This window comes from Sprattus sprattus, assembly GCF_963457725.1.
Source record: "Sprattus sprattus genome assembly, chromosome: 2".
Taxonomy (NCBI): domain Eukaryota; kingdom Metazoa; phylum Chordata; class Actinopteri; order Clupeiformes; family Clupeidae; genus Sprattus; species Sprattus sprattus.
This window is the reverse complement of record NC_137921.1, coordinates 62,363,810-62,421,177: the sequence shown is the minus strand read 5'-3', so window position 1 is coordinate 62,421,177 and position 57,368 is coordinate 62,363,810. Positions and strand designations below refer to the sequence as shown.

General features: G+C 42.2%; 2 protein-coding genes and 1 pseudogene across 3 annotated transcripts; all 3 read right to left on the bottom strand.

Moving 5' to 3' along the window:
• Positions 1 to 10,854: 10,854 nt before the first annotated feature.
• On the bottom strand, positions 10,855 to 18,321 carry LOC308382827 (G-protein coupled receptor family C group 6 member A-like; the record flags this gene model as incomplete). The annotated part of the gene is made up of 8 exons (XM_080860348.1): positions 10,855 to 12,071; positions 12,691 to 12,808; positions 13,071 to 13,202; positions 13,544 to 13,690; positions 14,257 to 14,397; positions 15,533 to 15,847; positions 15,949 to 16,240; positions 18,134 to 18,321. 8 exons carry the CDS (start codon positions 18,319 to 18,321, stop codon positions 10,855 to 10,857), a joined length of 2,550 nt encoding a protein of 849 aa, XP_080716474.1.
• An 8,328-nt stretch (positions 18,322 to 26,649) lies between these two features.
• Positions 26,650 to 27,543, bottom strand: LOC308360453 (ankyrin repeat domain-containing protein 9; the record flags this gene model as incomplete). The annotated part of the gene is made up of 1 exon (XM_080832383.1): positions 26,650 to 27,543. The coding sequence occupies one exon, from the start codon at positions 27,541 to 27,543 to the stop codon at positions 26,650 to 26,652; it is 894 nt and encodes a 297-aa protein (XP_080688509.1).
• Positions 27,544 to 35,837: 8,294 nt separating this feature from the next.
• Positions 35,838 to 56,429, bottom strand: LOC308382826 (von Willebrand factor A domain-containing protein 7-like; annotated as a pseudogene). The gene is made up of 15 exons: positions 56,232 to 56,429; positions 55,365 to 55,652; positions 54,926 to 55,019; positions 54,519 to 54,647; positions 54,180 to 54,366; positions 53,885 to 54,063; positions 53,643 to 53,755; positions 48,913 to 49,029; positions 48,546 to 48,692; positions 48,308 to 48,440; positions 38,285 to 38,437; positions 38,089 to 38,178; positions 37,142 to 37,413; positions 36,522 to 36,815; positions 35,838 to 36,443 (listed from the first exon to the last, which is right to left on the bottom strand). The product of its transcript is annotated as a von Willebrand factor A domain-containing protein 7-like (transcript).
• Between the last annotated feature and the right edge of the window lie 939 nt (positions 56,430 to 57,368).

Here is a 57,368-nt window from a genome sequence, read left to right as displayed (position 1 = left end):
ATTGTTATACAGTACAGTACAAATGTGTATTGTTAAAATATTAATAAGCACGCTAAAGTTGAAGAATGGACCGGAGGACGAAGTCAGGTTTCTGTAGGTTTATTTCAGCGTGGAGTCCCCCTCTCAGCTGCAGCTCAGAGAAAGGCCTACCTGATAGCAGAATGCAATGGCATTTATACATTCAGTCAGGTTACAGTACAGAAGGAGGGGGGGAGGGCCACACCCTTTAGGTGAGAGGAGGGGGGGGGGGGGTGTACAGTGAGGGGTTCACCTATGGGGGCATGGGGTTGATGCCAGGACACAAAGGACTCTAGCAGGAAGTGGGGGAGGGGAGGGGGGTCACATGTCAATTGCTGAGGGAGAGACAGACAGTACACATCCAGAGTAAGTTGCAGATACAGAACAAGTAGTTAATGTCTTACTACAAGAGATAGCAATATTTCAAGTTCCATCAGTATTGTGATCAAAATCAAGAACTAGAGCATTTCACTTTGCAGTTGTTATGGCAAAAGCACTTACTGCTATTACAGGTTGAACCAGCTGTGTCGCTGCTAAGACAACCTATTGGATATTTTTGAAGGCCATATGATAAAAAAGTAGTTGGGCAAGGAAAAGGAGAAGAACACGGCCCTGGGGGTTATCGATTGTGGAGTGAACAGAGCTGAGGATCCCTATGATAACATCCCCATCCATAAAGGCCTTAGGCGGAGAGATACACACATTCGTCTGGGAGACCTGGACCAGGTCTGCCCACAGCACCAAGCTGAGGAGATGGAGACACATATTGCGCTGCGTTGTGTTGCCAATGACGATGAGAAACTGTGCCAATGACATTCTTCTGAGTGTGGCTCTGTTTTATAGATGAGAGGAGAACTCTTGTTTACGAGAATGACTGCAGGTGTTAGATAGCATCACTCAGTGCAGAGCTTCATCTTGATTTATGGGAAAGCACGGCAGAATGAAGAAATATCACATTCCAAGGCTTCTGTCTGGAAAGCACGGCAGAATGAAGAAATATCACATTCCACAATTAGTTTATGATGGCATGAAGAGCTTAAAGCTAAATCAGCTGGTCAAAACCTAGAAGTACTGTACATGTTTACTGTCACTGGAAAGTACATGACTTGTGGGAAGTGGGAAATTCACATTTCACAGCAAATTTGGTCAAAAGTCTGCTAGATTTTATACCATATAAAGATGCTTAAAGATAGGTCACAAGACAGGTAGATTAACATTTGTGGACTCAAACAGAGATTCACACATGATTGTGATCCATTGGTATTTTAACATGGACACATTGTCAAACAGTACAGTACAAATGTGTATTGTGATCAAAATCAAGAACTAGACCATTTCACTTTGCAGTTGTTATGGCAAAAGCACTTACTGCTATTACAGGTTGAACCAGCTGTGTTGCTGCTAAGACAACCTGTTGGATATTTTTGTAGCTATATGATATTAAAAGGGGTTGGGCAAGGAAAAGGAGAAGAAAGGAAACACCAGCCCTCGCAAGACCAGCCCACTGTGAGAATTCCAGAACTTTCCAACGGCCAGTCCATGCCTGGGTAGAACTGTAGTTTAATGATGAGCGTCTGTGTGGAATGTATACCTTTATATGACACATTTGAGGGAGCATTTCAATTTTTTAGAATCCCTTTTAAGATTTCATGTTGTGATTAAAGGCAAAGGGTAGAGTCAATAAATATTGAGACAGATATTCAAAATATTTAATTACCCTTTGAAGCGGCCATGTTTCAAGTCCGTTAATGGTTATTGACGTTTTGCACAAAAAGCTTTTATTCTGACACTCGTGGGACTGTGGGCATGTCACGTGGGAAATGTATGAATGGATATAGGCACCTGAGCACCGGTGTAGTAGAATGGAGTATGGAGAGAGGGTGAGAGAAGGAGAGCACATTTTTGTTGACCGTCAAAACAATCCACTGGGATTATTACCTGTAACCTGATGCTTGCTTTAAACAATAAATCGAAGAACAAGAAATCAAACCTAAACGCAGCGGACCCTGGATTTGTTTATTGCGCGTCACACAAACTCAAACTCCTCTGCTTAGCCTCTCTGGCGGTAGTTGCCTATCGCCGCCTACATTGTCAACAAAAAGTGAACAACGATTGACCCGACAACGGACACTTCTAAGGATTACACGCACGACAACTTCAAAGACCAACCTCAAACGGGATCTTCAGACTGGTAGGCCGAGAAGTTGCATTCATTCATGCTGTGTGTAACGAAAGATAACGCAGTTTTGTTTGCCAACGGCGTGTCCATTGGGGAGCGCTGCCTCTTCATGTGAAGTTAATTGGATGTTTGCCGTCTTTGTTTGATGAGAACTGTGCGGAAACGTGAACTATATTGAATCTGTTGGACTTTTGAATTGTTGAACGATTGAGGCAACATGAGCGAAAAGGGCAAATCTAATGATGCAGCGCTATTGTCCACCAAACGAGAATCTAAGCTGACCGAAAAGGCCCTGGTTGGTAAGATTGAAAGGCTCCAAAAGGAACGAAAAATACGTGTAAATAAAATTAAAGAGTTGGTTCCTGAAATGAAAGAGCTGATGGAAAAGAACGAAAATGCACAATTGAAAATGATGTTAAAAACGTTGGTTCAGCACTACGACTCCGCTGTTGAGCTGCATGACGCTTTGATTCCCTTGTTGCCTGACGATGAACAAACTAAACAAAATGAATGGTTTTTAAGTATTCAGACTCGCAGCGATATATTCAGAGATGGTGTAACAAAATGGCTGCTTGAAAGTGACAATAATGATTCTCCCAAGCCTGACGAAAATGGTACCACTATGCAAGAAGGTCAAGAGCCCCAATCACCTGCAATAGGGCTCATCACAGCGTCAACAGACCCACAGGCCAATGTACACCCAGAGGACAGTATATCAAATGTGCAAAGCAGGGTGCCTTCACGTTGCTCGCGAAAGTCTGCAGTATCACGCAGCTCACAAAAGTCTGCGGTATCACATGCCTCTTCTGTCCGCATCATAGCCGAATCTGATCTGGCAGCACTAATGGCGCGACAGAAACTCTTGACGGACAAACACGCTCTGGAGGAGGAAGAGGAGCATATCCGCAAACGTAAAGAGAGACTAAAGCTGGACGAGGAGATTGCTGCTCAGGCTGCTAAAGTGAATGTGTTGAGATCTGCAAGCCTGACTGGCATTGAGAGCACCACCACAAAAGGGTCAGATGGCATGAACTCATACCTCCGTAAAGCTCAAGGGAACCCCATTGAATTCAATGTTGATGTAGCACCTTTCATTCCTCAGCCAAAGGAATCATCAAATAAGAACGAACAAGCCATTAATAGAAGAGGTGATCTAGCCACAAGGCCTAAAGTCAGAATGGCCGCCCACACTCAGGTTGAGCTTCCCGCCCCAGAGCTCCACGTACACCAGTCAACTCCTCTTGCTCATAATCTGTTGCAAAGTGGGATCACGAAAGGTCCTCCTGCCCATATTGGTGTAACTGACGTCCTTGGCATCATGAACAAACAAAATGAAATTACAACTTTACTGATGAAACACCAGCAATTCTCCTCCCTGCCCAAAAGGGATATCCAGGCTTTCGATGGCGATCCCCTGCATTACCACTCCTTCATGAGAGCCTTTGAGAGCGGTATTGAAAGCAAGTCAGATAGCTATAGCGATTGTCTGCACTTCCTCGAACAGTTCACTCGAGGGCGCCCAAGGGAGCTTGTGAGGAGTTGCTTTCAAATGGATCCCAGGAGGGGTTACGCTCAAGCAAAGGCCTTGTTACAAGAGCATTTTGGCAACGAGCAAAAGATCGCAGCTGCCTATATGAAGAAAGTTCTATCATGGACCCCGGTTAAGCCAGAGGATGTTGAGGCGCTGCATGATTACAGTCTCTTCCTCAGAGGTTGTTGCAACTTAATGAACGATGTACAGTACATGCTTGAACTGGATATGCCTGCTAACATGCTTACAATTGTGAGGAAGTTGCCCTACAGGCTAAGGGACCGCTGGAGAACTATAGCATGTGAAATACAAGAAAGGCGTCAGCAGCGGGCTACTTTCAGCGACATCGTTGACTTCACCGAAAAACAGGCAAGAATTCTAACGGACCCTGTGTTCGGGAACATCCAAGACACTCCACCAAGGACAGGCCTGAACCAAACCAGCTCAAAGCCCACGATGAGAACTAATAAAAGTAGTTTTGCAACAACGATGAACCCCATGGAAAGCGACATTGAAGTCTGTCCGTTTTGTGAAGCTGAACACACACTGGAGTCGTGTCCCCAATTGACGAAGAAGACTCGCAGCGAGAAACTTGCTTTCTTAAAGAAAAATGGCATTTGCTTTGGCTGTTTGTGTATAGGACACATCAGCAGAGATTGTAGACACCGTCTGTCCTGTCAAGTGTGTAGTTGGAAGCACCCCACGCTGCTTCATATTCACTCAAGGGAAGAGCGAAAAGAACTTGGAGAAGAACAGAGGCTAGGCACCTCACCAGGTAGAGCGTTTGTGTCCAGCGGTCTTACTGGGGCTGGTGATTACCACTGTAAGCTTCCCATCGTGCCAGTTCAGATTAAGTCGAAGAAAAGCAACAAGACTGTGATCACTTACGCCTTCTTAGACCAAGGTAGCACCGCTGTTTTCTGCACGGTGAATCTAATGAATAGGCTTAATATTGCAGGCAAAGGAACACGTATTCTTTTACGTACAATGGGCCAAGAGAAGGTGGTGGATACCTACGTGGTTAATGGGCTAGAAGTGGCAGGCATAGACAGTGAACAGTTCTGCCAACTGCCCAGTACATACACACAGGAAAGTATGCCCGTCAACCGAGGCAATATTCCACGGCAAAGTGATCTTTGGAGATGGCCTCACTTAAAACACGTCTGCCTGCCAGAAATCAACTCAGGAATAGAACTGCTGATTGGTACAAACGTGCCAAAGGCCCTGGAGCCACTGGAAGTCATCCGCAGCGTAGACAACGGGCCCTATGCCATCAAGACCATTCTTGGCTGGACCGTTAATGGACCACTGGGGGAAGACTGCGTCGAACTTGGCTTTGCCACAGTTAACAGAGTCTCCGTTGTGAATCTTGACGACCTCTGGCAGCAACAGTTTAAAACCGATTTTCCCGAATGCAGCCACGACGAGCAACCTGGACCGTCAAGAGAGGATCAAAACTTCATGAAGATGGTCACAGATTCTGCTGAACTTGTGGATGGCCATTACCAGATCGCCTTGCCTTTGAGAAAGGATCAAGTAAGCATGCCAAGCAACAGAAAGGTTGCAGAGCAGCGAGCTCTAAATCTGCAGAGAAGGTTTAAGAAAGATTCTGGCTTTAAACAGCAGTATATAACATTTATGGACAATATAGTTTCCAAAGGATATGCTGAGCAGGTCCCTGCAGAAGAACCATCCCGTCGTGATGGGAGATTGTGGTATATTCCCCACCATGGTGTTTACCATCCACAGAAAGGGAAGCTCCGTGTGGTATTCGATTGTGGAGCAAGTTTCCGGTCAGAGTCTCTCAATGCTCAGCTCCTGCAAGGACCAGACCTCACAAGCTCACTGATTGGAGTTATGACCAGGTTCAGAAAGGAACCAGTGGTGATCATGGCAGACATAGAGTCCATGTTTTATCAAGTAAGAGTGCCGGCCGAAGACGCAGACCTGCTGAGGTTTCTCTGGTGGCCAAACGGGGACCTCACACACGGACTGGTGGACTTCAGAATGAAGGTGCATCTCTTTGGTGCAACTTCGTCACCAAGTTGCGCTAATTTCGCCTTAAGAAAATGTGCCGAAGACAATGCTGAGCAATTCAGCCAAGAAGCAATAGAGAAAGTGTTGCATTGCTTCTATGTTGATGATTGTCTTGTTTCAGTGACAAGTGACTCAGAGGCCATTAAGCTTTACCATGAGTTGGTGTCTATATGTTCTAAAGGCGGCTTCAAACTGACGAAATGGATCAGCAATCGGCGTACCGTGATGGAGGCGATCCCAGAGGAACAAAGGGCAAAGAACCTAAAAACCTTGGACTTGGACCATGATCTACTTCCCGTGGAGAGAGTATTAGGGGTGCAATGGTGCATTCAGTCCGACTCCTTCAAGTTTAAGATTGTGGTGCCAGAGAGACCTATGACAAGAAGAGGCATTCTCTCCATCACAAGTTCAATTTATGATCCTCTCGGAATCTTAAGTCCTCTCGTCCTCACTGCTAAGATCATCCTGCAGAAGCTGTGTAGGAAAGAACTTGGTTGGGACGATCCCATTCCATTATCAGCTTCCCAGGAATGGACCCAGTGGCTAGAGGAACTTTGCCAACTTGAACAATTTGAGGTGACGAGGTGCCTGAAACCACCAAGCTTTGGGGAAGTGGTTAAGGCACAGTTACACCATTTTTCAGATGCATGCGAAGATGGTTATGGAGTTGTAACTTACCTGCTCTCGCAGAATGCATGTTCAGAGGTACACAGTGCTTTTGTTATGGGAAAATCTAGAGTAGCACCACTGAAGGCCATTTCTATACCACGCATGGAACTCATAGCCGCCACGATGGCCAGTCGCATGGATACATTCTGGGAGAGAGAATTGCGTATGCAGCTTCAGCCATCAGTATTTTGGAGTGATAGCACCTCGGTGCTGAAATACATCAAGAATGAAACTTCAAGGTTCCGAACATTCGTTGCTAACAGGGTCTCGGAAATTCTAAAAGTATCTGAGGTATCTCAGTGGAGGTATGTCAAAACCACCGACAACCCAGCAGATTTGGCCTCTAGAGGTGTGCGAGCTGACGCGTTCCTGAGGAATAAAACCTGGCTGTTAGGACCAGAGTATCTTTTACGACCCGAACAGGACTGGCCCGTGAACCCTGATCAAGCGAACGAACTTCCGCCAGATGATCCAGAGGTCAAGGTGCGTGTTACAGTGAATGCTCTTCACAGCTCAGAGGAAGTGGATGCTACCACCCGTTTGATTCATTACTTCTCCTCCTGGATTCATCTAAAAAGGTCCGTGGCTTGGCTGCTCAGGTTCAAGAGCCTACTCTTGTTGCTCTGCAAGAGGAGAAAGGAGTTGAGCTCAAAGGAACAACCGAGGCCTTTCCCAGAGAATAGGGCGGAGATCATCAAAGGACATGCATTTAGTGGTCTGTTGAAAGTGGCTGAACTAACAAGGGCTGAAATGGAAATAATCAAGTTTTGTCAGAGAGGACGGTTTGCTGACGAATTTGTCAGCCTGCAGAATGGAAAGGAAGTCTGTAAGAAAAGCTCTATCTTCAAACTGTCCCCTGTGTTGGACAATGGTGCTTTAAGAGTTGGCGGGCGACTGAGCAGGGCAGCTATGCCAGAAGAGGCAAAACATCCTGTTATATTAGCGAAAGACCTGCATGTCTCAAGGATTCTTCTTCGACACCTGCATGAAGAGGTGGGCCATGGAGGGCGCAACTATATGTTGTCAAAGTTGCGTGAAAGGTACTGGATAACAGGTGCTTCTACAGCGATACGAAGCATCCTGTCCAAGTGCGTTATTTGTCGCAGGCTACAGGCAACTCCAGGGCGCCAGCAGATGGCAGATCTACCTTTGGACAGGATCTTTCCAGAATCACCACCTTTCACTTGTGTTGGAGTGGACTGCTTCGGACCATTTCAAGTAAAGAGCCGCAGGAGCATGGTGAAGAGGTACGGGGTGATCTTTACTTGCTTGGTCATACGAGCTGTCCATATTGAAGTAGCAGCTTCTTTGGATACTGATTCCTTCATAAATGCACTACGACGATTTATAGCAAGGCGTGGCCAAGTCTTGGAGATGCGCTCTGATAATGGGACAAACTTTGTTGGCGCAGACCGTGAACTCCGACAGGCTATTGAAGGCTGGAACCAGACCCAAATTAACGATATGCTGCTTCAGAAAAACATCAAGTGGATATTCAATCCCCCTACAGGGTCACATCATGGGGGAGCTTGGGAGAGATTAATAAGATCAGTACGTAAAGTCTTTAATTCCACCATGAGGTCGCAGAACCTTGATGAAGAGGCCTTTCACACCGTTCTTTGTGAAATAGAATCCATTATCAACGGACGACCGCTAACCAAGGCGTCTACCGATCCTAACGACTTGGAAGCACTGACTCCTAATCATCTGCTGTTGTTGAAGACGTTCCCATCTCTACCACCAGGGGAGTTTCAGAGAAATGATCTCTATGCTCGTCGTCGCTGGAAACAAGTCCAGTATATGTCCGACCTCTTTTGGAAGCGGTGGGTCAAGGAGTACCTGCCTCAGTTGCAAGAACGGCAGAAGTGGTCCAGCACCAATCGTAATTTCACTGTTGGGGATGTAGTCCTCATTGTGGATGAAACTGCGCCACGCAATTCATGGGTCATGGGAAGGGTCATTCAAACCTTTCCAGACGGAAGAGGCCTAGTGCGAAGGCTGCTTATAAAGACAAAGACTAGTTGCTTAGACAGGCCAATAACTAAGGTCTGTCTTCTGCAAGAAGCGGAAGCCTGAAGGACCTGCTTGTCCTGTTACTGTTTTTTTGTTTACTGTTTGACAAACTCCTGACTGACAAACTTACTTTTTGGACAGTGAGTGGTGATAAAGACTCACTCAGACGGGCTAAGTGCTTGAACCTCTGGCCCAGACTTAACACCTGCCATTGAAAGAAGACAACACCTCCTCTTGGAATATACACCCAGTGTCATAATTTAATGTGTCGTAATTATTACAATTTGATAATATGGTACAATTTGGTAATAATTAGGGGCTGGGATGAAGCGGCCATGTTTCAAGTCCGTTAATGGTTATTGACGTTTTGCACAAAAAGCTTTTATTCTGACACTCGTGGGACTGTGGGCATGTCACGTGGGAAATGTATGAATGGATATAGGCACCTGAGCACCGGTGTAGTAGAATGGAGTATGGAGAGAGGGTGAGAGAAGGAGAGCACATTTTTGTTGACCGTCAAAACAATCCACTGGGATTATTACCTGTAACCTGATGCTTGCTTTAAACAATAAATCGAAGAACAAGAAATCAAACCTAAACGCAGCGGACCCTGGATTTGTTTATTGCGCGTCACACAAACTCAAACTCCTCTGCTTAGCCTCTCTGGCGGTAGTTGCCTATCGCCGCCTACACCCTTAAACATGAAGAAACATTAGAAACATGAAAATGAACATAAGCTAATAATAACAGTACTAACACAACCATATTAACTAAGACAGCAGTTTCCCTCGTGATTAATAAAGTATCCATCTTTCGATCTATCTATCTGAAAGATTGAAAGGGTGGAGGGGGTTATTTGCCCTAAACAGCTCCCCATAGCCAAGTATTATTTATTGATTTTGAATGAATGCACCTTTTCAAGATGATCTGAACCAACCCTCACAACGCTGTTGATAAACCTTTGAACTTTGTAGTGTTTTCATATTGTTCTGATTTAAATATTGTTAAAGGATTTGGAATTGTCAGGGCTCTGCCAGGGATTGAACCCGGGCTGCTGGATTAGTAACCAGTGTTTAGCCTACTGAGGCAGTGAGGACCCAATTGCAGGCTGGTGTTGAAACTTACTTTCTTTATTTTCAAAAACAGAGATAATTCCAAACAAAGGTGATCCAAAGCACAGAAGACAAATGGTAACTCCAAAACGCAGAAAATGAGGAACAGGGCAAAAGGCCAAAAGCTGTAACCACTAAGAACTAATGTGCTTGAGAGCGCTACAAATTAATGTGCTTGAGAGCACTACAAACTACAGTGCGTGAGAGCACTTCTAGCAATCAAAGACAATCTAACGACCTGATAAGAGTCAGGGAAACTAGCCAGGTATTTTATCTCCTGGCTAATTGTGACACAATGTAAAACAGGCTAGGGCACATAATGGGACACAGGTGAGGGCACATAATGGGACACAGGTGAGGGAACACAATGAGAAACAGGTGAGGGCATACGAGAAACAGGTGAGGGCACACAACGAGAAACTGGTGAGGACACACAACGAGAAACAGGTGAGGGCACACAACGAGAAACTGGTGAGGGCACACAACGAGAAACAGGTGAGGGCACACAACGAGAAACAGGTGAGGGCACACAACGAGAAACAGGTGAGGACACACAACGAGAAACAGGTGAGGGCACACAATGAGAAACAGGTGAGGGCAGACAACGAGAAACAGGTGAGGGCACACAACGACAAACAAAGGCACACGTGGACACAAACACAGAGTAAAATGTCCTTTTGGCCACTAGATGCCGCCAAAGTATGGCAATCGCCGCCCGAAGTCCTGACAGGGATTGTTAAAGTATTAAGACCTTGTCGTTGATCTTCTAAACATCCCTTCCCTTTTACTCTGCTGTGTGAGATTGGAGCGGTGAATTCTCTAAGGAATACTTGCTTTAGCTCTCTCTGCTTTATGTATTCATCACATAACCAGTCATCTGAGGTTGTTCCTCTGATATGGTATATGCAGTCTCAATGCAGGATATGACTGGCTAGCGCCTGTGCTGTCAATTATGGATGAAAGGCAATATGATTGGCTGACGCATGCATTGCCTCTCGAAAAGTTCAACATTCTTCAACTCTTGTCGCAAGCAAAGCATGAAACGCAAAGCACGCGAACCAAACAGAGCCACAATTCAGTTCGGCAAAGGATGACGTCACCCCATTCAAAGTGAATGGGGATGCGTTAACCCTGACGCATCAACGCATTCCAAAGCAACAATGTGGGTGAGCTGTAATAACCTGTTTAATATGATTATCATGAAAACAATTGCTGAAAATCATCAGAATAACAACACATATAAAATTACATAAACAATGCTAACACAAAACAGACCTGCACATGTGTAAGTGTGCTCACATGGACCTCCTTCTCAGTCTCTGTCTTACTGCCATGACTGGTCTCTCTAAAGCAGTGGGTCCCTCAGGTGCTGTTGTAACAAAGACAAAGTCGGCATGACTCAGGTTGAAAGAAAGGTCTTCTGCTGATGGACTGGTTGACTGGGGAGAAGCAGAGGTCAGGGAGAGATGCCTACTGGTAGGCAGAAACCCAGAATCTGTCAGGGACTCAGATGACGTGAATGGGGGAAGGGCAAAGCTTACGGAACAATGTGACCCAGAGTCCATAACTAAGTCTTTAAGGCCAGAGTCTACGGAGGTGCGTTTACTTAACTCCGAGAACTTGAGTAGTCCAGCCCTGATTTGCTCCGTCGTGTTTTTGCCCCAAATTGCTCGGTAGCACTTGGGTATGAAGTGACAGAATATGATGCCATAGTTGGAGACTAAGATGGCGGAGGCCTGTACGATGGGGCGTGATTCGTTTTTGGTGATATAGATGGGGATGAAGCAGAGCCACACAAACAAGTGGATAAGCATGCTGAAGATGATGATGCCGGTCTCGCTGAAGTCGTGCGGCACCTTCCTTCCTTTGAAGGCCAGTAGGAAGCAGATGAGTGCTAACAGAGCGATGTAGCCGTGCATCACCCCAAAACCCACATTGGAGCCCTCGCTGCACTGCAGAACATGGATCATGCTCTGGTTGGATGGGGGAGTCTGATCCACATCAGGGGTATCATAGATCAGCCAGAAGACACAGACCAGACCTTGAACAGAGGTCGCAAGGACCATAATAATCAGGGGCTTGTAGATCTTTTTTAGACGATGGTGTCTCACAGGATCAAAAGCCATGAATGCCAGGAACGTGCGGATGGCTTTGACCAAGATGCAGGAGACACAGAGGGTGAAGCCTAAGGCATACATGGTCTGCTGGGCTCGGCAAAGGTGGATGCTGGGTTCACCCATGAATAGAACCACACTTCCAAAACTCACAGCCAAACCAACCATCATGAAGCAAGACATGAGAAGATTGGCGGACTTGATTAGTACGGTGTTCCGGTAGACAATGAAACAGACAAAAACTATAATGAGAAGCAGCAGCCCAACGCCCACCCCCACTAGGAGAGCAATGGGATATGGGTCAGACCACTGCAGATACTTTACAGTGCGTGGTTCACATTTAGTCCATCCCTTCTGAGACCAAGTGTCATTAGGGCACGGATGGCAGTCATCTTCATCTGGAAATAAAAAATGTATCCAGAGCTTGAGACAGAATTCAAAGGGATTTCAGTACATACAGATCAGATAGTTCAGACCCAGTGGCGTAACATAGTTATGACTGGCCCAGGTGCAGACTATTATGACGGTTCCCAAACAGTTTACAGTCCCATACCCCCTTTTTTCATGTTTGTAACCGCCACCAGGCCACCTCCTTCCGCGCAAATATTCTGCCTTTAACACTTAAAACTGTGAAGTTGTCACTAACCGCCGCCCAACGTACCCTCCCCGCATATTCCCCCTTCAGACTTTTTAGATTGACATAGATATGTCTATGGCCCATGACCACGGGGCCCCAATACCCACGGCCCCAGGTGCAACCGCACCTGCTGCACCCCCTATCGTTGCACCCCTGTTAGACCATGTCAGGAGTTAAGGGCCAGCTATTTTAAAAGCCCTTCAACCCTCTCTTCAACTCTTCATGGAAATGCATGTGCTGTATACAGTTACATTTCCTAATTTTTAACTATTGCTTTTTGCCTACCTTTTCAAGTATAAACTTCATATCTGTTTTTTACACAAAAGATAATGAACAAGGAGTTATTGTCATTGAGTGTCTTGTTTTAATTCAAAACCTACCAGGGCGGTCTGAGTAGTACCCTTCAATACAGAGCGTGCAGCTGTAGCAGCAGGACACATTAGACACCTTTTTGGATGAGCCAGGAGGACATGGTGGTGAACACCGTGATACAGGTATCTGTTGGATTGGAAGTGATGTGACATTAGAATAGTATGACGGTATAGTGCATATGTACACTATTGGTATAGTGTAATAATGTATAGTATAATATGTGCACTGCTAGTATAGTATAACTGCAGTGAAAAATGAAATGCACAAGAGACTGCCTCCTTGGTTAAATTGTGTTCGTACATACAGTGTTGTTGGGGGTCGAAGTCCATATGATGTCATGATTATTGACAACCACTTTTTTTGTTTGTATGGTGAAGTTCCCTTTCACTTCAGCACGTCTGTGATCACCGTCTGGTTCCCACATGATGACGTCATAACCGTCTTTAAAGTCACCATCTTTATTGAAGAAGTGTGTCTTACCATCAAGGGTGAAATTCACCTTCTGGAGCTTCTCACGAAGCTGAAAAAAGGGAAAAGGTCAATAAAAAAACACATATGCACATATGATGCATGATATGATATAAGTAGCTTGGTATCTCATGGCACATTTTACCACTATATGGTGTGTATTTACATAATATAGATAACAATACTTTACACACTCAAACATTGTGTGACGCACCAAATTCTATGAATTACCTGAAATGGAGGGAAATTAGTGTCTCCTGGACAGAATGTTTCATTGCATCCAAGTAGTTCTTTAAGAGCATGAGCTATGCTCCAAATAGCCAACCTCTCTCCATAGAACAATGGAAGCTCTATGTTCTTCACCAGATAATCAGCATTGGGCCTACTGCAAACCTCTGGGGAATCAGCAGGGCAGTCTTTCTGCTTGTACTCTACGATGAAATCATTTCTCACACCTGGCCCGATTGGTAGGTTCTGTAAGTATTGCTCAAACCCAGTGATTTTTCCTGAGATGAAACTGAACCCAAGAATGTCTCCAACCTTAAATAAAAATATACAAATATATGAATATATGAATTAATTTCAATTCAATTCAATTCAATTTCATTAATATGAAGCTAAAACAATAAAGTTGTCTCAATATTATCAGAGAGCTGTATTTTCATAAATATTTGAGAGAAGAGTAAGAGTTCATGTTTGTCAGTAAAGTATCCATAAGAACAATTGGCCTCATTCTTGAACACAGTTAAGAACAATTTAGGAAGAAAGTGAATAAATAAATAAGCACTATACTCAATCGCTTGGAAACAGCCATAGTGGAATAGAATGGACACATCTACATTCTGCCACAGTACCTTCACCTCTGCACCAAGGAAGTTAGGTCGGTGTTTACTGTGTTAATCCAGATGTACGAGAATGCGCGTTTTATTTAAGGATCCTCATTCGGGGGAGCAGGGCTAAGCACACGGCTGTCTAAGAGTGTAGGCGTTGACGAATCCAGATATTTTCTTACGTTGGACTTTCAAAGTTCTAAAGGAGATGTTTAAGGCGATATTTATGAAAATTCAAGAATAAGGCCCAATGATTACTGCAGACACACCACCCACCTTGTCGATGTCCTTCATGGTTGCCACATCTGTAGACCTGGACCAAGCATCACTGGCAATCCAAATTCGAGTGGTACTGGAGTTGATCATCTCCTCAAACAGCACCTTCACCAGCTCTGGCCGGAGGACCACTATCACCACCTACGGTACATTTATTATTTATTTTTTTTAGTTATCTATATATTCAATTATTTGTATTGGATTTCAGATGAAATGAACATAAAAATCTACAAAATCAACTCTAATAGAATATACAAAATGAAATGTAATAAAGTAAATACATATATTAAATAATAAAACCATAAGAGACAGCAAATGGGTAGGGGGAGGAACTGGGTTGGGGTGGAGGGGTGGGGGGGGGGGGGGGGGGGGGGGGGGGGGCTGTGTGTAAGGCTTTAAATCATGAGACTGTCCGAAGAGCATTCGTTATTGAAGTAGTTTAAAAATGGCTGCCAAACCTTGTGGTATTTTCTACAAGAGCCTCCAATGCAGAACCTCAGCTCCTCTAGTTTAAGGTGTGCTATACCATCCTTTACCCATTGGCCATGTGAAGGTGGGAGCCTGTCCTTCCTCTTGAGGAGGATGCATCTACGGGCTAAGAGAAATGCAAAGGCAATGGCCTGTGATTGACTATTTTAAATTGGTATATCCTCTGGCATAACACTAAAGATGGCAGTCAACGGGTTTGGGGTACTGGCACGGCCACACATTTGAGAAACTGTATCAAAGACTGAGGACCAGAAGGGGGCTATTGATCGACATGAGAAAAACATATTAGATAAAGTGGCCGGGGCACTGAGACATCTCTCACAGGTGGGGTCTGTCTCGGGATACATTTTGGCCAGTTTGCTTCTGCAGAGATGCAGGCGATGTAGGACTTTAAATTGAAGTAGTCCATGTCTCACACAGAGAGAAGATGTATGCACCCTCTCAATGGCCGCCTGCCACATGTTATCCGAAATAACTGTACATTTCAGTTTTGATCAGTTTGCTTCACACTCAAGGCATTTCAGCAAAAAACAAAATGGTTATAAGCATTTTATAAATGATGTGTGAGAGCAAACATTGTATCAGGGCTATAATGTCAAATTAAAGAGATCATTGTTAGAATATAAAGTAAACTGACGGCTAGTAATTCAAAAAGTTCACTGGGCTACTAAATCTCTTTCACAGTTACAGAATTAAGTCAGACCCAACTCTTCCAACAACACTACTAAGACTTCAAGTCATGGCTATGAACTTTGTCTTCCTCAATACAAGCACTGCCTCTCCCTACCTGTGCATCGGAGTGTTTTATCTTCTTCGCCACCTCCTTGATTAGTTTCTTACTCTCCGCGTGGCCCAGATAGTGTGGAATGACATGCTCATAGGCCACACACACCCCAGCCTCCTCTGCATCCTTCAGGAAACGTTGGTGGATTCCCTTACCGTAGTCATCATCCATAGAGACCAGACCAACCCAGTTCCATTCAAAGTCTCTTATAAGCTCCACCATGGCCTCTGACTGGTACACATCACTGGGGATCACTCGCAAAAACCCAGGAAACTTCAGCTTATCGCTCAGAACAACCGCTGAGGATGTGGTGCTTATCTGAAGGACAATAAGAAATAAGCCAAAATCACTGAGGATTTGTGCACAAACACAAATACATATACAGAAAAAGTAGTTAACTAAATTAGTCTTTTTCTCACTTGAGGGAAGAGATAGAGGCTGAGAAGTTTGGCCACCGGGATGGTCAACAGAGAGTATCGCGCCCCTAAGATAACCTTAACTTGTGGTCGGAACTCAGAGTAATCATCCATGACAGGCAAAGAGCCGTTGGTTGACAGCATCTGTTCCACAGAGTGGAGAGCTTTGGTGGCGTCAGCACATGGGTCATAAACGGCATAACCCAGCCGAACACCAGGAAGAAAATTTGCTTCATTTATGCTGTCAATGGTGTAGATGGCAGCCAGCATTCGGACGAAGGAAATTTGGTCGAAACTGGCAGGTTAAAGAAGAAATGACATTAATGTAATAAAAATGCAATTATTGTAACACTGATAATGCTGCGCTACCACAAATACCACATTTTAATATACACTACATTATCAGAGCCAAAATGTATAGAAATGAACACACATGTTGGGACCTCTTTGTATGTTATACATATAAAATCTATTATTAGGTTTCCTCCGGTAGGAGGTAACCTATTGTTATTGTAAGCTTTCCTATTATTATGTTAGTACCATGGGAGCCAATGGCAGCCCCTAGAACCATATGGTAACTTTTTGTGAAATTTGGCACACTCATTAAGGACAGTCCCTTCTTCATTCACACCAAGTTTCATGGCTCTCAGTACACCACTCTAGCGCCACCAACAGGTCAAAGTTGGACTTTTGTAACACACGCAACTTTTGAACCGTATGACCGATTTGCAAAAATGAGGTACCATTGGATTCACCAAGACGAATTGAACAGACCCTATGGCGTCAATTTCCGGTTATATAGATTTTCCGCAATTTCCGGTTTTATCAAAAACCTTTGAAAGCCTACTCCTCCTACAATTTTTGTCAAATCTTCTTCAGAATCACCAGAGATAATCTTCAGACCATGCCTCACAAAAGTTATGAAAAGAATTTTGATCCTCACAACCGTTTGTCCGGTACAGCCACTCAAATTCAGCAGAAAAGTCGCCAAACAGGAAGTGAAGTCATATCTTGGCAAATCTTTGACAAATCAACACCAAACTTGATATGTCATCTGGAAGACACTACAACATGTTCCCATGTGGAAAGGCAACTTCATATCTTGAAAAATGATTGATATAAAGCAAATTGGATACATTTTTGAATCTAAAATAATGTTTTACACATCCACAGGTCAAAAAGTGATACTCTGATTTAATCACAAGTTCATGTGAAGACACTTTAGAATGTTTAGTACACAAATCTGAAAAAAAGTTGACTGTAAGATGAAAAGTAGATTTTTGGTGAATATTTGAAACATGCATGCTTGGCTAATTTCTAGGGTGATTTTCAGTAGAAGGTCTCTCTCTCTGCTACTTTGCTCCTCCGCGCGTCTCACACACTCAGTGTCTGTCTTCACACACGCGCAGGCTTGATTTTACGCACACACATTCTCACAGACACACAGCTTGCTGTCACACACATACATTCTCACAGACACACAGGGTAAGCGCACACACACAACCTCCACTCAGTCTAAACTTCAAGGCAAAAGCATTGTAAATGTTGGATATGAAATGTAATATCCCATTGGCAAGTCTGCAGCATGGATTTTTCTAAACAGTGACAAATTGTCACAAAATTACATTTTTCCTTGGTTCGCAATGTTTGGAGGAGGAAACCGCCATCGCTGCTTGCAGCTATATTTATTATTATTATTATTATTACATGTATATATATTAGGGGTGTAAATCTCTCATGACAAAAACGATTTGATTTGTATCTCGATACATGGGCACGATACGATACAAGAAAAGATGCAGGTTGATAAAAAACGACTCAGTACAATTCGACTCGCTGCAATGCGATACGATTCGATGCAGTTCAATTATTGAAAACACTAAGTTGTGAGAAAACAATGGACCTCATTCTCGACAGTATTTTGAAACCGATACCGGACTTTAGCATCGATGTAGTCGTATCTTACACGTTAAAAACGGAGATCGATACGTATCGGTTATTTTTTACACCCCTAATATACTGTATATGTATATTAGATATACTACATATGCGCATTGGCTTCACAGAAAGAAATGTGTGAAGAGAAACTGAATATTTCAGATGCATAAATGTTTGTGTGTGTGCGCTTGCACACTGAGGTTGAAATGCACACACTGAGGTGAAGGTGAGCCTCCATGGCTCTACTCACTTGCTGCAGGTGAACTCCTTTGGCCGAACACGGTCCTGGAGGTTATCGATTGTGGAGTGAATAGAGCTGAGGATCCCTATGATAACATCTCCATCCATAAAGGCCTTAGGCGGAGAGATATTCACATTCATCTGGGAGACCTGGACAAGGGCTGCCCACAGCACCAAGCTGAGGAGACGGAGACACATGTTGCGCTGTGTTGTGTTACGTGAGAAACTGTGCCAATGACATTCCTTTGAGTGTGGCTCTGTTTTATAGATGAGAGGAGAACTCTTGTTTACGAGAATGACTGCAGGTATTATACTGCATCACTCAATGGGAAGGAGGAAGTAGAGCTACACCTTGATTTATGGGAACGTACGCTAGAATGAAGAAATATCACATTCCACAATAAGTTTCTAATGCCATGACGAGCTTATAGCTAAATGGGCTGTTAGATTTGATATCAGATAAAGATGCTTAAAGATAGAAAGACATTCACACATGATTGTGATCCATTAGTATTTTAACGTGGACACATTGTCATACAGAACAGTACAAATGTGTATTGTGATCAAAATCAAGAACAAGAACATTTCATTCAGACTTAGCAAACAAACTGCTTGAGGCCTCGATACTTTGCGGTTGTTATTGCAAAATCTCTCATTGCTATCACAGGTTGCACCAGCTGTGCCACTGCTAAGACAATCTATTGGATATTTGAGAAGGCTATTTATAAGGGGTTGGGCAAGGAAAGGGGGAAGAAAGAAACCGCCAGCCCTCGCAAGACCAGCCCACTGTGGAAATTCCAGAACTTTCCAACGGCCAGTCCTTGCCTGGGTAGAACCCTTGTTCTCGCCAAAATATCTGTAGTTTAATGATGAGCATCTGTGTGGAATGTAAATCTATGTATGAGGCATTTGAGTGATTATTTCAATTCTTTAGAATCCCTTTGAAGATTTCATGTTGTGATTAAAGGCAAAGGGTAGAGGCAACAAATATTGAGAAAGATATTAAAAATATAAAATTATATTAGAAATATGAAAATTAATATAGGTAATACTAACAAAACTAACATGACCATATTTACTGACACAGACTCTTCAAAGCGTGAAGGGGTGGAGGGGGTTACTTGCCCTAAACAGCTTCCCATAGCCAAGTGTTATTTATTGATTTTGAATGAATGCACCTTTTCCAGATGATCTAAACTAGCCCTCACAACGCTGTTGATATACCTTTCAACTTTGTAGTGTCATCATATTGTTCTCTGATTTAAATATTGTTAAAGGATTTGGGATTGTTAAAGTATGAAGACCTTGTCCTTGATCACTCTGGAAGTCATGTCTTCTAAACGTCCCTCCCCTTTTTCTCTAGTGTGTGAGATGGGAGCAGTGATCACACGTCTGAATGCACCCTCAACAGAATTCTCTAAGGAATACTTGCTTTAGCTCTCTCTGCTGTATGTATTCATCACATAACCAGTCATGAGGTTGTTCCTCTGATATGGTATGCAGTCTCAATGCCCACTCAGATCTCCATGCTAATCTGAAAAGACTATTAAGAGACACCATTTCCTAAAGGCATCAAGAGAGTCAGTGTGCCATAAGGTAGATAGATAGTCATGCTGCTGGTGTGACTGCACTGAGTCACATCAGGTGCCAGGCTCTGAACTGGAGGGACTGGAGCTCATAGGGGAGGACACAAACCTGCACGAGACAAACAGGTCTGTTTTGAGGAAACACCCAGTATTAGAATCCCTAAAATGTACACAGTACATATGATTTTTCTTAATCTAGTAATGCTTGCAGCCTTGTTTATATTTACATTTAATTATTATTATTTTTTATTTTTTTTGCTGTTGTTGATGAATGTTGAGACTAATAAACAGCGCCCTCTTGGGACTATTGTCGTACCACTCCTATTCCCACACAGTACTGTTTTAATGAATTGACAGCATGTGCCGGTCGTGTATGGAGGACTGAAAGTGCCAAAATTCAATAAATAAATACACCATCAATAATGATTTAAATGTGTCATTAAATAATTAAAATGGGAATTAAATACATAAATGTTTTATTAAATGTGTCATTAATTAATTCAAATTGGAAATAAATACATACATGTTTCATTAAATGTGTCATTAATTAATTAAATACAAATTCATTTTATGTCAAAAAACACATTTAATTATTTCACTATTTAATTAATTATGTCATGGTCCTGTGTTGCAGCGCATCAATAATTTATTTTATCTGTCAAACTCACCCATCAAAGTCAGTGGGCGGATTCCTAAAACCTGATTGGTTACCCTGCACATCAAGTCAAGGCTTACCGATTCAAGATATTTGGATTGACGCAGGTCTCATTCCTAAACTGTGTCAAACAAAACTTTTTCTTAAACGCTAAAAATCCAGAGCGTGCGAGATGAAGAAAACGGAAAATCGATCCAGTAGTGGACCATGGATTAAATACCTCGAAAGCAATTTAGCCATCAACAGAAATGCAAAACAAAATTGAAAAGTCAGTAAGGAAAGCTAAAATGTATGGGGAAATACGAGGAGAGTTGGATTCAAAAGGACAACAGACCTAATAACAAACACATTACAAATAATAAAGAGGGCTTTCATCCATCAAAATGTGTTGGTTTGTCTGCTTTGTAAACATTATCTCTTTCAATCTGGCTTGTTGTTTTTGTGTGATATTACACTTGATATTAACAGTTGACTAAGCAAGTTCTTGTAGCTGCTAGCTGTCGTGAGGTACTATGCTAGTCAACTCCCATCATGAGCTGCATTGCCTGCTCGTAGAAAACCCGTAGTTGCATCATTAACTGAGACCGTGATGTAGTGCTGGTTTTGTATTGTGTGTACTGTAGAAGACTTGCCACTTGAAAAAAAAGAAGCTCTTGACTAAGCACGTTCGTGTAGTAACTAGCACTAGCTGCTGTAGGTTACTGCTACAGTTGTTAAGTAGCTAGTCAACTCCAGTCATGAACTGCATTGCCACTCGTCTGATCTACGTGAGAAAATATAGAAAGCCATGGCCAAGTAAACAGAACTTTATATGTCGTGGAAAATTCTAAGAGTTCTCAAGAAACTTCTCAAGGCAAATAGGTGTGAATATGCTGAAAGGTTTATTTCAGAGGAATTAACTACTGCTGAGCTGGTCCATGGAGCATCTCAAAAACTCTAGTCTAAAGTGATCAAGTTAGTAAACGGAACTTTAACTTTAGGTCGTATGGTACTACATGGTATTAAAAAGTTAAACAAAATTTAAGTTTTATCGAAATGAATTTGCGTTCTCGCTGGAAGAAGACCACTCGTGAATAACTCACAATTTTAACCAAAGTAACATGTCACAAGATTCCATAACGTTAAGTTTTGGTGCTGGAACCGGTGGAAAAATGTCTCTCTCCAGGCACTTCAGACTAAAGCAATGGATCAGACTAAATCAGCGTTAGCCCCGCCCACTGACTTTGATGGGTGAGTTTGACAGATAAAATAAATTATTGATGCGCTGCAACACAGGACCATGACATAATTAATTAAATAGTGAAATAATTAAATGTGTTTTTTTTACATAAAATGAATTGGTATTTAATAAATTAATGACACATTTATTGAAACATTTATGTATTTAATTCTAATTTGAATTAATTAATGACACATTTATTGAAACATTTATTTATTTAATTCCAATTTAAATTAATTAATGACACATTTAAATAATTATTGATGGTGTATTTATTTATTGAATTTTGGCACTTTCAGTCCTCCATAGTCGTGGTGCAACTACACATGAATTATCAATTGAAAACAGTCTTCTGCCCATACCTACAAACGCTAGCGCACACACTCACATATTTGCATACAAACGCACACGCAGGTAAAGAAATAAACACGCACGGACTGGTATACTCATAGGCAACCATACAGACGTCCGATCGAAAGGACATTACACAAAGGCTGCTATGACAAGTTTAATCATGCTTCCAAACATTTGTTTTCTTGAACTGAGTTAATGCACAAGCTTAGTCAAACTGAATACTTGTACATGGTCTAGAAATGATTCACCGACTTGTGGCTTGTCAGTCCGACGATTAAAAGGTGCCAGCAGAAACAGGGGGAACATTTATTTTGGTTCCTAGCGTAATTGGATAGGCTACTCTGTATGTCTGTAGGGACAACAGAAATGGCGGTGGCCAAACCATAGACATATATAACACATATATAACACTAACCATATATACAGCCGCGGAAAAAATTAAGAGACCACTTCAAAATTATCAGTTTCTCTGGTTTTACTATTTATTGGTATGTGTTAAAGTAAAATGTACATTTTTGTTTTATTCTATAACCTACTGGCAACATTCCTACCAAATTTCAAATAAAAATATTGTCATTTAGATCATTTATTTGCAGAAAAATGACAATTGGTCAAAATAGCAAAAAAGATGCAGTGTCTTCAGATCTCGAATAATGCAAAGAAAACAAGCTCATATTCATTTTTAAACTACACAATACTAATGCTTACACTTAGGAAGAGTTCAGAAATCAATATTTGGTGGAATAACCTTGATTTAAAATCACAACGTTCATGTGTCTTGGCATGCTCTCCACCAGTCTTTCACATTGCCGTTGGGTGACTTTATGCTACTCCTGGCGCAAGAATTCAAGCAGCTCGGCTTCTTTTCATGGCTTGTGACCATCCATCTTCCTCTTGATCACATTTCAGAGGTTTTTTTATGGGATTCAGGTCTCGAAATTGGGCTGGCCATGACAGGGTCCTGATCTGGTGGTACTCCATCCACACCTTTACTGGCCTGGCTGTGTGGCATGGAGCATTGCCCTGCTGGAAAAAACATTTCTCAGAGTTGAGGAACATTGTCAGAGCTAAAGGAAGCAAGTTTTTCTTCCGGGACAACGTTGTACTTTGCCTGGCAGAGGTTTGTAAAAGACCATAAGGATTGAAAAAATCGGACTGGAGGGTCTTCCAGTTCGTCTTCTCTGATGAGTCCTATTTTCAGCTTTGCCCAACACATGGTCGTCTGATGGTTAGACGGAGACCTGGAGAGGCCTACAAGCCAGAGAGTCTTGCACCTACTGTGAAATCGGACTCATCAGAGAAGACGAACTTAGAAGAACCTCCAGTCCGCTTTTTCAACCCTTATGGTCTTTTACAAACCTCAGCCAGGCAAAGTACAACATTGTCCCGGAAGAAAAACTTGCTTCCTTTTGCTCTGACAATGTTCCCCAACTCTGAGAAGTGTTTTTTCCAGCAGGGCAATGCTCCATGCCACACAGCCAGGCCAGTAAAGGTGTGGATGGAGTACCACCAGATCAGGACCCTGTCATGGCCAGCCCAATTTCGAGACCTGAATCCCATAAAAAACCTCTGAAATGTGATCAAGAGGAAGATGGATGGTCAAAAGCCATGAAAAGAAGCCGAGCTGCTTGAATTCTTGCGCCAGGAGTAGCATAAAGTCACCCAACGGCAATGTGAAAGGCTGGTGGAGAGCATGCCAAGACACATGAACGTTGTGATTTTAAATCAAGGTTATTCCACCAAATATTGATTTCTGAACTCTTCCTAAGTGTAAGCATTAGTATTGTGTAGTTTAAAAATGAATATGAGCTTGTTTTCTTTGCATTATTCGAGATCTGAAGACACTGCATAATTTTTGCTATTTTGACCAATTGTCATTTTTCTGCAAATAAATTATCTAAATGACAATATTTTTATTTGAAATTTGGTAGGAATGTTGCCAGTAGGTTATAGAATACAACTAAAATGTACATTTTACTTTAACACATACCAATAAATAGTAAAACCAGAGAAACTGATAATTTTGAAGTGGTCTCTTAATTTTTTCCGCGGCTGTATATATGTCTTTAGGCCAAACCACCTCTGTATTGAGTTTTTTTTTTTTTTTTTTTGCATGCCTGGCCATGGCCTACCCTCACCCTGACTGAGCTTATACCCCAGAGGAGAGAATCAGGGGCAAGCAGATAAATTCATACATGCATCAGGATAGAACCTATAAACATACATGTGGCATATACAGTATACCCTTAAGGATACATTATATATAGATATTGGATAAAAATGTAAAGAGCCAGCATTTCAACTATTGTTTGTAGAACAGTCACCGTTTGCTCCTAAGGTGACTGTTGCTCTTTTCATGTCACCATATATATGCACTTCATTTGAAGAGCAGTTATTACCATATACCATATGATCGCTGTGAATGTGAATAGCCAGATTTCAACCTTCTCCATTCCAGTCACTGATGTGAAAATACTTTTCTGCTAATAAATTTGAATGAAGGACAAAATATGTTAGGTGAAAATTCACCCTAGTTAATATATTCTTAAGTCATTAACAGTGCTTGGAAATCTAAATATTTCTTCAAAACTTCTTAGTTTCTCTTCATTTACATGGTATTAATAATTTTCCTACGTTATAAGGCAAAATATACATTTAAAGTTTTAACGATACCTCTTTTCAGTGAGTGAAAATGCAATCAGTCTTTAGTTTTACCAATTACCTCTACATAAAAGTTGTTGGACAGCTGCGAAATCAATACGAGTGAAATACGAAGGATGAAGATGGCATTGCCTCTAGATTAAAAACTGTGGAAAATAGCATTTGTAAAATCACCTTGTACACAATGTTTCCATGACTGGGGATAGAGTCTATTATGTTTTCAAGTCCCAAGTTCCCAAGCAAAACAGTTACAGCTACCATACATAAACACAATATGATCACAATTGATTTGAGACAGACACAAATGTGTAGCAGCCCACTTCACCAGGACACCTTGAGTAAGAAATATATATTTCTGTTGACAGACTAAGGGATACATCTGTTTTCACAAGTCTGTTGTAATATCAGTCTCTTCTGATTAAGATGATTCTGACCAACGGAGTTCTTCAGTGCCTGGTCAGAGAAGGTTAGACCTTGGTGTATAGGAATATTATGCCTGGTTCTGAACTGTTCTGAGATTAGGTCAACATTTTACGAACGTTTTAAATATTCAGATTGACCCAAATGTTAAATGGCATACAGTCATATCTAAAATGTATGACTGATGTAAAATAAAAAGATCACACAATGTTTTAACTAGGTTAAAGATAGGCCATGGACCAAGCGACTGTCACAAAGATTACCAAACTCACATTACAACAGTTGCCGTTAAGTACACTTGCCTTGAGTGAACCTTACTGTTTCAAAGTCACCTAAAATAGCTGGGAAAGGTGGGGTCAAAAAGACCACCTTTGACTCCTCTGCAGCTGTTCCAAGTGGAAGTACCCAAAAACAATCTCCCATACCCTGGTACAAAAAACACAACAGAGGGAGAAGCTGGGAGACCCTCTTTCTGCAGCATGTTTGTAAATGGTTGTATTACCATTTGTTAGTGTCAGGGCAATGAATTGCATTCTTAAGAGTCTAAGAATAAGACTGGTACACTGGTAAAAATGTGTTATCATCTTAATTATAGGTTTGGTCAGAGAAAACAGGTCCTTCTGAAGTATCCTCCAACAGCTGTTTGCGTAAATAAGGCATGCCTGACAGATCTGGCCAACAGGCTGTTAACCCTCAGTTCATCCCTGTCTAGAGGAAAAACCTGTTCTAAAACTTGTCCAGTTGTCCCAGAGATCTGAAATGACTGGAATGCAAATGGCTTGTTCACACAAGAGGTCTGAACAGAGGGTCTACAGAACCAGTACACTCATTTTAAATAGTTCTTTTACTTTGTGAATGACATAATAACTGAACAAACAAGACAAATAACCAAACATATATCAATGGATGTTATCACCTCAGGCATTGCAAAGGAAGGTTTGTTAGAAATAACTCTTGGTAAGGCTAGCACCATAGGTCCTTACTCAGATACACAATGTATGATTGTGCCGGAAATAGCTCAATCAACCTGCAGGCAACATATCAGAATCATGCTAAGTTCTGGACAGATTTCACTGAGTTCATTCTCTGTAAAAAATATGTATGTCTAATATAATTAGCCAATAGAAAAGCTGAAGTATGTTCGGTGTTTACCAACAAAGAGAAGGGGCCACAGGCTTCAATCAAAAGGGTCTCTTAAACTGATTTAAGGACTAAATATCATTCTATTGTATTTCAAAGCATGTACATGAATGAGCCTGATCTTTCAAGTTGCAGGTAACACACGATTGAGGTATTTGTTATGATGGTAATGCAAGGACAGTATGTCATAATACAGGTAAGCATTAAATAATGTATGTAAAAACAATTTAAAACTTTGTTTTATCCATTGTTGCATATATTAGTCTCTTCTAAAATTATATTAAAACATTTCATATATTAAAAGTTCCGCAATTGAACAATTCATGTCATAATGTACTGTTAATGTTGGGCATTGTTAGATCCTTAATCTGATGGATTTTTACCCCGAACAGCAATTTATCGCTATGGAGGTCATTAAAAGCATGCTCTACATACATATACATGCTGAAACAGTAATAAATAGGCATACAAAAAAAAACAGTCATGTCAGGCTAGAATACTTTCAACTTTCCTCGCTGTTTGCACTGTACGGGGAGAGGTTTCAGAGAGGAGGGGATGGGCAAATCATCGAGACTCTTGGGAAATTGCTCGGGGGGCAAGTGCTGGAGTATCTTTTGCATAGCAATGAGAAACAGCGGAGCTGCATTCTTTCCGACGAGGTAGTTGAATTTGTCCTCTCCAATAAGTTCGGACCAGCGCTTGGGGTCCTTCTCTAAAGAGGTTTTCATTTTGAAACGGACATCGGGCATGAACATCAACACGTTGTCCAAGCACAGCTTTTTTGCCCCCGCATTAACCTTCGAGTCCCATAGCTGTTCCAAAATAACGTCAAGAGGTGTCATACCGTTGTGGTCTTCGGCCTGGGGCGATGCACCATTGCCCAGCAGCAAAATGACCGCTTCGGAGCGCAACAGTTCACAGGCCAAATGAAGAGGGGTTTTACCGTCTTCCAAGTGGAAACACCCACCGCGGTTCATGTACGAGCGCAAACTGGGGAGTCGGTGCGCCACCTGCAATATAAGCCCCAGTATGTCTCTCCTGTCATATCTTACAGCCATTGCCAAGTGCGGTGCCGAAGATGGACAGCAACAAAAACGCTCACCAGGCATGGCCAATGCCTCGTCCGAATAATGACTAAGCAAATACTGGGCATAAGCTTGGTGATCATGCACGATAGCATAGAGTAAAGCCTCCGATGGCGTATATGTTCTCTGACTGGCGTCTTCTTCCCAGTAAAATGTCTCCATTGTCCGCATGTCTTCTAGCATCCATACTGGCTTGAGATCTCTTACGGCTTGATAAAAAAGAAAAGACAAACATTTTCGTTGCTTACATATCTCGTCTCTTTGAGGTCTCTCGGATTGGGATGACGCCGAGGCAGACATGATACTGCTCTGATCTGGGTGACCGTAGACCGAGTCCTTGATAACAGGCGCTCCGCAGGCTTCATTCGTGTCGCACTACCACTTCCAACGACCGCAGATGGTCATTCCCTCTTTTCGAACACGATGACACTGTCCATTAGGACATCTAAACTTCTATGAATCTGTACACTTATGCATAGCTATACTACAAACGTGTAGAGTCAACTGAGGGCAGGACACAAACTGCCAGCTCGGTCAGAAGGCCAGAGCATCACAGTGAGAAAATTCCGTCTGCAGTGCTGAAACATCACGCATGCGCAGTGTTGGCGCCTGTAACGCCTTTGCGCTCGCTGACTGATGTATATGGATAGCCTAATTGTAATAAAATAGGCTACCTGTGCTACAAATGCCATAGGAACGTGAGAATAAACAAAAGAGTCGGCCCACTAGGTCAGCAAGTCTGTGTTTAACTGGAATGATAGTTCATTATTGAAAGTTAGTTTATCTTAAAGGCTCTTTAGTGTGTAGACGTAGACCTAGGCTACAACCCGACGCCTGTTTGGTCATCGCTCGAGTTCCAGCGCAACAACAAAATGAATAATTGAAAACACAGGGTGCTCATAAACCCTATCAAGATCCGTAACGCAACCCATGTGAATGGCGCAGTGTCCGCCTGCACAGCCGCAGACGTCTCTGTAGGAACATAAACAAACCCTGCTGTACACCTACTTGACAGCTGTCCTCGGTGGGCCTCTGAGTGCATTCATGATTTCAACTGAGTAGGAAGGAAAGTCGCTTCCATTGGTTTCCATGGCCAAAGTTATAAAACAGACCTGCGAAAAGAAGGATCTTATTTATAGATGTAATGTGGTTAAGCTTGACAAGATGAAAGCACAGTGGATAAAATAAGTACAAGAGTAAATATTGCCTACAGGCCTATCTTATAGACTAGCTGAAGAACTGGCGTCAACAGAGTTATTTACTATAAAATGACTCGTGCGAAGTGACAATGGTGATATTTCTTAAAGGAAAGTTAAGTACGACTACGATTATCTGTGTATATTTATGGCAATAGCCAATTATCCACATACAGTATGTTGAATGTAATTTTCGTTTTGTGTTTGTTTCGTGAGCTATTTAGAGAAATGTGCCAAGCGTGCTCTTCAGTGCACCACGATGCACTGATAAATAAAAGGTAGGCCTACATTCACATTGTTCACCGGTCTGAGACCGGCATGTACAGTATTCCTCGGTGATATAGCTTTCCCACAGCATGTCGACATTTTCAGACCAGTCAAGGACTCTCTCAGGTTAACAAGAAACGGATTCACTGCTAACAAGCCCTGATGAACCGGACAGGGTCTTCCTGACCTGGGTCTGTGTGATTCAGCCACCACCTTTGATGCAGGCCTACAAAGATGCAGGTTGTGGTGCGCTACTGTGACTTTGTGTCCATTTAAGCCATACAAATTGGACAGTCATTGGGACTGTCATGGACATCAGACAACACAAGACTGATTGAAGTTGGGAGTTTATAAAAAAACAGTCACAGCCAGGGGAAGCTGCAATGTAGAATCGAATAAAGTGTGTAAAATGTATGTGTGTGTGCATCATATTAATCTTTCTTGTTCTTTTACCTTTAAAATATATGTTTATGAAACATAAATGCAGGCAGCAATACCAGCTAGAATTCAGTCAGTCTTCCCATGGCTAAACTGGTGCAGCAATGTGCTAACAACACCAAGGCATGTTTAATGTAGTTAAAAATAATAATGTATTTCCTAACTGGCATAATAGTGTAGTGTAGGCAGTTAGAATTCTGGTCTTCTACAAGTTTCACCAGATGTCACTCACATGACATCATAGACTAGAATGTTGCGAGAATTCTACTTTGACCAAAGGATTCTACTTTGGAAATAAAAATTCTACTTTGACATAGAATTCTCACACTTGAACCTGGCTGAGACAGAGACAACATTACAAAGAGCTTGCTGCCCATGATTTTGCCTTATATTGATTACATATTGTTGTTTTTTGTTTAACTTGATTGATTAACTTTTATATTTTTTTTTATCTATTTTGTTTAATTGCTTATACAGCATTTTTGACTGATTTATTTGTAACAGTAGGCCTTAATTAAGAAGTGAGTTTAGAAAACTTAGCATTTTTCAGAACATAGAAATGGAGATGTTGAAGAGAGGCAATAGCTACTCTGGCAGCAAGGACGACAACGCCCCCCAGAACATGCCAGTAGAGGCAAAGCCAGAGGACATAGTCCTCCTGGACCGGGCTCAGGAGAGCTGGGACAGAGAGTGTAAGTTCAGAAGGCAGATAAGAGAAAGACAGGATATGGTGGATAGGATGTTCTGGTACAGAAATATAGCTATGTTTTTAGATATTCCAATGATGTGTAGTGGTATTTATAGAATATTTAACTGTGACGGAAAGACATTTGTTTTGGTGATATTTCAGTAACTTTTGTTATTGAACATCAACTGCAGTGAAACCTCAATGGAAACAAGCGCTGCATTGTGGCTAATTCCTGTGGGATATTTCAACAGGCCGTTGTGAGTGCTGCCTGCAAGTTTTAAGCAGCCTGAAAAAAAAGTTCCTTCTCAAGGAATTTGGACCTGAGACCGTCCTGCAGAGGGCTGTGGAGACACAGGATGTCTCCTTTAAGAACATCGTGCTGACGGCGTTGAGAAATGAACTGCTTCAACAGTGTGATACAGAAGTGCCTGCTGCCCCATCAGCCTCTAGTGCTTATACCTCCCGTGAACCTGGGCCTGGAGCAGCAGATAGGCAGACAACCAGGAAGGTGCCTTATATGGGGGTCAAGATAAAGGTAAACACACTGACCATGTGGAATATGGATTTGGTATTATTTACTTTTCCCACAAATTACCTGTTTTGACGACAATGACCACAATACTGTACAGTATATCGTTTTCACAAATGAAAGTATAGGTAACAGGCTTCATCTTTTGAATGATGTTTCTTATTTTATTTATCAGATGCTCAAAACAGGCCGCAAGAAGGTGTCTCCCTCCATTGCCATTTCTGACTTAAGTAGGTTTTATAATTATTATTATTGTTTTTGTTGTTGGTATTGTTCAAGTTAGTGCTCATTGCCCCCCCCCCCCCCCCCCCCCCCCATCTTTAGCAGGTCAGCATGCAGAGATTCCTGCCCCTTATCCTCCATGTGATGAGAGGGTTCCTGCCCCTCATCCTCCATGTGATGAGAGGGTTCCTGCCCCTCATCCTCCATGTGAGGAGACGATTCCTGCCCCTCATCCTCCATGTGAGGAGACGATTCCTGCCCCTCATACTCCATGTGAGGAGATGGCTCCTGCCATGTCTGCTCCTGGCCGGAAGACTCCTAAACACTCCTGGTTTATTAGGATGTTCGCTTGCTGCCTCAAAGGGTCATCTGAACCTTGAACAATAATTTTCTTTAACCATGATTTTGCTGATCCACCCCCCCCCCCCCCACACACACACACACACACATTCCCCATTATATTAATAAAACCTTTGAATTCATTCCACTGTTCCTTTGTTGACTTTCTGAATTAAAGTAATGTAGATGTAAGGCTGTGCAGTCTATCTTGTAGTTATCACTGAAGTTTGCCAGAAGATGGCATCCTTTTAATATAAACAGATATAAGTGCCTTACCTGTCATTCACACTTATAAATTAAAAAATGTAGTTGATGTTATATTAAACAGGCAAACTTTATTAGAATATATGAACATTTGTGTACTAACTTGTGGAACTTGGAACTGATTTAAACATAATAAGAATAATAAACCCTTAGTTTAATTTTGTTTAAACTAAACGTTCTCCACATTTTTTTACATCACTTGTTTTCGTTGTCCTTTTTGGATATCCCAAACATGAGTTAGACCTCATCTGAAGCCCTGATGGTCCAGCTGCTTCTTCCTCAACCTGCACTACATCTGCACTGGATTTCTTAGTTTCCTGAATGCATTTCAAAATATTGCCTTAATGAACAAAATTACCTAATGATAAGTACATGCAGTGCATTTGTTTGTTCTGAAATTAATTTGTAATATGTAGGTAACTGGTTCAGGTTTTATGGAGCTGTACTAAGCCTACATCATCTGGATTGCAGTGCAATGAAATAATGAATTATTGAAATATATGCTGCATACATTTGGGCATCCCAATTTATTGCACCTTTTTACCACCTGCAAGTATAACATGTATTCTCAAAATAGCCAGTGTGATTGATTACATTCATGGGTAAATTGTTGAAACATCCCTTTAAAAAACAGCATTTGAATGCAATCTTTACCAAAATGGACAATTAAACGTCTCATCTGAACCCTTATGCTGATTAATCATCACCCTGCTCTACATCTGTAGCTTCAGGCTGCTGTTTTTCCTGCAAAGCAATTAATCAATTCAATAGACACTAACCATGCTTAGTTGACTGCTGACATTGGTCGAGAGACATTACAGGGAACGGAGATAGTTGTATTACTATCCTAGGGATCATATTTGAGTTTCTGAAAAAGAGGAACATTGTATTGATAATAATATAAATAATTTTTTCTCAAATTAACAAAATATTAGTAGGGACTTTTTTGTCTTTCCCAAACTTTGGTCGTGACTAGTCCCTATCGACCCTATGCAAACCTACGCCTTTGCCAACGTTTAATCTCCGATGGACATTTTCAGGTTTGAAGTTCTTCTGTGTGACCAGCAGAGGACGCCCTCACACCCCTGACCATTACGTCACTTCGAAAGCTGTTTTTCAGCATGCAAAAGTTAGTCTACACCTCAGGAAATTATATTGTGCTTGCAGATGTATTGTGAAGGGCAGGAGCATCCTCGAAGGTTACAAAAAATTGTGCAGGAAACTGCAAAAGTCGCTGCACTATAAAAAGTGTCTGGCTATCTCAAAGAGGGCGGCCAAAAGGAAGTTGCCAATAGTTCTATCCACTGCGAGCAGACCTGAGTGTGGCTAATGGCCTTGTGCTGAGACAAAACAGAATCATCATTCCACAACCCATGTGCCAGGACATGCTTCACTGGATCCATGAAAGACATCTTGGCATAGAAAAATGTAAAACGAGAGCTAGAGAAGCAGTCTACTGGCCAGGAATTAAGATAGGTATATGGGAAATGTGGTACATGTCTCAGACATTATTATAAACAAACAAAGGAGCCAATGCTGATTGAATGACCTATGGAAAAAGGTGGGAGCTGTTCAATTCCATCTGAATGGCACGGACTATCATGGGAATAGATTACTACTCCAGCTACCCTTAGATAGCACAGCTCTCCAGCACATCAGCACATTCCGTCATCACACACATAAAAGGTTTTTTGCCAAGCTTGGAATTCCACAATGTGTGGTACGTGACAATCATTGAATGGTTAATGGAGAAATGAAATATGAGGGTTTTATTTGAAAGCCAAATGGAACTAGACTAGGTGTTTTGATTTGTTATAGATATTATGGATTTTTGAATGGATAAAATAACATTGTAATATACGGGAAACAAAATACAGAGAGATGGGAAAAATACTAATTTTGCATATTGGTAGCTAAAGTCTGCTGAGCTAAACTGCACTGAATAAAAGCACCTGTCACCTGTCTCATTATTTCTCCTGTTCTTGCAGGGATCTTGTCTGTTTATGGGTTTTCAGTCTGAGACCTTGTTACATACACGCTGACCTAGCATTATCCTTATCTGCTACTGGAGCCTCCTCCTGTTGGCTGCAATTGTATGTATACTGGATGAAATACTCAGCAGCCCAGCACCATTCACAAGTCCCACAAACAATCTCTAAACTGTCTTAACCTACATTTGCAGCCAACAGGAGGCACCAGCAGTAGAGAATGCTTATGCAAGGTTAGTGTTAAGCATTAACTACTGTTGCCTCCTGTTGTCTGTAAATGTATATGCTAGATGAAATACTCAGCTAGTTAGCGACCGAGTAATTGGCTGATGGATGCTACGCTTTGAAAAATAATGTAAACAGTTACTGTATACAGTCTCACTCAGTTTAATTGATAATGTGTTACATTTATTACATTACATCTTGGTGTATTCGCACATGGAAATCACTGGTCAACAAAAAAAGTATAAATACTGAGCACAGAGCATTCCCAAATAGGTCAAATGTGTTTGACAAATTCTTGTTTTAAAATTGATTTAGTCATGCAGTTTACAGGTCCAGCTTAAGTTACGTACAATAAGGGAAACATGAACCAAGATCTATTCATGTGATGGTTGTCTGGGAAGTCCCGCCCCTCTTTTTCGAGCCAATTTGATTTTGCCTTCAAAGTCAGTCTGGCAAGGCGGCTATACCAACTTAGTTCAGCATTGTAAGGATCCTTGGAGCCAATCACAAACTGGCTATTGGCTACCTGGCGCGCCATTGACGGATTTAAACTAACCACGACTACGTAACAAAATCGACGGCAAAGAGAATTTGAAAACATTGGAATGGACATGGAGGCCGCAGAAGCACAGCAAAACTTCGATACTGCTCTCGCGGCTGTCTTGGATGATTTCAAAGGCAAGTTTTCTTTAAAAACAGAATAGAAACTTGCCCTGGAACAATTCATACAGAAAAATATGTGTTTGCTTTATTACCGATCGTTGTATAGTATCGTTGGTCTGATTGGTCTGGTTTAAGGAGTGTCCAATTACGTGACTGAAGTGGACCGCCATTGAGTAGTTCGCCAGACTAACTGAGCAAATGAAATGCAGTGAAGGGGGCGGGGAATTCCCAGACAAATGTGATGGTGCATTGGCAGCAAAACTGTGCATAGACTGCCAAAAAGAAACTGCTGATATTGCTGATGTCTTTCTGGTTTCCCTGTAATGTAACTAACCAGCCTGGTTATGACGTTGTTTCTGCAATATCTCTTTTGATTTAGCATTGTTAGCTGAAGTTTGTAGCTCGCGAGTTAATGGCAACTCCCCATGCTATCTAGCAATAGCTAGCACGTTAAAATTAGTTAGCTTAACTTATCGGGAGCCGGGAGGACAGGGGATATCATTGCACAACAATAGCGGATACAAGCTCAAAATAATTGTTTCGATAGTTGGTTTTCTTGTCATCCTGATGTGATCTTAATAATGGATCCAGTAGGGTGACAGGCTAGGATAGCCATCTGCTTAGCTGCTGCTAACATCATTCAGAGACAACGAACTTCTAGATTCTAGCTAACAGCTGCGGTTAACGCCCACTAACGTTAACCTTTGTTGGAGGTGATGCACAGGCAATGAATCGCCACATTATTTCGAGAAGTTTAGCTTTCGTGTATCTGTGTTAACTTGCGTGTGGTCAACTTTTAAAGTATATATGTCTATGCCCTTCTCCAGGTGTATTATATGTCTTTGCTCTTCTCCAGGTGTGTTATACGTCTATACCCTTCTCCAGGTGTGCCCATTCTTTTCTTTTCCGGTTGCGCAGCCTGTAAGCAACAGACTTTTACAATAATAAAATACATTTAAAAAACCTGCTTTAACGCACAATAAAATAATTGTCAGTGTTTATTAATTGAGGAATTAACGCAATATTAACACGTTAACTTGCCCAGCCCTAATATAGTCTTTATGTATATATTACATGTTTGTTTTTATTGCCTGTTTTACATTTGCTGGAAAATGAGCCTTGATAAGTGGAGCTAACAAGCTGAAGACTCAATGTTCTGTTGGTGTGCTTTGTACAGACGAATAAAGATCCATCTCTGCAACAATCACAAATGAATTACACAACGCAGAAGTTCACAACGGTTACATATGCAAACAAGAATAGGAGCATTCAGAGAATGCAAACCTCCGCCTTGTGACCTTGACCTTTGACCTTGACATCTGAAAATCTAATAAATTATTTCCATTATATTAACCAATCTCCCCACAAAGTTTGATGGAAATCGGTCCATGCGTTTCTGCGTAATCCTGCTGACAAACAAACAAACAAACAAACATACAGGGGCGAAAACATAACCTCCTGGCGGAGGTAATGACCCTTCATGACCCTTGAAGCAAACACCAAATGCTTTATTGAATGCCAAAGAAACAAGTAAGTAAGACTTTATTTATTTAGCACATTTCATACAAGAGTTGCAGTTCAAAGTGCTTTACATAAAATCAATAAAAGCAAGCCGCAAGAGAAATACATGGAGTAAAATAATGATCAACATCGTTTCAGAACCTGATGTTCCGATAGGCTTCTTGAATTACTAAAATAATGATAAAAGTAATAAAAACCCTTCTGTCTGGTCTTTAGCTCAGTCGGAACCATAGTGTCGCTTCATAGATTCCGCCTTACCCTGTTACCCCCATATTTACCATAGTTATGTTTCCACCCGAGGCCACCCTTCCTTCTTTACCCTTCTTCAGTCGCGCTAGGAGCAGCAGTGCTAGGATCAGCAGTACTAGGAGCAGCAGTGCGAGTATAACTATGGGCCACAGCCAGATGGAGAGCTTAAGGCAGTGCCCTGCTCTGGAAGTGGTGGCTATCTGCATTACTGTGGCGTTGGCTGTGGGAGTCTGAGGGGTGGTGGCTATGGGAGTCTGAGAGGTGTTGGCTGTGGGAGTCTGAGAGGTGGTGGCTGTGGGAGTCTGAGGGGTGGTGTCAGAGGAGAGGTCTCTAATGGAAGCAGAGCAGACACCAGCATTGCCCGCGTCATCAACCATGACCAGTTCCACCACCTCAGAACAGCAGGAGGCGCTGTAGGACGCAAAGGTGATGCCTGCGCCAGAAGAGCTGGTGTTGACGGTGCCATTGCCCTTCTGGAGTGTTACAAGTACAATGCCTGTCCCATTGCCATCAGTCAGGTTGGCAGAGAGCTGCCACGTAGCCTGGCTGCAGTCTTGTGAACAGTTGGCAGTGAGGTCCACATGGCAAACAGGACGGGTGAAGTCAGTCACCTGTGGAAAAGAAACCAAAGGCCTGTCAGTTTGTCATTAAATGACTGGTAGTCAAGTACCTAAAGAAAACTTAGTTACCTTAGTGGCAACAGCCAAGCTAATGACAACATAGTTGGAGTCGGTGGCTCCAGGAGCTTCTGCCTCGATGGTCAGCGTGACGTCGGTGCCTGAAGGTGTGTCTGGGGGAGCTGTGAGAGTCACTGAGCCCTCAGCACGGCCTCCAGCCTCCAGAGTCACACTGCTGGGGAAAGACGAGCTGAAGCCCCGGTCGTTCCTCGCTCGGATGGTATAGCTACCTGCTGTGGTATTGGTTTCCACTGTGAAAGGCACAGTAATGGTCGTTCCAGGTTCCAAAGTGCTGTTTACTGCGGCCTGTGATGAGGAGGCATCATAAGAATACAGCTTTAGTGTCGTCAGTTGTAATGGCTCTGTCAGTATCCACCCTTAAGTTAATTTTCATTGCCTCAAAAAATATGATATTACTAAAATATTAATAAACATTGATAGAACTGGACATGGGCTATCTATAAAGTATCTAGGGTCAGAAAATTGGAAAGAAAATATAATCATTGACGTAAAATGTTGAAATTCTAAACTCATCCTTTGAAATTGCCATAATTGTACAGCATCCCAAACATGACACATGCCAAAGATTCTGACTTTAAAGAGGAATTAGAAGTTAAAACACTTTAGCTCACCGTCACAGCCACCCTGGAGGCCCTGAGCTGTGTAGAGGACTGCCTAAGGAAGAGGATGGGGGAGGACCCCGACGCCCCACTGGTTTCCCCCCTCAGATGGATGATGAAGTTTCCCAATGGCAGTTCGTCGACCGTTACCAGGAAGTCCTCACCTCCTAATGCCTCTACGATTCCATTTACAGCCCCAGATCCAGAGACAGGCACCAGAGCCACCTCAGTCACCCTCAATGAATCAATTCCTGTTACTGACATCAATAGGGTAGCGTGCCTACCTGTTTTGGAAAGACAATTGATTATTAAGTGGTCACAAACAAACAAACAAAAAATCTTACCAAAGATGGAATCAAGGTGGTGCTGCTTTCTGTCTCCTACGTCCAAATATCAGTCATGTACCTGTGGGCGGGTGGTGTCGTTACATCTACACTTCCTGTTTTTACTTTCAATCAGCCCAAATAGCGTCAAGCCTAGTCATTGGTAGCTTCCACCTAGGTAGAGATAAAAGGACTGCACATTGTGTGCGGTCATGACGGTGTCCGTAACCACCCCTCTTCTCCTGTTGATGCATAGAATGCATTGCGCAATATGTAGGATTATAAGCGGCAACTTTTTTTCCCGCCTTATATACAATAATTAAAAGCAGGCTAGACAAAAAAAAAATATATATATTTTTTTTTAATCGATTTTTGAAGCAGCGTGGCGATTTAAAAATCGTCACACAAAAGAATTGCGATTTGTAACTGAATCGATTTTTCCTCCCATCCCTATAAATAAGTATTCCCTGGGGCTTACTGATATAGCCTAAGCTTTCCCTGGGGTGGCGCAGGCGGACTATTATTTGGGGTATAACCATCTTCCCTTCTCTACTGCCCTCACTGCATACAGATTAAGCTCATATACTCTGCAGCTGCACCTTATTATCAAGCACTATTCGTGTGCTTTGAACATACCAACGGATGGACGACTCTGTTTTAGGCTAAAATCTCCATGTGCTCCAAAGGCCTCCACAAAGTTGAAAAAGAAGTTGATGGGACTTTGACCTGCACAGAAACACACACCGAGGCACACACAGTGTGAAGTTCCATGTAGTAGTTAGGTGTTATGTTATATAATATTTAACTGCACAAAATTGTGAGAACTGCTCACCTGTGACTTTGACAGTAAATGTTGCTTCGGAGTGGATGGTGATTTCCCACAGTCCTGTGCGGTTGTGGGTCTTGACTTGCATACGCTGTAGGTTTCCAACCCTCTGAATCGTACCCAGAAGTCCCTCTGACACCTCATGGCTCTGTGACTCGCCTGAAATGAATTACAGGTAATAATATTCATTGAAGGAAAAAGAGAAATTTCTGATTAATCTGTCAAAACCTTGCAGGACTTGTTCATGTAGTAAAATGGAACTATGTGTAACACCCTCAAAGATGGACTTTGTCTTGATGCCAAATATATTTATTTATTAATGTTTTCTGTAACACATACAAAACATATTCGTCAGCACAACAGCGCAAACGCACGTCTTTCTCCTGCTGAGAACTGAATGAATCTACCTTTATATATATATATATATATATGTATATATATATAGTATGGCATGCCATTCAGGAAATTAACATTTGAATATATATACAAAAGTCTGAATATAAATACAAAAGTCTGAATATATATACAAAAGTCTGAATCTATATACAAAAGTCTGAATATATATACAAAAGTATGAATATACAGCCGCGGAAAAAATTAAGAGACCACTTCAAAATTATCAGTTTCTCTGGTTTTACTATTTATTGGTATGAGTTAAAGTAAAGTTAACATTTTAGTTTTATTTTATAAATTACTGACAACATTTCTACCAAATTTCAAATAAAAATATTGTCATTTAGAGCATTTATTCGCAGAAAAATGACAATTGGTCAAAATAGCAAAATAAATGGAAAGTTTTCAGATCTCGAATAATGCAAAGAAAACAAGTTCATATAGATTCTTAAACTACACAATACTAATGCTTTAACTTAGGAAGAGATCAGAAATCAATATCAGGAAAAAACGCATCTTTTTTGTTATTTTGACCAATTGTCATTTTTCTGCAAAAAATGCTCTAAATGACATTATTTTTATTTGAAATTCAGTAGAAATGTTGTCAGTAGTTTATAGAATGAAACAAAAGTGTACATTTTACTCAAACACATACCAATAAATAGTAAAAAAAAAAAAAAAAGAAAAACTGATCATTTTTTGAAAGTGGTCTCTTAATTTTTTCTGTGGCTGTATATACAAAAGTCTGAATATATATACAAAAGTCTAAATATATATACAAAAGTCTGAATATATATATAAAAGTCTGAATATATATACAAAACTCTGAATATATATACAAAAGTCTGAATATATATACAAAACGAAGTCTGAATATATATACAAAACGAATTCTGAATATATATACAAAACGAATTCTGAATATATATACAAAACTCTGAACTCTGAAGCGCTCAATCCGTCTGTGTCCGCCATATTGGATTGAGCCCTTCCTATTAAATCAATGGTACCAAAATGTTTGAAATTACGTATTTTCTGCTTCATGAAATACTGTTTTTCTGTTATATTGTAAAAATTAGACATTGATTTCTCACTAAAAATGCAATAATAACACGTTTATTTTACACCGTTTGACTTCACAAAGGATATTTTTAGAGGCAAGCTCCCTATTGACTTTGACTGGGGTCTCGTCAAAATCTTCGTAATTCCTTGTTTTCTGCTTCGTTTTGTATATATATATTCAGAGTTTTGTATATATATTCAGACTTTTGTATATATTCAAATGTTAATTTCCTGAACGGCATGCCATAATATATACAAACTTCCAAGGATGTCGACACACTTCCAAGGATGTCGAACTGTAAAACAATCCGTCCTCTGTGGTCACGTGACTGAACACAGAGGGAAAAAGAACGTAGGCTAATCTTACTCGAACACATGCTAGTTAGCTAACATACAGATCATCTCTATTTAATCAACCATCGCATCAAAGTTCACATTATACAACACATGACCTATTATTTTAACTTAGTACACATTCCTAATTACAACAGACACCAGGGCCCTGTTCGGCGTACAACTGAAGCTAAGATAATTAATTTAGCTGGCGACACAAGATAATATAGCTCGCTAAATGAGAACAGGTCAAGCCTGTCTGGCGACGAGCGCTAAGATAAAAAATCCTCAGGTTAAATTGTCCCAGGCTAAAAATTGCGCGTGCACGTCCTGCTTCAAAAGGCAGGATAGGTCGATCACCAAAACCATGATTTTTTTTTTCTCGAACAAAAGTCTAAACTCAAAGAAAAAGGCAAAAAAATGTCTCCGCTAAGGCAGGATATGACCATGAATGCGTTATGAAGAATTCAAGACCATAATCATGTCAAAATTCAACACTGTCGCGTCTGTGACAGCAATATAAGAAACTGTCTTTAGGCTGTCTAAGATGTGATATCTTTACTGATGTCTAATATGTGCCTCTGGTGCAGGTCCCTAGTAATTGTAGTTTTACATCTCCTTGTAAATAGCTTCGAATAAAACCGTCTGCGAAATGACTAAATGTAAATGTTTTAATAAGAAATTCAATAAATTGAAGCAATGAAAATATATTGTGTGTATTTCTCTCTTCTTATCATGCATCCACCTGTGAAGTAGACTGAGGTAGACTTTATTAACTACTGCACAAAAACTAGACACGTTTGCAAAACTATACTGTGACATCAGCCACATAAATATGGCTCTGCTTTTCAATGATTGTAATCATAATATAAGATCTCTATTAATGTGTTCGATTGTTTCCCTATGAGAGTAGCAGATTGTAGAGCAAGGAAGGCTAGGGCAGAGGATAGGTTTTTCTCACGTCACTCACCTTCTCACTCACCCCCTTTCCCTGTCTGTCCTATTGCTGCGCTATGCGCGATCACATGTTTTCTTTTTAAATGGGAACGCGGAAACCCGAGAGGGGGAATGAATGGAGGTAGTTGCTTCCAATGGCGAAACCTACCCGATGTACTCGTGAACTACCGCAAAGACCGGAATATATATTGCAGTGACTAAAACGGATTAAGCCTTATACAGCCCGTCCTATTTAAGGATTGTATACGACGAGCACTCTAAGGAGGTGAGAGCGATCCCTTTTTTCCTTATTTTGCGCTGGTGGCATTTTTTAAGGAAGGATTATCTTTTTGCTTCTTGGACAATTGCCGTGGAATATACTTTTGACAGGGACAGTGAATGCACGTCGGAGCTCGTGGAGCATTGTTCCCTTATATTATTTTGTGTGGATAAACTGACGCGTTTATTTTTGCGCACCTTGCTTTCTCATGTGGACTAGATATTACTCTGTGGCCTGTGGACTCTTGAGTATTTGTTGTTATTCCCTATCCCCTAATCACTCACAAGACACTTTAAATAAATAGAACATTCACGTTATTTTCTGTTTTGCGTGGCTTTTACGAACCCTGATTTTTGTTGACGAAACTCGAGCGTCTAGCCGAGATTTGTTACAGTGGTGGCCAGTACGGGGATAAAACACGCATTTTTTGATAGATATAACGCTTTTCATTATCTCTCTCTCTCTATCTCTTTTCCACTATGGAGACGGTAGAACTTGTGAATGTCGGTTCAGAGCCGACAGGTGCATTTGCTGATTATAGGGAAAACGAGATCATGAGCAGTCCAATACCTCCTGAAATTGGCCAGATTCGGAACCCTCACGTTACCGTCAGAAAGCGAGTTGAAAAGCTCACTCAATCTCTTAGTGCAATGTACCTTGATGCAGATGAGAGTAGGGCTTCCCTTTTAGATGAGAGTAGGACTACAATCTCTGATACACAAGAAAGGGGTGGGAAAAGTAATAATAGTGATGAGGAGGATGAAGAGGAAGATGAGGAAGAAGAAGAGGAAGAAGAAGGAAAGGAAGAAGAGGAAATGGTTCCCCATACATCTTCCAATCACATGCCGGTTTTCCGAGCAGAAATAAACGAGCTTAAAAGAAACCTACGGGAAACTAATAATCATTTGAAAGAACTTGAAAAGAAAGTGTTGGAGTCAAACTCAAGCGCGGTTATCAGAGAGGAGATTCTGAGGCAAACTTTTGATACAAAAATTGAGGAGGCCAAGGACTTCTCTGCTGAACTGGTTTGTGCTCTGGAGGACTCTATTGTGCGCTGTTTGGAGAGGCGAGATGCTCAATGGCAGTCTTCATTCAACCAGGTAAAGCTCACCAGCACCCCAAGACTTTCTTCCGTCACTCAGGGCCAAGACCGATCAAGTGTGCGATTTCAGCTTGACACTCAAGGCCCCTCTGTTTTCCGCGACACAAGACCTCCTAAGCCCCCCATTAAACTAGACTTCCCTCAATTTGGAGGCGACAGTAAAACTAAGGACCCCATGAGCTATATTGAGCTCTGCAATGAGTTTTTAGAATTAAGGCCTACGCCTGATGCTGACATTCTTGCCGCAATATCATCTGTCTTAAAAGGCTCGGCTAAAAGCTGGTGGACAGCAGTGCGTAGAAACATCCATTCCTGGGATGAATTCAAGGCTTCATTTTGTTCAGCTTTCCTGTCTAATGATTACATACAAGAGATTGAAGATCGGTTACGTAACCGTCTCCAGCAGCCCAATGAATCCATCCGAGATTTTGCCTATGATTACAGAGCACTTTGTCTTAAATGGAAGCCTTCCATTGATGAAGCAACAATAGTGAAACGCATTCTTAATAATGCCAATCCCAAAATTGCGTCTGGTTTACGGGGAACAGTAGGCACAGTGGCTGATCTGGTGAAAATTGGCAGTTTGATCGAGAAGGACATGGCCTCCATGAAAAGTTATTGGACCAAAATAAATAATGACAAAGCTGCTGACACAGCCAGACAGCAACAGCATCCAAGGATTAAAACCAAAGCTGATGTTGTAGTTATGAAGTCTGAAACGCCCGATTATGTTCATGCTAAACGCCCTCTGTCTCTCCTGGCTGTCCAACTCTCCATCCGTGGCTTCCAAGGACCTGCCCTGCTGGACACGGGAAGTACTTTCTCCCTGATGCAGGATAAACTGTGGAGGCTGATCAAGAAGTCACAGGAGAACCTGATGCCTTGTGGACACCAGGAGTTTGCCCTGGCTAATGGCTCAGCTAAGCAGGCCTTAGGGAGAGCCCAGTGTACACTTGACCTCCATAATAGTTTCTGGACCCACTCTATGTATGTTCTTGCTGATGAAGATCTAGCCTTCCCAGTCATCTTAGGCTTAGACTTTCTGCAAAAGAGTGGCATGCGCCTTGACTTCCTTCGGGGAACATATGGTGTGAAAAATGGAGATAAAATAACATACCATGCATACATGGACCAGAGTGAAAGGGAGAGAGAGTGGCACACAGCTGAAGGGGTAGCAAATGTTTCCATTTATTATGCTCTGCCTGTTAAGAACACCGTCCCCAAAACACCACCGGTCCATCTTGGCATTTTTTCTAACTTGCCTTCAGAGCCTAAACCTGAACTGCTGCAGTTGATGCAAGAATGGCCATCCGTGTGTTCTGCAGAGTTGGGAAGAACATCTGTTGTGAGACACACCATCCGCCTCACTGACGATATGCCTTTACGCTGTCCAGCCTATCGTGTGTCACCTCTGAAGAAGGACATCATCCAGCAGCAGCTGAAAGAGATGGAGGCTGATGGAGTCATTGAGCCTTCTTCTTCTCCGTGGGCCTCTCCGGTCGTCCTGGTGCCGAAGCATGATGGGAAATGGCGCTTCTGTGTTGATTATAGACGCATGAATAAGAAGACTCTGTTTGACGCCTATCCCATGCCCAAGATACATGACATCCTTGAGTCCTTTTCGGGTGCATGTGTGTTCAGCTCGTTGGACTTACGCTCTGGATACTGGCAGGTTGCCATGGACAAGGCCAGTGTTGAAAAAACAGCTTTCATCACGCCATTCGGCCTCTTCCATTTCCTGTCCATGCCTTTTGGCTTGAAGAACTCTGGGGCCACATTCCAAAGACTTATGGAGAATGTCTTGGCTGAGCTGAAGGGTTTTTGTTGTTTTGTGTACATTGATGACATCATCGTGTATTCGAAATCTGAATCGGCTCATCTGGAAGACCTGAGAAAAGTGTTTGAGAAACTTCATCAGGCCTCATTGACACTGAACCTGAAGAAATGTCATTTCTTTAAGACATCTTTGACGTTCTTAGGTCATCAGGTGTCCAGTCAAGGCGTTTCAGCCGATACAGAGAAGCTCAAGGCCATCAGTGAATACCCTCGACCTCAGAATATCAAGGAGCTCCAGCGGTTTCTTGGACTAGCTGGCTGGTATCACAAGTTCATTAAGAACTTTGCCGATCTAGCAGCTTCTTTGAACCACCTCAAGAAAAAGGATGTTGCATGGGAATGGACGGAAGACTGTGAGAAGAGCTGGGAAAGGCTTAAAGAGGCTCTACAGTCCCCTCCAGTCCTAACACACCCAGATCTTTCCAAGCCCTTCAAAGTCTCTACTGACGCCAGTGATGTTGGGCTCGGTGCCGTACTAACACAGGATGACGCCGATGGAGAGCATGTGGTTGCCTTTGCATCCCGTTTGTTGAATGGGGCGGAGCGGAACTACTCCGTCTCTGAAAAGGAGTGTTTAGCGGTGGTCTGGGCCGTTGAAAAATGGCAACATTTCCTTGAGGGGGTGGAGTTTGAAGTGGTGACGGACCATGCAGCATTATCCTGGGTGTTCAACACGCCAAAGACCTCTTCTCGCCTCGTCCGCTGGACCCTGAGACTTCAACCCTTCACATTCACAGTACGCTATAGGAAGGGGACATTGAACGTGGTTCCTGATGCCCTGTCACGAATCCCAGAGTCACTTCCTAATACTGCGTCTGTCATGCCAAGCATTGCTGTATGCCGTAGCACTGCCAAAGTCACTGCTGACCTTCCAAGTTCTCTAGCTGAACTTGCTGCGGCCCAAGCCAGAGACAGTTACGTAACGGAAATCGGAGAAAATCTGTCGTCTCGTGTTTCTCTTCCTCCAAACAGAATTTCTTTCCTCAACCAACAAGGGCTGCTCTACAGAAGAGTACCAATTGATCGGGATGGATTTAAGTACCAGCTCGTTGTCCCAAAAGAACTGCATCTCTCATTTTTGCAATACTACCATGATAACCCACTAGGTGGACACTTTGGGCGTATGAAGACCCTTATACGCATCCTGGAAGTTGCCTGGTGGCCAGATGTCCGGAAAGACACCTGGACCCATATCAAAGAGTGCACTGTCTGCCAACAATACAAACCTTCTAACACCAGGCCCAGTGGCCTGTTGCAGTCAACCCAAGTATCTGAAGTGGGAGAGATGGTGGGTATTGACCTCATGGGCCCCTTCCCTCGCAGCCGAAGAGGTAACTTCTACCTGGTCGTCCTTGTAGACTATTACTCCAAATGGACTGAGCTGTTCCCTGTGCGCACTAGTCGAACACCTACATTGGTGAGGATTCTCACAGAGGAGATATTCACCAGGTGGGGGACACCAAAATACCTCCTCTCGGACAGGGGAAGCCAGTTCACCAGTCACCTACTCAGAGCAGTGTGCAAGTCATGGGGAGTAATAAATAAATTCACCACAAGCTACCATCCCCAGACAAATATGACAGAAAGAGTCAACCGCACACTCAAAAGGATGATTGCATCATATGTTGCAGATAAGCACAACAACTGGGACAGATGGGTACACGAGTTCCGGTTTGCCATCAACTCCGCCTGGCAGGAGTCCACTGGTTTTGCTCCAGCTCTCCTGCATCTGGGACGTGCTCTGAAAGGCCCCCTCGACCAACTGTTGCCCAAAGCTCCGTCACCAACCTCATCCACCCACTCGCTTCTGGAAAGACAGCTGGAGCTGAAAAGGGAAGTTGCAGAAAATGTTAAAAAAGCCCAACAAAAACAAGCCAAATACTATAACTTAAAGAGGAACAACGTGGAATTCTCAGAGGGGAATATGGTGTGGGTCAAAGCCCATCCATTGTCCGACGCCTCAAAAGGATTTACTGCCAAACTGGCGCCAAAGTGGACTGGTCCTTGCACTGTGCAGAAGAAGTTGGGACCTCTGAACTACAGAGTTTGTTTCCCCGATGATTCCACGGACACAGTGAACGTTGTGAATTTGAAGTCCTACTTTGGTCCTTCTCCCATCACCAGTCTGGGGGGGGGGACTATGTGACATCAGCCACATAAATATGGCTCTGCTTTTCAATGATTGTAATCATAATATAAGATCTCTATTAATGTGTTCGATTGTTTCCCTATGAGAGTAGCAGATTGTAGAGCAAGGAAGGCTAGGGCAGAGGATAGGTTTTTCTCACGTCACTCACCTTCTCACTCACCCCCTTTCCCTGTCTGTCCTATTGCTGCGCTATGCGCGATCACATGTTTTCTTTTTAAATGGGAACGCGGAAACCCGAGAGGGGGAATGAATGGAGGTAGTTGCTTCCAATGGCGAAACCTACCCGATGTACTCGTGAACTACCGCAAAGACCGGAATATATATTGCAGTGACTAAAACGGATTAAGCCTTATACAGCCCGTCCTATTTAAGGATTGTATACGACGAGCACTCTAAGGAGGTGAGAGCGATCCCTTTTTTCCTTATTTTGCGCTGGTGGCATTTTTTAAGGAAGGATTATCTTTTTGCTTCTTGGACAATTGCCGTGGAATATACTTTTGACAGGGACAGTGAATGCACGTCGGAGCTCGTGGAGCATTGTTCCCTTATATTATTTTGTGTGGATAAACTGACGCGTTTATTTTTGCGCACCTTGCTTTCTCATGTGGACTAGATATTACTCTGTGGCCTGTGGACTCTTGAGTATTTGTTGTTATTCCCTATCCCCTAATCACTCACAAGACACTTTAAATAAATAGAACATTCACGTTATTTTCTGTTTTGCGTGGCTTTTACGAACCCTGATTTTTGTTGACGAAACTCGAGCGTCTAGCCGAGATTTGTTACATTTTGCAATGATGTAAGTTGCATTTGTTGATGACGTATGGTTAATAACATCGTGATTGTAGAAGGGACATAAAATCAAGATCTTAAACAACTTTCGCCAATATCTCCGTAATGGAGATGGGTTATGTGCTCAAATTTTCTGGGATCAAAGAAAACGTTAGTATTCATGTGCAAACTCAAAATCACGTCTCAGGCTGAGCATGAAAGTTATTTCGGGTTTATCAACTGTACCAATGTCTCAACTGTACTAATAGGCTACCACTGTCATATAATTATGAGTGCTTTGTTCTCCGCATCGCCGACATTACAAAAATGAAGGTTACCACTCGCAAGAAAGTGAAGACATTCAATGTTCTACGGTGGTATATGCAATAAATGACTCGAGAAGGTCTTATAAATGAATTATTCCTTGTCGGGTGGATCGGTAGCGCTCATACAAGAACTCATCATGATGGAGAAATGGATCTTCTTGGCGATCGCAAATACCTTTTCCTACGCTAATCAAACTATAATAAGACTCCTTGTCAATGGGATCCCTCCTTTTGGCGTGGGTGTGGCAAGTTTAGCCAGCTAAACTTTGGTTAGCCTGCCCTGGAGCAGGTTAGTGCTAAGCGATTGGTTACCATGGTTATTAATCAAAAGTTGCTTCGCCATACTCGATAAAGGGGTGTTGTCTTTTTTTTGCCTGGAATTTAGCTCGCTAAACCGCTTAGCGAGCGTCGCCGAACAGTACCCAGCTCACCTGTAACAAATACAAAACACATTCGTCAGCACAACAGCGCAAATGCACGTCTTTCTCCTGCTGAGAACTGAATGAATCTACTTCCTACAGGAGCTAGCTTGCATACCGTGACCACCGTTTGTAGCGCTCTGCTGCCACCTAGTGGAAGAACTGGTGCACTTATTTATGCATTACCCTGAACACTTCTCAAAACTTGGTGCAATTCTTTCTTCAGGCAATAATCTTGCACTGAGGGCGCAACATATGTATCACAATTTCATTGGTGCATTCATGTGACAGGAAGACCCACATCTGCCGTGTAAAACTGAATGCATGGACCCCATCTAAATGCAAAGAAAATATCTAATATCTGTCTAAATATCTAATGTACACAGACATGGGTGATGACCCACCCCCCTCCCCCTCCTAACCTGTGGGACTGTAGAGAGTAAATGCAGGTGAGGACCCTGTGATGTACAGCGTCACATTGGACACCAACTCGTCCAGCAGTAAGGTGAACTTCTCATCCCTCACCGGGGTCCTCACTGCCTGGAGCAGGGTCACCTGAAGGGGGCAGAATCATATTTTATTAGCCTAACAGCACAGAAAGCCAAGATAACCAGTCTTTAAAACACAAAATTATGTGGAATGTGGAAACGTATTGGATACCAGAGCAGGGGTTGAGGAGTCCTCTATGATCGCAGTGGCCTTAGGCAGTGAGGACTTGGACACTTCTATGGCCTGGCCCCCTGAAGCCTATGCTAGGTCCCGGTAGAGCTGATTGTCTGCATTAGGATTAGTTATCATGAAGGTAACCTATGGGACAAGATATGTGCTTTTAAATAGCATACAAAAACATGAGAAATATTACACATGAAGAGTATCTACACAGTTCTGAGTATGTAAACTTTTCAAATACAAAAAAGCATACAGTATACAGCTAGCTGACAATAGAAAACAAACAAAAAGCCTACAGACATAAACACAGACATTGTCACAGAGACACAAAAAGCAAGGTTGATCCCACCAAATTCACCTTTGACTTGGTGCTCTCAATCAGTGCAGTCACAGTGCTCTTCAGCTCAGGATTTTTGGAAGGAGCGTCGGTGAAGAGAAAGATGTCAGAGGAAGGGGGAGTTGCAGTGAGCGCCAGCTGGTCATTGGACGACAACAGAACTGTCAAAACTGGAGACAATGGGCCTCATTCTCGAACAACAAATGTCTTCAATAGGCCTCATTCTAGAACGCAGTTAAGAAAAAGTTAAGAAGAATTGTCTATGTCTTCTTAACTCCATTTTCGTAATTTCCGGGACAAATCTAGCATTCACAGATTGTTTCTCATCTGGGATTTGTTATTAACTTAGAGAATTTAATAACGCTAAATAGCAGTCGTAAATCGGCCAGATTTAACTAAAGGGCTGAATTTGTGAGAAATCGTTGGTGATTGCGTTAACATCAATTCTACTGACATCCTCGGATTTAAATAATTGTATCATTAACAATTACGTTTTACATTTATAGTCATGATTTTACGAGGCATCGTGATGTCCTAAAATAAATAGAAGCACTACATGAACACTGCAAATGTAAGTGAATGAATAAATATGCACTAAACTCAATCTACATAGCCATAGTAGTGGAATAGAATGGATGAATCTACATTCTGCAACAAGACCTTAACCTCTGCACCTGTGAAGTTAGGTCTGCATTTACTTGAGCTCGCTTTCCGCTTTGACATGATTCTGATCACGAGTCTGAAGTTGCTTTCGCTTTGCCAGTGGAGTCTGTGGATTGTGCACACGTCTCTTCAGTTGCATGTCCTTATAAGGGGCTGGTGGGGCATTTCTGTATTAAAATGTAGGTGCATGTGAACGTGCGTTCAATTTAAGAATCAGTGCACAGCTACAGACGCTTTGGCGGTTTAACAAAACATTTCCAGGCGTTCATAAATCTAGTGGAGATCTTTTCTTAGGTTAGTCTTCCGAAGTCCGTAAGAAGATATGTGACCAGGCATGGCTAAACCAGCCACAAGTCGTTTTGAGACATTTTGAGTTATTCACAGATTCTGAAAGTGTAAAGGCATTTGCATGGTTATCCAATTCACCTCGTACGACTTCACGAGAGACACGCCCTTTCTAATCTGATGATTGTACGACTCACCTCTACCTGCATGGTTCTACGAGGGGCTGTGGAGATTACCAACGGTTTGTTATGATGCTACAAGGCCATTACATCATCAACAACAAACTATAAAATAAGAAATCGTTTGTTTTTATCCGTATATTTTCAGTTAATGATCAGAGGCTGTTGTTGTGAAATGAATTACTAACGACAATGACCAAGCTCGCGGTTATTGCCGAATATTTTCTATTATTATACCACACAAACAGTTCTGCTTTTTTACGTCTACAATTCAGGTTATTTTACAATTTAATCATTTACACTGCATGCTCTGCTAACTCAAACACAAATGTTTTTATTATTGCTGTAATTAGACGACGTCTCCCTATGCTTTATATGCGGCGAGAGCCACGATAGAGCAAGGAAGAAGGGAGATGTCGGTTTTCCTCCCGCATCGCCGCTGGTGCCCTTTATAGTTTTTTTCATTTTTACAAACTTGTCCCTGATCTTCCTCCAACTCCTAATGCACTCCTGGACCTCCAGCCCCAGGTTCCCAGCGATCTCTCAGAGATTTTTTAAAAACGGAGGTGCTGTCATAGGGAACGAAACAGGAAACGTCATTTTAGCCAGGGGTGTCGGACAGCTCGGATCGGATAGTCGGATCGGATAGTGAGAAAATTCAAGCGGTGCTCCAGAGGCCATCCGACACCCTCGGATGGCTCTCCGAGGTGCTCAAAGGTGTGGTCACACTTCAAGGAGGGCGTTTAAAGGCGTGCCTCGTGAGATCGGAGAGCACGATCGGATAAGCATATGAGCGCCTTAAGTGTAAAGCTATCCAATGATGTCTCACTCATGTAAATCTGGTAATATTTGTATAAGTTGTGATCATTTGAATGTATACACCTCTGAAAAGCTTTTGTTGAGAAAAGGCACCTCTAAGATTGTCCGAATCACCTCACCTGGGACAAAGGGAAGACAGTTGTGCTCATTTGCATCTCATTGGGATTAGCCCTCCTCACAGATGTCACACTGACATCTGGTATCTGTAGCCCTTCCCCCTAGGTGTCACTGAAGACTAAATAATTTTATCGTAGCCCGACCTATTATCCCGCAAGCGCTGACGTTACTTAATATTGATTTCGGTGTCATCCAGGATCCCGGATATCGGAAAACTCAAGTCCCTGCCCAAAAAGGGTATTTTAATTAGCTTTGTAGCAAAAATGGCACATATACAGCGTATTGAAGTGTATAAGATACTGTTGTAATACTGCGTGTACAAACCAGCCTGATACAAATAGTAGAATTTTGATTTCGCGACGTTCGGTGTAAATTATTTTTCTTGTTGAGCTTTATTTCCAACGGCATTTGAGTTAACGATGGATACCGACAGTTAGCAAACCTAGCTAGGTAGCATTACCATTGGATTTGAATGGTAGTTATGCTAGCTATGGCTATCCAGACAAAGGAGCCTTGTTTCTGGACACGTTTCACTTGACGAGCGGGGGCAGTCATCTGGAAAGTTTAAAATGATACTAAACGAAGGGAAATCTACTGTATGGAGATATTTCTGCTAAGTAGACAATGCACATTGTAATTAGGCTGGTGGATATGTCCAATGTAAGAAGTGTGACGTTTTAATGAAATATGATGCAACTCTGATGATGCAACTCTCCACAACTACATGGATAAACCTCGCTGGGTGGATGTAGATAGTTTTCAGAACGAACGTCTGTGTGCAAAAAGATCTTCAATGGTGAGCCTCTGTTTGTGTCTCATAAAACGTGAGTTTTATTAAAGCATAGCGTGTGTAATGTGTAGCTATTTCATTCCGTTTGTTAACCTTTCCTGCTGTCTGTCTCTGAACGTAGAGATTGCAGGGGAGTAAAATGCTCCTGAAGTAGATTACATGTTTTTAACTTCGGATAATAGTGGCGTATGATGCTGTATAAGTAGCCATGTGTATCGCTTGTAATGTACAGCTGATTGGTCGGAAAAAAATAACAAACGCGATTCAGCTGTTCATATGGAAATTAGGTAACACCCCCCAAGCGCAACGAGAGCGACGCTGAATTTAACCAAACTGTACCAACTTCAACGACTAAATGTATACTTTTAAGGTAACCAATACTGTTATCTGAAACATGGAGTGGCTTCTTCATGACTTCAACTTGCACATTCTGCAAAAAAACGAAAATCACTAATTTGGAAAAACAAAACTTCAATTGTGTTTTACTCGAAATCGTCTCGGCCGACTTGTTCCCCCTTTTCGCGTGCCGGGTCACATATTTAAGAAGATAGAAAATGAGGCCCAATCTGGCCGATTTACGACTACGGCTATTTAGCATTCTTATATTCTGGTCTAATGGCCGGTTCACACTACACGATTTCAGCCCGATTTTGCCCCGATTTCTTAGTCGCCGACAAATTTGCCGGATCGGGCCCGATTTTGAAATGTCTCCGACGAGGCGAGGTCTTGTAGTGTGACATGCTTGCGACCTGCGATGTTTTCGTCTGCGACGTTCAAAAACCCCACAACGAAAAGTCTGGCATGTCAGAATTTTTGGGGGAATCGCAATGACGTATCCATTGTTGACATAGTGAAACCTAGCATAAACCTCACTTTGGCCCGTATAACGAATGTCCAGCCTGTTCAACTGTTATTATTGTAAATGTAGGTTACAAAATGTTGGTTTTAAAGTAGTCTATTTCCAGTCTTACCCGGAAATTGACGTTTGATAGCCTACCTCAAAAGTTTACGTGGCCTATCAAAAGTAGCTAGCTGCTACCTAAGCAACTGGATACAAAGATTCATGATCTTGCAGTGTGGCCAGTCTTCCGACCAAGACGAAGCCCGAAGTCGTGGCTCTGTGATCGCATAGTGTGACATGTTAAATCGTGAAGGAATGTTCGACAATCGTGTAGTGTGACCCGGCCATAAGTAAAGAAGAACTTTCATGAATGCCAGAATTGTCCAGGAAACTTAATAAGTGGAGTTAAGAAGAAATGTATTCTTCACTTGTTCTAAACTGTGTTCGAGAATGAGGCCCAATTTCAGAACTCAGAACTCAGAACTGTTTATTTGACAGCAACAATATTAGTACAATTGTAAGGATGGAATAACATACAATAAATTAGATACATAAAAATAATCAATACAATTAAATGAGTGTATAGAAAAGTATATGATGCTGTCGGGAGAATCCTATAAGGCTAGATATTGTGCTGCTGTCATAGGATCCACCCAGAGTAGTTAATTGCTAGATTTTAATGCAAAGTTAGGTTAACATAATGGGAGTTAGGTAGGGTTTACAACAACAGAAGTGATCAAGTTAGTACGTAACAGAAACAGTTTAGTGAGTATAAGGATTACAAAATAAAAATAGCTTAGTTGCAAACATAGTAATGTTCTGTTGTACAGCTGGCAGAGTATTTGGAAATGAGGTGGGCTTTTGAATACCGGGTTAATTCATAATTTTCTTAATTCATTATAGCTAACGAGATCTGTACACAACGTGATTTAACTTTAACACTGTTAAAACACTCAGTCTTAAGTAAAGAGGATAATCAATGATGTGGAGTGAGTCTCTGAATAAATGTATTCATTGATTTAAGAGGAGGCTGCAATGTTAGCACATGCATACATACCAGTAGTCCTGATAAGCTCATTTCAGGGAAATCCCCTCCACCAGAGGCACTGAGCTTGTTGATGTGCTGCTTGAAAATATCTGCATCAGTTGTCCTGATCAGTGGCCCGAAGTCTGTACAATCACAGACAGAGACACCAGCAGTTAATAAAACATGTGGAACGACAAGACCTGTGCATTTCACTGCTGAGGTCCTCCATCTTCCCTGATGTTAGAAGAGAGTGCGCCCCCTGCTGGCCTGACCTGGGTCATTGAATGGGACCAGGATGTACTCTGAGGGCTCCTCCTGGGTGCCGCGCTTGAGAGCGATGATGGAGAATGAGACCCGCTTTACCTCAGCAATGTCATCAGACATGCTGCCTGTGGTGTCAACCACGAAACAAAGCACGGATGATTGTGATGATTGTGACAATCCCACTAACCTGAGGGAGAAAGACAGAGAGGGAGAGAGAGAGGTCGTTTGCACAAACAGCTGTTAACCTATAAATGTAAAATACAGACAGGTTTTTCAATCATTCAACCAGTCAGTCTGTATTACCGCAGGAAGTCTCTGTCCCCGGTGGCCAGTCGGATGTCCTCCAGGAGCTCCATGGTGGCGTCGATGGCCACCTGTGCTGCTCGCAGGTGCAAGTGCCCATGGCTCGCTGTGGTAGTATCCTTGTTAATCCCACCAACTGGATCCTGACCACTGGTCCGGTCAAAAAACCCACCATGGCTGCACTTTCCTGCAGTGAGTTGGGCAAACATTAATGCGCTATATATGTTGATGTCTCTAGTGGGCTATGAGCATCAGTAGAGCATTCGTGAACAAATGAGTATACTGGTCTTAAGCACTGAGTAGTGTCTTTGAAAAGGCAATAGACGTGAAAATGGCAACCTGGTGGCTTGGCTGAAGAGAAGGGGCTGAAGTAGCCTGATGTGAGTTTCTTCTCCTGTAGGATCTCAGGTAGGATGTTATCACTGCAGTCTCCTCCTATGCAGTTCCTGCAGGTGGCTCTATCAGGACCTGAAAAAAAAAAAAAATACGCCGTTTGAGCTTGTATGAGCGAATGAGAGTGGATGTAATAGAGAGAGAATTGTGGAATATTTATCTAAGAACAATGCCTGACAGGTCATGCAAAAAAGATTTAGTGAGGGACATAAATAGGTGGTGACACAAGTGTGTTGTTTCAAGAGTACCTCAGATGATGCATGAATGACAGGCTTTTTGATGGATTAGCCATCAAATATAGTAGTTGGTAACATAAATGATGTGAGTAACCCCCCACCCCTACACACACATACCTGCCAGATTATCCAAAGGCGTGTCTGGCCTGATCAAATTAGAGAACGGTACTTTGTTTCCTATCTCTATCCAGTTACTGTGGCTGTAGAAATCCTGCGCGAAAAAAATATGTTGATTGTGATAAGTGTTTATGTTAAAGTGCAAAAGTGTCCATGTGTTGCAGACCATAGGCAAGAGCTGTAAGAGGTTTTGTCCATCTGTGTACATGGCAAAATATACTGTGGAAAGAACAAGCTAATACTGAGTGAAAGCAAACTGACTTGCATTTTAGTTCAAGATTTCAAAATCTCTCCCAACTAAGAACCCATCATGAAGCCAGGAATATCCAGAGCAAAGACTGAAACTCCAACAACCAACCACTCTGGCTGACAACGGCTCTACCTCATTCACAGCAACCGCTCAAGAACAAACACACTTATTATGGACATACGCATTCACCTGCAGTGTGTGACAGGCAGCACCCAAGCTGAGTCTGGCAGAGATGAAGTTCCCTTGCTTCACGGCAGCCTTGACGGCAGCGGCACCCTGGGCAACGACGGCCCGCCCTTCAGCGAATGTCTCATCATTAAAGTGGTGCGGAGCGCTCAGAGCCTGAGAAAGGTCCACAACCGCATTGCCCAGGATGGTCTCAGTCACAGCTGTCTGGAAGGCCAGGCCCGACGAGAAGGAGGCCCCCCCTGAGGAGCATGCCTGCTGCAGGGTGTATGCCGTCAGCCTATCATCAATCTGAGAGACGGGGTTGATAAGGGAGAGAAGTGAAGAACAAAGCAAGACTGTGATTAAGGAATGACTAGAGATCATAAGAACATAGTTAGAATATAAGCCTCCTACACGGCCTCAACAACTTGTCAAACAGGTCTATTTTCAAAAGGGTAATACAGATCAAACAAATCAAACCAAACTTTATTTGTGCGGCGCATTTCAAGGTAACCCAATGCGCCGCACAGAAGGAACTTTATTTTTTTTAAATGGTCTATTTTTATACTGTGTTTCATCACACTGATATGACTCGGTGATGCAGTTAAGAGTTTGCTACGTTATTATTCAATTCAATTCAATTCAATTCAATTTTATTTGTATAGCGCCATAACAATACAATTGCCTCTAAGCGCTTAACAGAGCCCAGAGCCCACTTATATATGTTTTTGAATGTCCCCTATTAAGGAGCCTAGTGTTTTTTTTTTATTATTAATCAGTGTATATTACATTGATTGCTGTGTAGATCTTGGAATTTGGAATGAAATTCCAGAGCATCCCTCACTCTGTCTCTAAGAGGTGTTTTACATGAGCTCACTGGTCTCTCACAGGCAAGGTGAAGTTCTGGCCTTGGGCTGCGGCCATTGCACGGCACACTTGGCCTGTCTTGCGGAAGATGGCCCTCTGGGTGATGTCACGGTGTGTGAGAGAGCCGCGAGAGATTAGTGGCTTGAAGGTTTGGGTGAGTGGGCAGAAGAACAGCGTCAGCCAGAGCAGAGATGCGTGGGCCGTCACTGAAGACAACATGATGATGGAGCTCGGCTCCACTAAGAGTTCCTGGGCAGAGAAAAGGATTGACCTTTCCGTTTATAATTTAAAAAAAAATACTTCCCCACCCCACCTCATTCACTCTTTTTCCAACACTCAAAACTTTACCATGGAAAAATTTTTGTATTCCATACCAATGGTTTGTTAGAATTGTTAATCACTTGCTATCACACCTCCAGCATGAAACAATTAGAATTAAACCTCTTAAAGAAACAATACAATTTTAAGTTAAACTAATAAAATCTGATTATTAGAACGATTTCCTACCTGTGCTGGGTGTGGACCGTCTATGTGCTCGAGAGCTTTTCACCTGCTCAGGTGAGCCCCTGGAATTTATACTGGCATGAAGGAGGAGTGGATGCCAGACTGGCATCCACTCCTCCTTCACTTGACTAACTGTCACACAACGCCCCAAAGACACAGGAAATTCCATATTTCATCAGCTGTGCGCGTTTGCGCGGTGTGTTGGATATCAGGGCAGAGATGCTACACACCATGATGTAAGATTTAACAGTCATTTGACAAACATAATAACGTGCTCATCTTTAGCTGCATTTTCATGAATTCCCTTTAGATATGTGAACGAGTTGGATGGAAACCCAGCTAATGTGAAGCAGCCCAGCAGAAACAGGGCTGAAAGTACAGCTTTCTTACCCATAACCCACTTCATTTGGCAAACATAAAAAGTCATAAGACACTTGGCTGTAGGTGCTGCCCTTTGAGAGAACTGAAACTCTCAAATAATATGAACATATAAGAAATAAAGGGTGCAAGGCTTCTATTTCTAATACGTTTTAATCCCTTTTTGATTCTTGGGCAGCATAAACACAACAATTTTGTAATGGTGTGAATGGTTTGTAAAGGCGTGGAGGGTTTGAAATGTGACGGAACTACAGATGGAATTGGGCATCAGACAAG